Source organism: Lissotriton vulgaris, chromosome 4_1 (genome assembly GCF_964263255.1).
Source record: "Lissotriton vulgaris chromosome 4_1, aLisVul1.2, whole genome shotgun sequence".
In the NCBI taxonomy this organism is placed as follows: Eukaryota; Metazoa; Chordata; class Amphibia; order Caudata; family Salamandridae; genus Lissotriton; species Lissotriton vulgaris.
Genome location: NC_141691.1, coordinates 949,713,445 through 949,785,533, shown reverse-complemented (window position 1 = coordinate 949,785,533; position 72,089 = coordinate 949,713,445).

Below are 72,089 nucleotides of genomic sequence, written 5' to 3'. Positions count from 1 at the left end.
CCTGCTCAATTTCCAAAGTCAACATTTCTTGATATTTGGGAAAAGCAGGACATTCTATGGTCTCCTTAGCGGCAGTGAAAGAGTCTTCGTAACAGAGGAAATCTCCAAGCAGTTCCTCTTCTGCACGCCAAGGCTTGAAAAGTTGCAAAAGTGCTAAATAGAGAAACTCCTTTTTTTCTGGAGATTCGCCACTCAATTTTCGATGGTTTACTAATTGGCATTTTCTTTGCTTGACCAGACATCCCTCACTTGCAATTACAGCATACACTCCTTTCTCAATATCTTCTTTGATGTTCCTCTTGAATATGTAATTTTGTAGAACCTCATATAGACAAACATTCTCAAGGTGACTGCTTTGATTTGGATAATATGTATCCAACATGTTGGTCTTCAAAATGTCGGTACTGTTTGGCTCCTTTTCCGCCAAATACTCAATTTCCCGCACAGGTTTCAGAACTCGATTACGCGTTGCAGCAAGACCAAGACTCGCCCAAACGATACTCCTGGATTTGGCATAGAGACTTGCTGAAGACAACCGGTCAGAACATTCGTAAGCTCCGATTTCTCGATGCGACAACATCTTCAGACTGAAACTGTACAACTTCTTACTGAGGCTCTTTTCATGGGAAATATCCTCCCACATATCCTTCAGTTCTGTCTTTTCTTTTTTGGTGATGTAAGATGTCACATACCGAGCCACAGCCATACAGTTGTCAGCCACAAACTGTATATCCATGTTAGCATTCCACATGGACAAAATCACTGGGTTGTAGTCGTTGATGTACTTGGACTCTTCGTTCCTTTTCAAATTGTATGTATTTTTGGGTGATTTCCTCGTCACATTATGTCGCAGAGAAGACATCAAACTGTTCACTCTTCCTTTAGAAATCACCGGTCGTGGAAAGTTGAAACGACATTTGGTGTAGAACTTGTCCTTGTTTCTGAATTTACGACAACAGTACTTTCCACAACAATGGCTTTGGAAACGTAGAACTTGTTCTCTTAGGCTTTTCTTCTCCGTTGCGTTTGGAACAGCACACGTAGAATACTGTTCTATGAAATTCATCACTAAGTCATCCGGATCTGTTCCAAATTTAGGTGCATCCTTGATCCACAGCAACATATGTATATGAGGAGCACCTCTTGCTTGGTACTCCTTTCTCCAGAAGAAATCCAACACCTCTCCAAAAGGTGGATTCTTCTTATTTGTGATGAAAGACATCATAGCTTCAAATCTATGATTGAAGTACCTGCATACATTCACTGGATCCAAAGAACACAGTTCTCCAGGTGTCTTGAATTCAATGTTTTCAATATTTCCATTTGCCTCTCGTAGAAATTCAAGTAAGTCTTCCCAGCCATACTCGGCACAGCTCAGAGTGAGGAACCATGTTGGAGTTCCTAAGTTCCTCAGCATACATTTTAAATCACCATGACGACGATACCAGTATTCATTAGTACCACGCTGACACGCCATGAGATTAATTAGGTGAGAATCCAAAATACTGTCTTGGACATTGACTTTATGCATAAAGTCACTTGCCGAGATATTTCGCATCTGAATACCACTTTTTAAGATGTGGTTCACTGCATATGACAGTCCAGACAGATCGCTTTCAAACAGGAGATGAAACAAATAGGGAATGCATTGACGAAACCTAGGATCTTCTGCATACAATCGTAAAGTCCGGTATTCAGACGCAGGAATTTGATGAGGTCACTCATCATATCTTCCTCCTTGACCTGTTGGAAAAAACACCGAGCTTCCAAACTTTCCTCCCAAACACTAATGGGACTCCCTTTGGCTTGTTTCATTTGAAACAACTCAATAGCATTCCCCATGACTTCCTTGGAATGCAAAGGATGAACACTATAATGTTCATATATTTCTTCACTTTTGGAGGCCTCTACTTTCTCAATTTGGCCAGCACACAAATCGCTATCCTCTTCATCACTTACTTCCTCTTCTGCAACATATACATTCTTATAGTACTTATTATTTTTCTTCAAATACAATGTTGCCTTTTTGACTTTCCTAACATCCACTAAATCTTGCCATATTTTCTTATTCTTTGTCGGAACCCCATTAACCAAGATAACCAGAGGTTCCTCTTCCACTTTTTCTACTCCAATTGTGTTAATGTTTTTGTTCAAATCTAGAGGCAAATAAACAACTCTTCCCTTTAATCCTCTCTGTAAATCTGATGGAGGCAACTTCCCTGTCTTTGGCTCCATTCTTACAATAGCCTGAAAGGGATGGATACTTTGAATCAAAATAGATTCATAAGTATTTAAATCCTTCAATTCAGAAGGAATCTCAACCAATTCCAGATTATTATGAACCGCCCTAGCAGGCATCTGGTTTTGGTTTAATTTGTTACAACAATAAGTACACACACGTTGATCCGATCCCAAATCAAAATAATTTTCTACCATCAAGTATGTGGCAAATTCCTTCCATTCACTATTATTTTCCCTTTCACTTTTTGCATATAAATCCACTAACTTTATCTGATTCTTGTAATAAGTGCGTCGACAACACACACAAGTGAAATTAGGCCTCTCACTTGATTTCATCTGAAACGTGGCAATTTCCTTCTGAAAATTATCTGTACTGGAAACCTGTACATTATCTTCAACATTACCCTCTACTTCTGGGTCAATTTGAACATTCTCATCTTTACTTCCAAAGTAACAAAACTCAATTTCTTCACAAATATTCTTGACATCTATTTCAGAACCATGCAAAAGAGCAGCACATAATTGTTTAAGCATAATTGCTGGACTCTTAGCATGATACAACATTCTGACTAATTTCCTCACTTTATTATGATGCACTGCTAGCATCCTGAAATGATGAAAAACACTCTGGCATACTCTCCTGGAAAGACAAGCCAGTGAATGACCACGCAAACCTGTCATTTGTCTCACTCTGCAAGGATCTAATTCTTGCAACAACTTCATTTTCTGCTTCAAACTTTTCTTATTAAATGTCCGTACAAAATCACAAAGCAAATTGATGGAATCCTGTCGCACACTGCAAATAGAACTACACTTCCAAGTGTACACAGGACCTTTAGGACGTCTTTCTAAAACCTCATTACCTAACACCTCTTCTATCTCTGTTGTCACAAGTTTTTCTTTTTCAACTGGACAACCATCCTTCACTTCATAAGCTCGACCACTGGTGTCAACTGCAAGCACCAAATCATTATCCTGAAAATAACTCTCCTCATTAAAAAATGCCTCACAACTTGAACTATGCATCCATTCTCCGGAAAAAACTTCACAAAAGTTACTACGATTAACTACTCTCTTCCATCTACTATTTGATTTGAAATCAGAAATTACCTTGTTTAGTGTCCTAATTCTATTGATTACCAAAATAAACAACTTTCTCTTAATTTCGAAAGCATGATCAATAATTTTCTCTACATTTTTCTTTTTCTTATAAAATGCCACTTTCTGTTTGCCTTTCTTAATATTTTTTAATAAATTAACTATTATCCTGTTGCGGAACATTCGTTTTCGAATGTCCCTAAACTGTTGTTTCCTTCTACTATCATGCACAGAGTTATCTCTTGCTCTAGCAGTAACATTTTTGATTGGTTTTTCCTTTCCATTTAAATTGCTTCTCTTTTTCTGGACTGAAACATTTTCTGTAGAAATACGTTTTTTACTACAAATATTTCTTATGAATGATTTCGTGGTCTTACCCGGAGCTTTCTTGGTGATTTCACAAGTTTTTTTGGGAGAGGACTGCTGCAATAATAGATGATCCTGCTGTCTTTGACGTTTTCTAGCCTTTCTAATTCGATTCTTAGTTGGCATTTTTCAAATTTTGAAATGATCTGCAGTTGAATCTGTGGAAAAATATAATAAAAAATGTTATTAACCACTATTACCAAACAGTAAATGAATAATAGTCATCAAAAACTTAACACCCTACTTATTATTTAACATAGCAAATCTTTTGCACCACCACTGAGTCACAAAAGTGACGCACAGTGGTACAAAACAGGCATACACCTATCATAAATCTCTCCGTAACATTTTAAATGATTGATTCAGGATGACGATAAGGTGTGGCCTATCTAGAGGTTTGTTTGAGGTGAGGCCAACACACGGTTGCAGATGAGTTTTTCGCTTGTTGAAGAAAACAAAGGAAATAATACATGTGAAGGCCTACCAATGAAGTAAGTCATGTCCACTTCACTCTTGAACAAAGGGCAGACCTCTTTTGAATCTGTGGTCAGACCTAAACTTCATCTGCACAATGTCATTCATAAACTTAGGAAACACTAGTGATGTAATTGAAAAATGTGGAGTTTCTTTTCCTCATTTCAGAATTACATCACCTGTGTTTCCTCATTGACTTAAAATGTCCTTAAGACACATGAAAGCGTTTTTTTGATTGCCCTTGCACCATTTTTGGGTCATTTTTAACATGGCTATGTAACTCCCATAATCAAAATCTAAATTTGCCAAGCACAGGTGGGAGCATATTTACAAGAAACTTGCCCCATGGAGAAAGCTCTTCAATTTAAATGGGAAAAATAACATCATAGACACTCAAATGCCTTATAAATATGGCCCAAACAACCTATGAAGCTCTAGCAGTACATATCCAGAAATGTAATTGATTTCAAAAAATCGTTTTTGAACACAACATATAAATCAATTGTATACCTACATTCAGTTGGAAATGACTGAAAATGTCCTTAAGACACTTGAAAGCGTTTTTTTGAATGCCCTTGCACCATTTTTGGGACATTTTTAACATGGCTAAGTAGCTCCCATAATCAAAATCTAAATTTGCCAGGCACAGGTGGGAGCGTATTTACAAGAAACTTGCCCCATGAAGAACGCTTTCCATTTAAAAAGGGAAAAATAACATCATAGACACTCAAATGCCTTATAAATATGGCCCAAACAACCTATGAAGCTCTAGCAGTACATATCCAGAAATGTAATTGATTTCAAAAAATCGTTTTTAAACACAGCATATAAATCAATTGTATACCTACATTCAAGAGGAAATGACTAAAAATGTCCTTAAGACACATGAAAGCGTTTTTTTGAATGCCCTTGCACCATTTTTGGGACATTTTTAACATGGCTATGTAACTCCCATAATCAAAATCTAAATTTGCCAAGCACAGGTGGGAGCGTATTTACAAGAAACTAGCCCCATGAAGAAAGCTCTTCAATTAAAATGGGAACAATAACATCAGAGACACTCAAATGCCTTATAAATATGGCCCAAACAACCTATGAAGCTCTAGCAGAACATATCCAGAAATGTAATTGTTTTCAAAAATCGTTTTTAAACACAACATTTCTGTTTCAGCTTACATGAGAAACCATGGAATGAGCTCCATGTACAACAATAACTTGTGTTACTGCATGCCAGATTTCTACACAGAATATGCAATTACAATTTCTCAAAGAAACAAAATCTATTTGTATATCACTTGAGACAAAGCCACATTTTAAAAACACAGCTTTCTTCATCATTTTCTCCTTAAATTATACTATTCTCTATCTAAATTAAATAAATCTTTTCTCACCTTAGCAAATACTTTTTGAGTTTCAAAACAGTCTCAAAAATACACCAAATTGTCTTCAGCAGAACAAAGAGGATGCACTCCAGAGGCTGCAGCTATAGAAAGCACAGAAATGCTGATATTCATTACACATATCTCTCTTATTAGCCAATCAAAACTCTTCCCTCACTTTTTTCAAATCAAAACCCTTCCCCCCTCTGCCCTCTCTGCCTTTTTTGCTTAGCAACCACCTCCTGAAACACCTCTCATGTTTGCAAGTTCACACAACAATGTTTCAATTGAACTCTGAACTCTCAGTGCACCTGCGTATCCAGTGCAATCTTTCATTAAATGTTTTTTCCTTGACCATTCAAATTACATCTTTCAAAGAACACATCCATGCACCCTAACTTTCTGTTTTCAGAAATGGAAATTCACCAATCACTGCTAATGAATCATTAGCACTGGAAATCCACAGTTTTTTTTCTTTACAAACTCCTACTGTTTCAACTGCCCTTTCATTACCACACTTCATCTGACTGCAGCCCAACCTTCTCTCACCATGTTTAATGTCATAGTTACATCTACTGGGCTCAAAGGTATGCTGAGAACAGAAATTTACCTAACCTCAATTTACAAGATGTGGAAATTAAGTGGTTGGGCCAAAGAGGATTAAAATGTCACCAATTGATACCATTGGTGGAAACCTTTATGCATTTGCCAAAACCTGACCTGTTAATTGTGCACTGTGGAGGTAATGATTTGGGCACTTTGACTGGGGTAGGTCTGGACATGCTTTTAAAGGACACCTTTGAGCAATTAATGGCACTTTTTCCTCAAACTGCCTTGGTATATTCCAATATATGCCAAAGACAGAAATGGAGGTGTTCCAACCAATTTTGTCCACAAATTGAGAAGTCGAGGAAGCATGTAAACAAATCTGTTTCAGCTTACATGAGAGACCATGGAATGGGCTCCATGTACAACAATAACTTGCGTTACTACATGCAAGATATCTACAGAGGAGATGGAGTTCACTTCTCAGATGAGGGCAACAGAATTTTCATTTTGAATTTAAGACTGTGCATTGGTACCTACTTATAAGTACCAAAATGTACCATAAACCCAAAAGCTCTTCTCAGAGCTACCCTACATCTGATCACTCACAATTATTATTTTTCTCTAACTTTTTTCTCTAATTTTCATCAAACTACGCTCCAAGAGCGCTACCCGGTACGCGAACTGGAAGCTAACCACGCAAAATTTTTAAAAAAAATGTTTTTTTCCCGCACATATGGTCCTCCTCAGCCACCCTCAGAAAACCTAGGGGGTCAAGATACATCTACCGTGCCCCCTTCTACCCATTCTGAACATTATTTGCCCTCCATCTTGTATCTTGATTCGACCGAAACACAAAATGGTGGACTCCCGTAACGCTGCTGGTTCGCGGACCGGGACGCATACCGGGAAGCGGTCCAATAAAAAAGGTGGGAAAGTAATTCACAGAAAAACGACTGGAGACACTCTCACCAAATATACATTAGCTCATACTACATAACAATCCCTTTCATTTTCACAAATTTGATTGAAATTCCATTTAGCCATTAAGCCTGTAGACCTCTCTAAATACCGTGAGGTAAATTACTTCACAAAACACATCTAAAGTGTTGGAATTGACAACCAATGAAAATGTTACTTTCATTTTCTACTTTTATTACCTGACATTTGATTGGTTATATACCTGAATATATATAAAGGAAGAGAAGGAAACACAGCCATTTTGACTGCTACTTCTTGTTGTACATTACATTTGAATTATCACTAAACACTTCAACTTGTTTGTGAAGGTAAGTTGTTATTTTTAAAACTGAAGTATATTGTGCACTATAAGTTAATATGGTAAACTTTTTCTGATAGTTATATACTATCCCTCTGTAGTAGTTATAGATTTAGATAGACTTCTCTGTTGTAGTTATGGATGGAGTTAGGCTTCTCTTGGTTAAATCACATACACTTTTTTATAGTCCTACTTCCACTCTGATACTATACACTGCCAAAAGATAAATTCACTGATAAAAACTGCCTATCTAAAATTAATCCCAACAGTGCCCTATCTCTACTAATATATATTTTTTTATCCAAATTTCAGGCAAAATGGAAGGCGAACAGGAAGTTGTATTTAAAATTGTACTGCAAGAGACCAGCCAAGAAAACATTTTTCAAAATGAAAATGAAAATGAATTTATGGATGAAAGTAGGGACCAGGAACTACTGCAATGTGTGGAAGCAGTGGATAACCTCCTTAAAAATGAGGACATTTTACACCCTGAAAGACTACAAAGTATATTCAATGAGAATTATGAAATTTCTGACAGTGAAATGTTAGAAAGTTTAATAAATTATGAAACACAAAAACAATAAAAAAAATGTTTAAAAAATAAAGAAAATAAAAAATAATCAACAAAAACAACAAACAATTAACATACAGTATTTTAAAAGTCTATCATTCTTTTTTCCTTATAGTACGCTGCCCAGAACGCTTTCCGGTTCGCGAACTAGGCGCTTCCCACGCAAAAAAAAAAAAAATTTTTTTTTTTTGCCCTTCTAGGCCCTTTTAAAACCTCCACATAAAACCTAGGGGGTCAACGAGGATCTACTATGCCCCCTTATGGTAATTTCCCCCTTTGTTTTGGCCTCCTCTTGTCTCTCGATCCTACCGAGAGACAAGATGGCGGCCGCTCCGGACTGTTTAGAATGTTGACAGACACCAGAGAGCCAATCAGCTTTGCATCGCAAAGTTCCGTTACGCGAAAAGTACGTGAACCGGAACGCTGCCCGGAGCGCTGTTACAGATATATATCTTTTTTTGAATGTTAATTTCTCAAAATCCACTGAAGCACATATATTGAGACCTAGCAAAGGCACATCGGGCTAACAGTCCCTACAATTTTGCCAAGTTTCGTGCAAATCCATTCAGCCATTCGAGCTAAAAGTGAGGCCAACCGCCCTATGGAAAAATGAATGGGAAAAACGCGTTTTGGGACCCCCCTTTTTTCTCGGCCCCCCCTTGACGACCCCCCCCCCAAATTTTAAGGGGCTGCTCAGAAACAAAATGTGCCATTTTCCTGAAAATTTCAGCCAATTCCGTCCACAAACGCCAAAGTTATTAGACATAGAATTTTCAAAAATCCCATAGGGAAAAAATCCTAACTATATATACCTACTGGCGACCGCCAGTAGGTAATATATATATATATATATATATATATATATATATATATATATATATATATATATATATATATATATATATATATATATATATATATATATATATATTCACTGAAAAAACCATAGGTTTCACACCGGTTATAGTTAGGAATTAGCATTTAAAAAACCTATTAAATTCACTGAAAAAACCATAGGTTTCACACCAGTTATAGTTAGCTGGAAATTTTACTGATATAAAACCATTGAAATTCCCACGTTATAGTTAGTCGGACTCACTATAACTTGCGCGTGCAATGCACTGCTGATGACATCACATATTACATCACTCATGACATGGTGAGTGACATCACTCATGACATCACTGATGACACCATCCAGTGAATATGTGTCTTTCTGAAAAATAAATATTAGTGAGTTATGTTTAAATATTTAAATACATATATTAGTGTTTCACTTTGTGTATAAGTGGCTACATGTGTTGATAAGTAGCTACATGCGTATGTATATGGGTTATTTGATATTTTTATTAGTATCAGTTTGAGTGTCTATATGGTTTGGTGGGGGTATTACTTAGCACATAGATGCATGAGTGACTGACTCTTTGTTTGTATGTGTTTTGAAGACAGCATATGTACAGGACTGTATGGGTGGATGAGTGTCTATATGTGTTTGTTAGTGAGTGAATGACTGTCTCACTAGTGTCTTTATCAGTAACTACATATGTTTTAATCTAGTATATATGAATATTGATGTATATAAGTGAGTATATGTGAGAGTAAGAGATTGTAAGAGTTCCTGTTTAAATAAGTAGTTCTTTGACCTTCTGCCCCTCTCGGCCAGGAAAACAGTTGCAGTGGCCTTAATTAACTCTAGGCTGGACTATTGCAATGGACTCTATGCTGGAGCAAATAAGATCGTTCTCCACAAGTTGCAGATGGTCTAAAATGCGGCAGCCCGCCTTGTACTGCGTCTGCCCCGTAGATCGTCAGCCTCAACAGCCCTGAATATTTTGCATTGGCTGCCAATTGGGAAGAGAATTCTATTCAAACTTCTCCTAACCACTTTCAGGGCTTTCCACCAACGTGGACCAACCTACCTACAAAAGGGGTTCAAAAGATACCACCCAGCGCGTTGCTTGAGATCCACAAACCAGAACCTACTCTCTACACCCCATTTCAAACTGACCACTAAAGGTGGCAAATCCATCTTCGTTTTGGGAACTAAGGCCTGGAATAAACTCCCCCTCTCCCTGCGGTCTTTCTCTCAAGAAGCCCCCTTCAGGAAGGCATTGAAAACCTGGATCTTCTCTCTGCCTGATGCCATGTGCCGGACCCTGGTGTAATGTGTGTGAAGAGATTAGGACATCTTTTTCCTTTCCAACTCTCCATCTGAGTTGTGTAATGCGCCAAGATACTCCTTGGAGTGGAAGTAGCGCGGTAGAAATGACCAAAAAGAAAGAAAGTATGTGTTTCTATAAGTGATTGTTTAAGAGAATAAATATGTGTAATTTTCAATAGAAGTAAGGTGGAAGTGTGTGTATAACTCTATATTCAAATAAATGGTTGTTCAATAGTTTATTTGCACGTGTGAATATGTGTGTGAGTAACTTTTGGATGAATGTCGGTGTGTAACAGGATGTATAGGTGTATCTCTTCATATGATGAGTGAGTATATGTATGAGTGACTATATAGAACTGTTGGTGAATGAGTGGATGTGTATATAGATAGTGGAAGTACAGAATTGCTTGTTGTAACTGATATAGGTATGTCCATTTTTTAAAAATTTCAGTTTCTATTTTTGAATATGTGTCTCAAGGGTTACTTTACACTGAGAGGAGGTCTGTCACTGTGTCACAAGGATGGTGTCATCAGTGATGTCATGAGTGATGTCACTCACCATGTCATGAGTGATGTAATATGTGATGTCATCAGCAGTGCATTGCACGCGCAAGTTATAGTGAGTCCGACTAACTATAACGTGGGAATTTCAATGGTTTTATATCAGTAAAATTTCCAGCTAACTATAACCGGTGTGAAACCTATGGTTTTTTCAGTGAATTTAATAGGTTTTTTAAATGCTAATTCCTAACTATAACCGGTGTGAAACCTATGGTTTTTTCAGTGAATTTCATAGGTTTTTTAAATGCTAATTCCTAACTATAACTGGTGTGAAACCTATGGTTTTTTCAGTGAATTTCATAGGTTTTGTTAATGCTAATTCCTAACTATAAGTTTCACTTTATAAATAAGACTGTTAGCACTCTAGTTGTTCTTTTTAACACTCTGGTACATTCTGTCATTGGGCTACAGTTGGGCTACATCTAGTTGAAATTTGGGCTACATTTACAATTTTTGGTCTCTGGTGGCCATCTTTGGGCTACATTGGGCTACTTTGGGCTACATTTGGGCTACATTTTGGCTCTAACATATATTAAGCCCAATGTAGCACAATACATATTTTTATAAAGTTAATTTTTTTACAAACCACTTCAGAATAGGGCTACCTGTCCCTACAATTATCCCATTTTTTTTTTTTTAATTTTTGGGGGGAGCGCTCCCGGAGCGCGCCCCGGAGTGCGCCCCGAAAAGCGTATTTCTGAAAAGCGCCCCCTTGCGCGCTCCGGGGAGCGTCCCGTGAGCGCCAATATCGCAAACGAAAACATGATCGTGACGTATCGCGTAGCCGCGACCGCGTGATACGCACGGCGTAAGCGCACCCGGAAGTACTCGAGCGAATACGATCGCACAACGTAAACTTCCGACGCGCTTACGCTGCGCGCCCCCGGGCGCGCCCCGGGCGCGTAGCGTAACCGCGTCGGGTCATGTGAGCAGAAAATAACACTTTTCATTGGTTCATAACAGTTTTAGTTTCATAATGATGAAGCCCCTGGTCTTGTGACCTGAAAATAACACTTCTCATTGGTTCAGGACAGTTTTTTTTTCTAAATGATGAAAGACCCCACCTTTTTTCCTTATTCTGACTTTGTCCTTTGACTGAGGAAGACCTGTTTGTTGCTCTCTCTACTTTTTTGCTCCAAATAATGGCTTCAGTAGTAGCATCAGCTGGTGCATCTGCCCCACCACCACCACCACAACCACCAAGAGGACCAGCTCCAAATTATATTGGTGGTCAAGAACAGGAGGAGGAGGAAGAGGAAGAGGAGGAGGGGAGAAGAAGATGGCTGCCAGAAGAAAATACACCTTACAAACCCAAACCAAACATTGTATGGCAGTTTTTTTCAATCCCAGAGGGGAAAAAAAAGGGGAATGCGCCCAAGGTGACTTGCCTCATCTGCAATGATGAACTTTCACGGGGCAACCCAAACAAAAAATATTCTTTTGGTAACTATACCATGATTCGGCACATGACCAGAAAGCACCCAAACAACTACTCTCGTGCAGAGTTCAGGGAACTGGCCAGTAACCTCCCCCAGTCATCAAGGACCCCCTCCCAAAGAAACCAACCCACCTCATCAGAACCAGAAACATCCGAGGTGATGCCTTGCATTCAGCCGAGATTTGCTGATTTTAAAATCACTTGTTCTGCATGTGGCAAGCTTATCGTCTATGGCGAAAAAAGCGTTAAGCTCATCGTCCTTGCAGGTGATAATCACAAGTGCCCCAAAAAGAAGTAATTTTTTGGGTTTTTTGTTTTTTTGCTCCAGTTGAGCCAGTTTCAATTCCCTTTTTTTGTTTCTCCCCCTAAAAAAATACAAAAAAAATATAAAACTGTTTTGAAAAGCCAAAAAAAGTTCAAAAAGTTCAAAAAACACAAAAAAAATATAAAACAACAAAAAGAAGAAAAAAAAAAGTTCTTTTTAGAACTACCTCCAATTTCTAAATCAAAACTTCATTTTTTAAAAACTCTGTCATCTTTTTCCCTCATTTTACGCTCCCCGGTGCGCTACCTGGTGCGCGTACCGGGCGCTTCCCCCGCGCAAAACGAAAAAAAAAAAAATATTTTAAATGCCCCGCGGGGCCCTTTTATAGCCCCCACATCAAACCTAGGGGGTCAAAGGGGTCTATCCCTGACGCCTTATGGTCAGTTCCCCCTTTGTTTTAGCCACCTCTTATGTCTCGATTTTACCGAGACACAAGATGGCGGCCGCTCTGGACTGTTTCGAATGTTTACAGACACCCGAGAGCCAATCAGCTTTCCATGCGCACCTCGCGTCACGCGCCCGGAGCGCTCCCTGGTGCGCGCACCGGTGCGCTGCTATAGATATATATATTTTTTGTAACCTAAATTACTCAAAATCCACTGGAGCACATATCTTGAGACATAGCAAAGGCACATCGGGCTACCAGTCCCTACAATTTTGCCAAGTTTGGTGGAAATCCATTCAGCCGTTCGGGCTAAAAGTGAAATCGACCGCCCTATGGAAATTAACATGGGGAAAACGCGTTTTGGGACCCCCCTTTTATCTCGGCCCCCGCTTGACGTATCCCCCCCAAACTTTCAAGGAAGGACCGGAGCTCGACGAGGCCATTTTCAGGAAATTTTCAGGCAGATTCGTCAACCGGTGCCAAAGTTATTCCAAATAGAATTTTGAGATTTAACATTGAAAAAAATCCTAACTATAACTACCTACTGGCGACCGCCAGTAGGTAATATATATATATATTTATCTATATCTATCTATCTATATATATATGGAGAAGGGGTGGTAATAGGGAAGCAGCATTGAGAAGATTAGAAACCCGCTATATTCTCATGCTAGACAGCAAATTCCCCAATGGGTTGAATGCATCGGAAGATTTCTATACCTGTCTGTAGTTTTGCTTTCTGAACAGCATATCTCCATGTGTTTGTTCCTCAGGGCACCATATTATGTTTTTTCTTTAGAGATTCCACAAAATGGTTTTGTTAAGTATTTCCAGCTCGGCCAGTGGTTTGTCTAATGTTATGGTTCACCCATATGTCATGATTATTATACCCGGTGATCCTATTGCTTTTTCCGGCAGATTCGATTATAATTAATTCAACATCATGATCATGTCTATAATCGATTTTGAATCTGTCCATTGTTTTTAATCATATTCACTTGCACTTTTTGTCCACAATTTAGGTAATCCAACCAGTGTGGGGTTTCAGTTTGCCAATTGTTTTTAATCAGATCTAAGTGTATCTCATGATCAGGTTCCCTGGTTTAATGGTGGATGAACTTCACTATTGGCTCAGACCGACATGTGTATCTATTCAGTGACATTGTCTTTATGAGATGGTAACATGGATTTATCCATACATAGATAGCAGTTCAGATATTCATGCTGCCTACTCGCATTTAAGCACAGCGATACACATTATTGATTTGTCTGTTTTTATCTGGGTGAGCTTGATCGTACTAACGGATTTATCCGGTTACTATGTAAATAATGTTTATACTTATACATTTCATAGCACATAGATACACACTCAATATGTGATTTGTTTAGGGGATTTATCCTAACACTGGCGAACTTTCATCATTTGTAAAATTGTTGAGTGCGTGATTCATGTCAACATTGGAATTACGTAGTATTTTTACTGTGTTTATTGCACTATACACTTTACCCCATTCTGGTTGGTTACCGTTGCATTGCACTTGCACTTTAAATTCTGCCATTCGAATGTGTAACACCATGTGATCAAGGCCTGTCCGAGGCCGAAACGTTATGCTGCCGTCTGTTGCTGAATAAAATTACAACTCACGGAATACCTGGTCCTGCTGTTTTCTTTAAGGTAGCGTGGCTGAACGTTGCTCCGAGTGCCTTGCTGAGGACCCGTTTGGATATATATATATATATATATATATATATATATATATATATATATATATATATATATATATATATATATATATATATATTATATATATATATCGTGCAAAACCATAGAAATTCCTCTGTTAGAGTTAGTTCTGCTAACTATAATTTGTGCACCCGCAATGCCCTGCTGATGATGTCACATATTGCATCATTCATGACATGGTCGGTGACATCACTGATGACATCACTGATGACATCTCAAATGACATCACTGATGACATCATCCAGTGAATGTGGTTTAGTTTGAAATTTAAATATGTATTATATATATACCAATCAATATTGAAGATTGAGTAAATATATAACTGTCTGGATGGAGGATTTAGTAGCTGTCTGACTGTCTGTTTAAGTGAGTAATTAAACGCGTCTCACTTAATACATGGATTAGTAACTAAACTATGTGAATATGTGCATCACAGTCTCTGTTGTTGTATAACATGCTGCATCAGTTAGTCACTAACTACATGGGCGTGTATATTAGTTATTGATTCGTGGTGTGAGTATTTGTATGGGACACTGAGTTTGTGTGTGGTTGAATGGGGTGTGTGCAACTCTATGCATTGATGTGTGAATGGTTGATTGACTATGTGTATAGGTTTAAGAGTGTACGTGGAAACAGTTGTCTGGGTGACTGAGTGTATTTATTTGTGTGTTGTTGAGCAATTATAAAAGGCATTGTAAGTGAGAGTTGGTGTATATAAATAAGTATATGTAAGAGTCAGTGATTGTGAGAGTAACTATATGAATGAGTGTATAATTGTAATGGTGATTTTTAACATATGAACTATGAGTTACTATTTGTTTGAATAAATGAGGTGTTGTTGGATAATTTTGTAAGTGAGTAAATGTAAGTGTGATAATTTTTTTTCATGAGTGAGTAGGATGGCTGCATAACTGACTAAGATGACCGCTGATGTGTCAATGTCTATGTATGTGTACAAGTGCATTTTGATAGTGTTCTATTAATTAGTGACTGCATGTATAAATGATTCGGTTGTTGAATGGGTAGTTGTGTGTGTAGACTTAGGAATCAGTGAGTGGGTATGTAGTAACTGGTATTGGTGTGTCAATGGTTTCAAATATGGTACTCTGTATTTTACAGTGAGTGATTAAATGTTATACTAGTGTATGATGAGGTGTATTAGATTGTCAAGTGGATGATGTCATCAGTGATGTCATCAGTGATGTCATTTGAGATGTCATCAGTGATGTTATCAGTGATGTCACTGACCATGTCATGAATGATGCAATATGTGACATCATCAGCAGTGCATTGCAGAAGTTATAGTTAGCAGGACTAACTATAACAAAGGAATTTCTATGGTTTTGTACGAGTGAAATGGCCAGCTAACTATAACACCCCTGAAACCTATGTTTTTTTCTGTGAATTTGTAAGGGTTTTTAAAGGCTAATTTCTAACTATAACGTCTCTGAAACCTATGTTTTTTCCAGTGAGTTTCAAAGCTTTTTTAAATGGTAATTTCTAACTGTAACGTCTCTGAAACCTATGTTTTTTTTCAGTGAATTTCGAAGGTTTTTTAAATGCTAATTTGTAAGTGTGATAGTAGTTATACTTTTTTTGTACTGATTTTCTACAGTTTTTTAACTGTTTATATATAAATATTTTATTGATTAAATAACATTATATATTTTACTGAAACTTGCAAAAAAACTTTAAAAAATTCAAACTGAAATATTGATAAATTTTTTTGTTTTCATTTTTATTTTAATATATTTATATTATTTTCTTTTTTAAAACAATGTTTCCCAAATTTTTTTCGGAGTCACGCACGCAAAGCGTACACATCACGGTGGGTGCGTTGATTCTAGCTGCCATTTTAGAGAAGTCGTGAAGGATAAGCGTACGGCGTGTGACGGCTGCGTGTTTTTCAATTACATCATATACATTTCATATTACGTCATGTGCGCAATTGGTATGCAACCAGTCCACGACCATTGCTCCCGCACATTCACGACACATGCGCATTACAGTAAGTACGAGACGCTTGCACGGTGGCGAGTCCTGCGTGACGTCATATACATGCTGGGTGCGTGAGTCCCGCAAAAAAAAATTATGTTCCAGCATGATATGTATGTGTCTTTAATATACATATTAGGGCAAAAGATTATCTAAGATATTCATAAAAATAATATATTTGTACTTATAATAAACTTATATTATTTTAAAATATTTTTTTGCAAAGTCGGGTGCATGCATCGTGTGCGCAAAGAACCAGGTCAGCAGAGCTGCTGTAGAGCCAGAGAAACCAGGTCAGCAGTGCCATTGTAGAGCCAGTGAACCAGGTCAGCAGAGCTGCTCTAGAGCCTAAGAAGCAGGTCAGCAGAGCTGCTCTAGAACCAGAGACCCAGGTCAGCAGAGCTGCTGTAGACCCGGAGACCCAGGTCATAGAGCTGCTCTAGAGGCCGAGAACCAGGTCAGCAGAGCTGCTGTAGAGCCAGAGAAACCAGGTCAGCAGAGCTGCTTTAGAGGGAGAGAACCAGGTCAGCAAAACTGCTTTAGAGCCAGAGAACCAGGTCAGCAGAGCTGCTTCAGAGCCATAGAACAAGGTCAGCAGAGCTGCTCTAGAGGCAGAGAGCCAGGTCAGCAGAGCTGCTTTAGTAGGAGAGAACCAGGTCAGAAGAGCTGCTTTAGAGTCAGAGAACCAGGTTAGCAAAGCTGCTCTAGAGCCAGAGAAACCAGGTCAGTAGAGCTGCTTTAGAGGGAGAGAACCAGATCAGCAGAGCTGCTTTAGAGCCAGAAAACCAGGTCAGCAGAGCTGCTCTAGAGCCAGAGAGCCAGGTCAGCAGAGCTGCTTTAGAGCCACAGAACCAGGTTAGCAGAGCTGCTTTAGAGGCAGAGAACCAGTTTAGCAGAGCTGATTTAGAGGAAGCGAACCGGGTCACCAGAGCTGCTTTGGAGCCAGAGAATCAGGCCAGCAGAGCTGCTGTAGAGCCAGAGAAACCAGATCAGCAGTGCCATTGTAGAGCCAGAGAACCAGGTCAGCAGAGCTGCTCTAGAGCCTAAGAAGCAGGTCAGCAGAACTGTTCTAGAACCAGAGACCCAGGTCAGCAGAGCTGCTCTAGACCCGGAGACCCAGGTCATAGAGCTGCTCTAGAGGCCGAGAACCAGGTCAGCAGAGCTGCTGTAGAGCCAGAGAAACCAGGTCAGCAGAGCTGCTTTAGAGGGAGAGAACCAGGTCAGCAAAACTGCTTTAGAGCCAGAGGATCAGGTCAGCAGAGCTGCTTCAGAGCCATAGAACAAGGTCAGCAGAGCTGCTCTAGAGGCAGAGAGCCAGGTCAGCAGAGCTGCTTTAGTGGGAGAGAACCAGGTCAGCAGAGCTGCTTTAAAGCCAGAGAACCAGGTCAGCAAAGCTGCTCTAGAGCCAGAGAAACCAGGTCAGCAGAGCTGCTTTAGAGCCAGAGAACCAGGTCAGCAGAGCTGCTTCAGAGCCATAGAACAAGGTCAGCAGAGCTGCTCTAGAGGCAGAGAGCCAGGCCAGCAGAGCTGTTTTAGTGGGAGAGAACCAGGTCAGCAGAGCTGCTTTAAAGCCAGAGAACCAGGTCGGCAAAGCTGCTCTAGAGCCAGAGAAACCAGGTCAGCAGAGCTGCTTTAGTGGGAGAGAACCAGGTCAGCAGAGCTGCTTTAAAGCCAGAGAACCAGGTTGATTCAGAAAAGGGGGTGGTGATGGACAGAGTATCTGAATTAAACAGAACACTCATACCCAGTCACCAGATCAGGGCTTGATCCATCACCGTTTTTTAGCTCACTGCACCATCCCAGCTCAGAACCTTGCTACATGCAAATTAGTCTGTCCCTGGCCCAGTGCATCATGGGAACAGGGCAGACCAAACTACCAAGCCAATTCTTATACTGGGAAGGAAACAAGCTTCCGGGGACCGGTTTCTGGCATTACAGCCATCTTCGGCCCGGCTTGCTTGAATCCTGATGGTGCAATGAGCAATGGACTCACATCTGAGTATACCCTTCCACGCTTATGGTGGACAAAACGATTCAGAAAAGGGGGTGGTGATGGACAGAGTATCTGAATTAAACAGAACACTCATACCCAGTCAACGGATCAGGCCTTGATCCATCACAATTTTTTAGCTCACTGCACCATCCCAGCTCAGAACCTGGCTACATGCAAATTAGTCTGTCCCTGGCCCAGTGCATCATGGGAAGAGGGCAAACCAAACTACCAAGCCAATTCTTATACTGGGAAGGAAACAAGCTTCCGGGGACCGGTTTCTGGCATTACAGCCGTCTTCGGCCCGGCTTGCTTGAATCCTGATGGTGCAATGAGCAATGGACTCACATCTGAGTATACCCTTCCACCCTTATGGTGGACAAAACGATTCAGAAAAGGAGGTGGTGATGGACAGAGTATCTGAATTAAACAGAACACTCTTTTGGGCACTACAGGTGTGGCAGGGTATACTCAGACATGAGTCCATTGCTCACTGCACCACCAGGATTCAAGCAAGCCGGGCCGACGACGGCTGAAATGCCAGAAACCGGTTCCCGGAAGCTTGTCTCCTTACCAGTGAAGAATTGGCTTGGTAGTTTGGTCTGCCCTGTTTCCATGAGGCACGGGGTCAGGCTAATTTGCATATAGCCAGGTTCTGAACTGGGGTGATGCAGTGAGCTAAATAACGGTGATGGATTAAGCCCTGATCTCCTGACTGGGTAAGAGTGGTCTGCTTAATTCAGACACTCTGTTCATCACCACCCCCTTTTCTGTATCTTTTTGGCCACTACAGGTGTGGCAGGGTATACTCAGACATGAGTCCCTTGCTCACTGCACCACCAGGATTCAAGCAAGCCGGGCCGACGACGGCTGAAATGCCCGAAACTGGTCCCCGGAAGCTTGTCTCCTTACCAGTGAAGAATTGGCTTGGTAGTTTGGTCTGCCCTGTTCCCATGAGGCACGGGGTCAGGCTAATTTGCATATAGCCAGGTTCTGAACTGGGGTGATGCAGTGAGCTAAATAACGGTGATGGATTAAGCCCTGATCTCTTGACTGGGTAAGAGTGGTCTGCTTAATTCAGACACTCTGTTCATCACCACCCCCTTTTCTGTATCGTTTTTGGCCACTACAGGTGTGACAGGGTATACTCAGACATGAGTCCCTTGCTCACTGCACCACCAGGATTCAAGCAAGCCGGGCCGACGACGGCTAAAATGCCAGAAACCGGTCCCCGGAAGCTTGTCTCCTTACCATTGAAGAATTGGCTTGGTAGTTTGGTCTGCCCTGTTCCCATGAGGCACGGGGTCAGGCTAATTTGCATATAGCCAGGTTCTGAACTTGGGTGAGGCAGTGAGCTAAATAACGGTGATGGATTAAGCCCTGATCTCTTGACTGGGTAAGAGTGGTCTGCTTAATTCAGACACTCTGTTCATCACCACCCCCTTTTCTGTATCGTTTTTGGCCACTACAGGTGTGGCAGGGTACACTCAGACATGAGTCCCTTGCTCACTGCACCACCAGGATTCAAGCAAGCCGGGCCGACGACGGCTGAAATGCCAGAAACCGGTCCCCGGAAGCTTGTCTCCTTACCAGTGAAGAATTAGCTTGGTAGTTTGGTCTGCCCTGTTCCCATGAGGCACGGGGTCAGGCTAATTTGCATATAGCCAGGTTCTGAACTGGGGTGATGCAGTGAGCTAAATAACGGTGATGGATTAAGCCCTGATCTCTAGACTGGGTAAGAGTGGTCTGCTTAATTCAGACACTCTGTTCATCACCACCCCCTTTTCTGTATCGTTTTTGGCCACTACAGGTGTGGCAGGCTATACTCAGACATGAGTCCCTTGCTCACTGCACCACCAGGATTCAAGCAAGCCGGTCCGACGACGGCTGAAATGCCAGAAACCGGTCCCCGGAAGCTTGTCTCCTTACCAGTGAAGAATTGGCTTGGTAGTTTGGTCTGCCCTGTTGCCATGAGGCACAGGGTCAGGCTAATTTGCATATAGCCAGGTTCTGAACTGGGGTTATGCAGTGAGCTAAATAACGGTGATGGATTAAGCCCTGATCTCTTGACTGGGTAAGAGTGGTCTGCTTAATCCAGACACTCTGTTCATCACCACCCCCTTTTCTGTATCGTTTTTGGCCACTACAGGTGCGGCAGGGTATACTCAGACAAGAGACCCTTGCTCACTGCACCACCAGGATTCAAGCAAGCCGGGCCGACGACGGCTGAAATGCCAGAAACCGGTCCCCGGAAGCTTGTCTCCTGACCAGTGAAGAATTGGCTTGGTAGTTTGGTCTGCCCTTTTCCCATGAGGCACCGGGTCAGGCTAATTTGCATATAGCCAGGTTCTGAACTGGGGTGATGCAGTGAGCTAAATAACGGTGATGGATTAAGCCCTGATCTCTTGACTGGGTAAGAGTGGTCTGCTTAATTCAGACACTCTGTTCATCACCACCCCCTTTTCTGTATCGTTTTTGGCCACTACAGGTGTGGCACGGTATACTCAGACATGAGTCCCTTGCTCACTGCACCACCAGGATTCAAGCAAGCCGGGCCGACATCGGCTGAAATGCCAGAAACCCGTCCCCGGAGGCTTGTCTCCTTACCAGTGAAGAATTGGCTTGGTAGTTTGGTCTGCTCTGTTCCCATGAGGCACGGGGTCAGGCTAATTTGCATATAGCCAGGTTCTGAACTGGGGTGATGCAGTGAGCTAAATAACGGTGATGCATTAAGCCCTGATCTCTTGACTGGGTAAGAGTGGTCTGCTTAATTCAGACACTCTGTTTATCACCACCCCCTTTTCTGTATCGTTTTTGGCAACTACAGGTGTGGCAGGGTATACTCAGACATGAGTCCCTTGCTCACTGCACCACCAGGATTCAAGCAAGCCGGGCCGACGACGGCTGAAATGCCAGAAACCGGTCCCCAGAAGCTTGTCTCCTTACCAGTGAACAATTGGCTTGGTAGTTTGGTCTGCCCTGTTCCCATGAGGCACGGGGTCCGGCTAATTTGCATATAGCCAGGTTCTGAACTGGGGTGATGCAGTGAGCTAAATAACGGTGATGGATTAAGCCCTGATCTCTTGACTGGGTAAGAGTGGTCTGCTTAATTCAGACACTCTGTTCATCACCACCCCCTTTTCTGTATCGTTTTTGGCCACTACATGTGTGGCAGGGTATACTCAGACATGAGTCCCTTGCTCACTGCACCACCAGGATTCAAGCAAGCCGGGCCGACGACGGCTGAAATGCCAGAAACCGGTCCCCGGAAGCTTGTCTCCTTACCAGTGAAGAATTGGCTTGGTAGTTTGGTCTGCCCTGTTCCCATGAGGCACGGGGTCAGGCTAATTTGCATATAGCCAGGTTCTGAACTGGGGTGATGCAGTGAGCTAAATAACGGTGATTGTTTAAGCCCTTATCTCTTGACTGGGTAAGAGTGGTCTGCTTAATTCAGACACTCTGTTCATCACCACCCCCTTTTCTGTATCGTTTTTGGCCACTACAGGTGTGGCAGGGTATACTCAGACATGAGTCCCTTGCTCACTGCACCACCAGGATTCAAGCAAGCCGGGCCGACGACGGCTGAAATGCCAGAAACCGGTCCCCGGAAGCTTGTCTCCTTACCAGTGAAGAATTGGCTTGGTAGTTTGGTCTGCCCTGTTCCCATGAGGCACGGGGTCAGGCTAATTTGCATATAGCCAGGTTCTGAACTGGGGTGATGCAGTGAGCTAAATAACGGTGATGGATTAAGCCCTGATCTCTTGACTGGGTAAGAGTGGTCTGCTTAATTCAGACACTCTGTTCATCACCACCCCCTTTTCTGTATCGTTTTTGGCCACTACAGGTGTGGCAGGGTATACTCAGACATGAGTCCCTTGCTCACTGCACCACCAGGATTCAAGCAAGCCGGGCCGACGACGGCTGAAATGCCAGAAACCGGTCCCCGGAAGCTTGTCTCCTTACCAGTGAAGAATTGGCTTGGTAGTTTGGTCTGCCCTGTTCCCATGAGGCACGGGGTCAGGCTAATTTGCATATAGCCAGGTTCTGAACTGGGGTGATGCAGTGAGCTAAATAACGGTGATGGATTAAGCCCTGATCTCTTGACTGGGTAAGAGTGGTCTGCTTAATTCAGACACTCTGTTTATCACCACCCCCTTTTCTGTATCGTTTTTGGCCACTACAGGTGTGGCAGGGTATACTCAGACATGAGTCCCTTGCTCACTGCACCACCAGGATTCAAGCAAGCCGGGCCGACGATGGCTGAAATGCCAGAAACCGGTCCCCGGAAGCTTGTCTCCTTACCAGTGAAGAATTGGCTTGGTAGTTTGGTCTGCCCTGTTCCCATGAGGCACGGGGTCAGGCTAATTTGCATATAGCCAGGTTCTGAACTGGGGTGATGCAGTGAGCTAAATAACGGTGATGGATTAAGCCCTGATCTCTTGACTGAGTAAGAGTGGTCTGCTTTATTCAGACACTCTGTTCATCACCACCCCCTTTTCTGTAACAGAGAACCAGGTCAGCAAAGCTGCTCTAGAGCCAGAGAAACCAGATCAGCAGAGCTGCTTGAGAGCCAGAAAACAAGGTCAGCAGAACTGCTCTAGAGCCAGAGAACCAGGTCAGCAGAGTTGCTTTAGAGCCATAGAACAAGGTTAGCAGAGCTGCTCTAGAGGCAGAGAACCAGTTTAGCAGAGCTGATTGAGAGAAAGAGAACCAGGTCAGCAGAGCTGCTTTGGAGCCAGAGAACCAGGTCATCAGAGCTGCTCTAGAGTCAGAGAACCAGGCCAGCAGAGCTGCTTTAGAGCCATAGAACCAGGTCAGCAGAGCTGCTTTAGAGCCGGAGAACCAGGTCAGCAGAGCTGCTCTAGAGCTAAAGCACCAGGTCAGCAGACCTGCTGTAGAGCCAGAGAAACCAGGTCAGCAGAGCTGCTTTAGAGGGAGAGAACCAGGTCAGCAATGCTGCTTTAGAGCCAGAGAACCTGGTCAGCAGAGCTGCTTTAGAGCCAGAGTACCAGGTCTGCGGAGCTGCTCTAGCTGACACTGACTGACTGACACTGACTGACTGACACTGACTGATTGACACTGACTGACACTGATTGACTGACAGTGACACTGACTGACACTGGCACTGACTGACACTGACTGACTGACACTGATTGACTGACACTGACTGACTGATACTGACTGACACTGACTGACACTGGTTGACTGTAACTGATGACTGACACTGACTGACACTGATTGACTGACACTGACTGACTGACACTGATTGACTGACACTGACTGACTGACTGACTGACACTGACTGACTGACACTGACACTGACTGACTGACAATGACTGACACTGACTGACTGACTGACACTGACTGACACTGATTGACACTGACTGACTACTCTACTACTCACTCTCTACTTCTCTCTACTATTCTCTCTCTACGACTCATTCTCTACTACTCACTCTCTACTACTCACTTTCTCCTACTATACTACTCTCTACTACTACTCTCTACTACTCACTCTCTACTACTCACTCTCTACTACTCTCTACTACTCACTCTATACTACTCTCTCTCTAATACTCTCTCTCTACTACTTACTCTCTATCGCTCTCTACTATTCACTCTCTACTACTCACTCGGGCCTACTCTCTAATACTCACTCTCTACGACTCACTCTCTACTACTCTCTACTGCTCTCTACTACCCTCTACAACTACTCTCTATTACTCACTCTCTACTACTCCCTTTACTACTCTCTACTACTCTCTACTACTCGCTCTCTGTTACTCTCTACTACTCACACTCTACTACTCTCTACTACTCACTCTACTTCTCACTCTCGACTACTCACTCTACTACTCTCTACTACTCACTCTCTACTACTCTCTCTCTACTACTCTCTCTCTATTACTCTCTACTACTCACTCTCTACTACTCACTCTACTACTCACTCTCTACTGTTCACTCTCTACTACTCTACTATTCTACTACTCTATTACTCTCTACTACTCTCTACTACTCACTCTTTACTACTTTCTCTCTACTACTCTCTACTACTCACTCTCTACTACTCACTCTACTATTCACTCTCTACGACTCTACTATTCACTCTCTACTACTCTCTCTCTACTACTCTCTACTACTCACTCTACTACTCACTCTCTACTACTGTCTTTCTGCTACTCACTCTTTACTACTCACTCTCTGCTACTCTCTACTACTCACTCTATACTACTCACTCTCTACTACTTACTCACTACTACTATCTACTATTCTACTACTCTCTACTACTCACTCTTTACTACTCACTCTCTACTATTCACTCTCTACTACTCTACTACTCACTCTCTACTTCTCACTATACTACTCCCTACTACTCACTCTCTACTACTCTGTACTACTCAGTCTCTATTCTCTAATACTCAATCTCTACTCTTTACCTCTCTACCTCTCTCTCTACTACTCTCTAACACTCTAACTCTACCTCTCTAGCTCTACCTCTCTACCTCTACACCTCTACCACTACACCTCTACCTCTCTACCTCTCTCTACATCTCTCTACACACACACATATGCACATATGTATATATATATATATATATATATATATATATATATATATATATATATATATATATATATATATATATATTCACTGAAAAAACCATAGGTTATAGACCATATATAGTTAGGAATTCGCATTTACAAAACCTTATTTTACTCACACAAAACCATTGAAATTCCATATATAGTTAGTTGCACTAACTATATATCGCGCACCCGCAATCCACTGCTGATGATGTCACATATTACATCATTCATGACATGGTCAGTGACATCACTGATGACATCTCAAATTACATCACTGATGACATCTCAAATGACATCACTGATGACATCACTGATGACATCTCATTTGACATTACTGATCATATCACTGATGATATCATTCATGTGATAATACGATGAACCTCTTCAGACTCTAATATAACCTTAGATACAATCAGTGTAAACAGACACTCACAGACTGTCACTCATCCATGGAGTTACTCACACACCTAGTCAGTCATGCAAAGAATCAATCACACCTCCATTTCCTCAACTATACAGTTATACAAACTTTACTTATTCAAACATATACTAACACATATTTACTCTCTTATACAATCCCTGATACAAGTTCACAATGATCCATACAGCCACTCACACATTCACTGGCTCTTATGCACAGTTATTTATATATGTCAACTCTCACATGTACTGTGTTTTACATATGTACTTACTTTGACATGTAGCACTGAGATATCCATTCACTCACCAATACACTCATGCACACAGTCAACCGCCCATACAGCTGTTTCCACATGCAATTTTGAAACCATACATCTAGTGAATCAACTGCTCACACATCTATGCACAGAGCCATACACCTCCCAGCCATCCACACACACACTCAGTCTCCCATACAAATACTTGGGCAACCAATCAATAACCCATATAGTTACTCATATAGCTACTTATCAACACATGCAACAGTTTACAGAACAACAGACATAATGATGCACAAATTAAGACAGTTTAGTCACTAACCCATGCACTCAGTGAGACACATTTAATCACTCACTCATACAGTCAGTCATGCACCTACTAAATCCTTCATCCAGACACTTATACATCCACTCATTCTTCAATATGTAAGACATATTTTAACTTTACAGAAACATACAGTCACTGGATGTTGTCATCAGTGATGTCATCAGTGATGTCATATGAGATGTCATCAGTGATGTCATCAGTGATGTCACTGACCATGTCATGAATGATGTAATATGTGACATCATCAGCAGTGGATTGCGGGTGCGCGATATATAGTTAGTGCAACTAACTATATATGGAATTTCAATGGTTTTGTGTGAGTAAAATAAGTTTTGTAAATGCGAATTCCTAACTATATATGGTCTATAACCTATGGTTTTTTCAGTGAATTTTCAAGGTTTTGTAAATGCTAATTCCTAACTATATATGGTCTATAGCCTATGGTTTTTTCAGTGAATATATATATATACATACATATATAAACATATATCATCTGTATATCTATATAAATACAAACATAAATGCATGCATACATATACTTATATGCATACAGATGCATGTTATTTACATGAAAGTTGAAAAAACACTAATAAAAGCAAAGCTAAAAAGCCACCTCATTACAAACAGAATGGCTTTAACTTAAACGAGGGCGAGATCTATTGCATTTTCAATGCTTGTTTACTTTGGTTCCATCAAGAAGGCATTCAGATGTGTCACACATTTGCCATAAATTCTGAATGTTAGCACTCTAGTTGCACATTAGATCACTGTAGTAAAGCTACTGCTCACCAGGGACGTCTGCTGCTGGTATTCAAAGTGCATGTTTCAGTCTGCATGTCAGAATTTTTTTAATGAAATAGAAGAGGATTTGAGAAGTCACTCAAAATGTGCCCTAATTTTTCTTTCTGCAGCACTAATCATAATTCATATGGCAAAATATACCCCCTCATTTTGTTCCTTTTTAAATTAAATGTTTTAAGAGTTACCACTTTATTCCAATCAAGATGGCTTCAGGTGTGCCATACCTTTGTAATAAGTAGGACTGTTAGTGCTCTAGTTGTTCTTTAGAACACTCTGGGACATTCTGTCATTGGGCTATACTTGGGCTACATCTGGGTGATATTTGGGCTACATTTGGGCTCTTTTGTCTCTGGTGGCCATTTTTGGAGACTGCATGGCAGAATTTTTTAATGAAATAGAAGAGGATTTGAAAAGTCACTCAAAATGTGCCCTAATTTTTCTTTCTGCAGCACTAATAATACCTTCTATTGCATAATATACCCCCTCATTTTGTTCCTTTTTAAATTAAATGTTTTAAGAGTTACCACTTTATTCCCATCACGATGGCTCCAGGTGTGCTATACCTTTGTAATAAGTAGGACTGTTAGCGCTCTAGTTGTTCTTTAGAACACTCTGGGACATTCTGTCATTGGGCTATACTTGGGCTACATCTGGGTGATATTTGGGCTACATTTGGGCTCTTTTGTCTCTGGTGGCCATTTTGGGAGACTGCATGTCAGAATGTTTTAATGAAATAGAAAAGGATTTGAGAAGTCACTCAAAATGTGCCCTAATTTTTCATTCTGCAGCACTAATCATACTTTCCATGGCAAAATATACCCCCTCATGTTGTTTCTTTTTAAATTAAATGTTTTAAGAGTTACCACTTTATTCCAATCAAGATGGCTTCAGGTGTGCCATACCTTTGTAATAAGTAGGACTGTTAGCGCTCTAGTTGTTCTTTAGAACACTCTGGGACATTCTGTCATTGGGCTATACTTGGGCTACATCTGGGTGATATTTGGGCTACATTTGGGCTCTTTTGTCTCTGGTGGCCATTTTGGGAGACTGCATGTCAGAATGTTTTAATGAAATAGAAAAGGATTTGAGAAGTCACTCAAAATGTGCCCTAATTTTTCATTCTGCAGCACTAATCATACTTTCTATGGCAAAATATACCCCCTCATGTTGTTTCTTTTTAAATTAAATGTTTTAAGAGTTACCACTTTATTCCAATCAAGATGGCTTCAGGTGTGCCATACCTTTGTAATAAGTAGGACTGTTAGCGCTCTAGTTGTTCTTTAGAACACTCTAGGAGGCTGCAGTAGAACACAAAGGAATCAACTGACAGTCTCTGTCCTTGTTGGATGTACATGTTTTACTGAGAATGTCAGACTTCATTTTCACATGACTGAGAAAGATAATGTGAATTTACAGAAAATATGCTTTCAGTTTAGCTTATAGATCCCCTTCCAAACCACTGTGGGAAAATCATGAGATATTAGTTTTCTTTCAAACAATATTCATGATATCACAGCAGAAGGTTTTTTCACATGGTAAAATCACCTTAGAACCCACCACAATTCCTAAAACGAGTATGGTACCATCAACAAATGATTTATAATGTAACTAAAGTCCTAAAACCCTCTATTAACTACAATGCTTTTTAATGAGGTGCTATCATGTATATTGGCCCCAAGATGGCTGCCAACACTTCTTGGATGAAGTGCTGACAGCCAATCAGATCAGATGTGTGGTTAGGCTCCGCCCAGATATATATCTTTTTTTGAACCTAAATTACTCAAAATTCACTGGAGCACATATATTGAGACCTAGCAAAGGCACATCGGGCTAACAGTCCCTACAATTTTGCCAAGTTTCGTGCAAATCCATTCAGCCGTTCGAGCTAAAAGTGAGGCCAACCGCCCTATGGAAATTAACATGGGAAAAACGCGTTTTGGGACCCCCCTTTTTTCTCGGCCCCCCCTTGATGAAACCCCCCCAAATTGTCAGGGGCTGCTCAGAAACAAAATGTTCCATTTTCCTGAAAATTTCAGCCAATTCCGTCCACAAACGCCAAAGTTATTAGACATAGAATTTTCAAAAATCCCATAGAGAAAAAATCCTAACTATATATACCTACTGGCGACCGCCAGTAGGTAATATATATATATATATATATATATATATATATATATATATATATATATATATATATATATATATATATATATATATATATTACCTACTGGCGGTCGCCAGTAGGTATATATAGTTAGGATTTTTTCTCTATGGGACTTTTGAAAATTCTATGTCCAATAACTTTGGCGTTTGTGGACGGAATCGGCTGAAATTTTCAGGAAAATGGCACATTTTGTTTCTGAGCAGCCCCTGAAAATTCGGGGGGGTTTCATCAAGGGGGGGCCAAGAAAAAAGGGGGGTCCCTAAACGCGTTTTTAACATTGAGTTTTCCATAGGGCGTTTGGCCTCACTTTTAGCTCGAACGGCTGAATGGATTTGCACAAAACTTGGTAAAATTGTAGGGACTGTTAGCCCGATGTGCCTTTGCTGGGTCTCAATATATGTGCTCCAGTGGATTTTGAGAAATTAACGTTTTAAAAAACAGATATATCTGTGACAGCGTCCCGGATAGCGCACCAGTTCGCGTACTTTTCCCGTAACGGAGCTTTGCGAAGCGAAGCTGATTGGCTCTCCGGTGTCTGTCAACATTCTAAACAGTCCGGAGCGGCCGCCATCTTGTCTCTCGGTAGGATCGAGAGACAAGAGGAGGAGAAAGACGAAGGGGGAATTTAATGAAAGGGGGCAAGGTAGACCCTTCTTGACCCCCTAGGAATGATGTTGGGGTTATTAAAGGGTCCCGTGGGGCAAATAAAAAAATATTGATTTTTTGCGGTAGAAGCGCTTTCCGGTTCGCGAACCGGGTAGTGAACTGGGACGCGAAACGGGAATTCGCCATTTTGTGTTTCGATTTAATTAAATTACAAGATGGAGGAAAAACAATGTGAGAAATGGGTATAAGGGGGTACGGGAGACGTATCCTGACCCCCTATGTTTTCTGAGGGTGGCTGAGGATGCTCATATATGTTGATACTTGTCTTCCAGCGGCTGCGCGTGAGCGTTTTTTGCTGCGTGACGTCTGTTAACGTTCGATTCGAAGGAAATCAGGAAGTGTTGACCGCCATTTTGACACTGCAAGTAAATATATTGTTAAAATAATTGTTATAAATTAATCCGTATTGATAAACATTGTCTGCGCCATTTTGCTTTTTTTCCAATGGCACACTTTTGTCGTGCACGGCAGCCATTTTAGATGCCTTGGCCAGACCCACTCTCTGCACGCCGCCGATCGTGACGTCAATTAACGTTCGATTCGAAGGAAATCAGGAAGTGTTGACCGCCATTTTGACACTGCGAGTAAATATATTGTTAAAAATAATTGTTATAAATTAATTCGTATTGATAAACATTGTCTGCGCCATCTTGCTTTTTTTCCAATGCCACACTTTTGTCGTGCACGGCAGCCATTTTAGATGCCTTGACCAGACCCACTCTGCACGCCGCCGATCCTCAGCATGGCTCCCCACCCTCGCAAGCATCTCCCCCACGCACTGGTCACCCCCGCTCTCTGTCTTATGCATGGGCCATAAACCTCCCCCCATCTGCGCTGCTCTTCCCTGAGAATCACACCCTGTGCCCGCCCGACACCACCCTTTCACCCTATTCACTACCGCACCCTCTGACATTCCTCTTCCTTTGTGTCTGATTGTCCAGGCCGGTCCCAGGCTATCACCTAGCCCTGCGGATGTAGTTTATGGCCTCAACTGTAAAGAATCACCCCTCTTCAAAGGAGTTACAGTAGATCAAGTCCCCCACCCGATGAGCTCCATCACACCACACGCGTTCCTACTATCTGATAACCATCCTGTATTGTGATTGGGGAGGGGATTCTCACTGTGAGGGTGTGTGGGACCGAGCCTGAAGCGGAAGATTCCAGGGATGCCTTTTTGTACATCAAAGTCTTCACAATTATGTGTCACATTAAAAATATATAGCACTCCAACAAAGTAGTAGGAATATAACACTTTAATAACTTATAAATATATACAGCGCAACAAAAACAGTAAACACGTTAACAAATTTTTTTATAAACAGAAGCAACAATGGTCAGTAGCGGTCTGTTGTGCGAATAGTCCGAAGGCAGCACAACATGCTGAGTTCTGGACGGCACCCAGGTGATGTCACCTGGGTGCCGCACTGGTTTTGGTATCCTACAATGCTGCTCCGAAAAAACGGCGTGGGGCGCCCCGGGGTGGGGGGGGGAGGCGGCGTGAACGGGCCTCCCCAGGTGGAGGCTTGTCTGCTGTAGTGGGGCGCCCCTTTAGCGTTTCACTTGCCATTCAGCGGTTTTCCGCCCGCTTTTGCTGCACTGTGCCTCGTCAGTAGCGGTCTGTTGTGCGAATAGTCCCAAGGCAGCAGAACGCGCTGAGATCTGGACGGCACCCAGGTGATGTCCAGTAAGTTGCCGCACTGGTTTTGGCATCCTACAATGCTGCTCCGAAAAACGGCGTGGGGCGCCCCGGGGGGGGGGGGGAGGCGGAACAAACGGGCCTCCCCAGGTGGAGGCTCGTCTGCTGTAGTGGGGCGCCCCTTTACCGTTTCAGTTGCCATTCCGCCCGCTTTTGCTACAATGTGCCTCATCCGCCATTCAGCTGTTTACCGCCCGCTCTTGCGGCTACAGCGTCTCGCTCACCATGTAGTTGAGTTGTGCCCACTCTTGCGGTGCAGCGATAGGTGGCTGCCACAGGACTCTTAAAATGGCGGCCGGCTCTTCGGATTTGGGCCTGGTCCACTAAAATGTCTCTGGGACACCTTGGAACTCTGACGCTTGTCTGCTAGGGCTTGGGCCCCATTCTATAAAGCGTCCCCTCAGCCTTGAAGATTCTACAAAAGTCTTGCGGGCCCCCGACTCCCGCAGGCTTCCGGTGGGGAGCGGCTGCCATGATTGCTTGCGGAATGGCCACGACGGAGCTACGAGATGGTGGTGCTCTCATGCTGACGCCAGCTTCAGTCTGAAACATCCAGAAACACTGTAGACTATCAATTCGATGAGTTCCGGTGGAGCCCCAACGTGACCCGGTAGGGAAGAACTTGCCCTCCCCTTTTTTGAGTGATGGTTCTTTTTGCCTGTCCCCTCAGTTGTCATCTAACGGAACCTTTTTGGATTGCCGAGTGAGAAAAAAAAAGGTGGGGCTTTCATCGTTTGGGAAAAAAAAATGTTTTAATCCAATGAAAAGTGTTATTTTTAGGTCATATGATCAAGCATTTCATCATTAGGAAACCAAAAGTAAAATGAACCAATGAAAAGTTTTATAAATAAGTCACATGACCTGTTATGCGGCTTTGGGCTATAAAAAGCCTACAAAATCAGTTGGCCTGTGAGGCGGCGTCAGTAGCGGACCGATGTGCGAATAGGCCGAAGGCAGCACAACGCGCCGAGATCCGGATGGCACCGAGGTGGTGTCCAGCAAGTTGCCGCACTGGTGTGGCCATCCTACAATGCTGCGCCGAAAGACGGCGTGGGGTGCCCGGGGGGGGGAGGCGGTGCGAACTGGCCTCTCCCACCTCCCCAGGTGGAGGCACCTCATCTTCAGTGGGGCGCCTCTTAGCGTTTCACTCGCCGTCCAGCTGAGTTGCGGTCACTCTTGCGGCTACAGTAGGCCGAAGGCAGCACAACGCGCCGAGATCCGGATGGCACCGAGGTGGTGTCCAGCAAGTTGCCGCACTGGTGTGGCCATCCTACAATGCTGCGCCGAAAGACGGCATGTCCAGCTGAGTTGCGGTCACTCTTGCTGCTACAGTACGCCGAAGGCAGCACAACGCGCCGAGATCCGGATGGCACCGAGGTGGTGTCCAGCAAGTTGCTGCACTGGTGTGGCCATCCTACAATGCTGCGCCGAAAGACGGCGTGTCCAGCTGAGTTGCGGTCACTCTTGCTGCTACAGTACGCTGAAGGCAGCACAACGCGCCGAGATCCGGATGGCACCGAGGTGGTGTCCAGCAAGTTGCCACACTGGTGTGGCCATCCTACAATGCTGCGCGGCAAGACGGCGTGTCCAGCTGAGTTTCTCCCGCTCTTGCGGTACAGTGACTCGAACGCGCCGAGATCCGGATGGCACCGAGGTGGTGTCCAGCAAGTTTCACTGGTGTGGCCATCCTACAATGCTGCGCCGAAAGACGGCGTGGGGTGCCCGGGGGGGGGGAGGCAGCGCAAACGGGCCTCTCCCTCCTCCCCAGGTGGAGGCACCTCATCTGCAGTGGGGTGCCTCTTAGCGTTTTACTCGCCTTTCAGCTGAGTTTCGCCCGCTTTTGCGGTACAGTGACTCACCCGCCATCTAGCTGAATTGCGGCTATTCTTGTGGTGCAGCGATAGCCGGCTGCAACAAGACTCTCAAAATGGCGGCCAGCTCTTTGGATTTGGGCCTGGTCCACTAAAATGGCTCTGGGACACCTTGGAACTCGGACGCTTGCCTGCTAGGGCATGGGCCCCATTCACGAATGCGTCCCCTCTTTTGACTGATTGTTCTTGTTGCCTATTTCTTCTGTTGTCATTTAACGGAACATTTTTTGACTGCCGAAAATGGTTCTGGTCCGACCGCTGGTTGGTGGAGACATTTTGACTATATACTGGACCTGCCCGGCCTTGCCCAAAATGGCGCCGGTATAAATGGGACTCGTAACTCCTTGTTGTGTACTGGTTGCCCAACCTTGATATCACGAGATACGTATGCAGTTTTGAAGCACATGGCGGGCGGGGACGAGAATTGATTGAACATTTTGACATCCCTATTGATATTAAGTTCTGATGTGTTATTGATTACTGTACTATTGAAAGTTCGAATTAACGTCACCCATGGTACTTGCCCGCAAATGTATATCTAGATAATTTTATTGTAACTGGCCCTGTCGTACTTTAATTATAAAATGTACGTCCACCGATTCCGCAAATGTTAGACACCTTAGTTCTTGCAATCTAATGGGTCGCCTGTTACGTTCTTCTACAGTGTAAATGTTCCCTCATCATATACGATTCCAGTTTGCTCCGTGGCCGGCCCACGTGGTTATAGGCCCGTATTTGTATACTGACATTTTCACAATAAAGGTTTTTTAAAAAAAACATGGTAGTAGTACCTACATTGGTAAAGTTTTGAATAATAGCCACTGTTTTCGAATCAGTAAAAGGCAAGTGAAATAAAGGAGTCCAATTACATGACTGTTAAAAGGTATAATACGCAGGAACGCAGTAAAGATAAATGGTCAAGGGCTGTTGTGTTTTCTACTCCTGCAACATAAAGTGATCGATAAGAATCTGAGATTCATGCCTATCAACGACTAAGACAGCAGGCCGAGCCTCTTTTGCTCAACGGCTCCCTCATGGGACGAAGAAACGCCCTTTTTCTCGAAAAAGGAATATTTTACTTGCAGGACAGTTGTAAATTTCCCGGGAAAATACATTAGCCTGGAACATTGTTAGTGATGAACTGTAAATGCATCTGGGTCCTTTGCTTTACAAGTCAGAGTGAGAAAAAAAAGGTGGGGCTTTCATCATTTGGGAAAAAAAAAATGTTCGAAAGCAATGAAAAACGTTATTTTTAGGTCATATGACCAAGCCTTTCATCATTAGAATAACTAAAGTAAAATGAACCAATGAAAAGTTTTATTAACAAGTCACATGACCTGTTATGCTTACGTTACGCGCTGCGCGCCGCGCTCTGGATCGTTTCCGGGAAGCTGCGCCATGCGCACCGGAGCACTTCTGGGTGCGCTAACGCGGAGCGTCATATGACGCATTACGCGACAACGCAGGTCCAGAATATAGTCAAAATGTCTCCACCAACCAGCGGTCGGAATACAACCCCTTTCAGCAGTCCAAAAAGTTCTGTTAAATGACAAGAGAAGGGACAGGCAACAAGAACAATCAGTCAAAGAGGGGAGGGCAAGTTCTTCTCTACCGGGTCACGTTGGGGCTCCACCGGAACTGATCGAATTGGTAGTCTACAGTGTTTCTGGATGTTTCAGATTGAAGCTGGCGTCAGCATGAGAGCACCCAATTCTAAAACAGTAAATGCTTGGATAACAATCAATCAAATGGAGAGGGAAGCAGGCACGACGGGTTACAACGGGGGCAAAGGCTTACGTTACCTACCCTTCACTATCTGCAAAGAGAGAATACTCCTAAAAGAAAAGAGATGGGGGGGAAGGGGGGGGGGGCAGCGTTCAAAGCACATCAGCGTGCATAAATACGAAAATGTTTTTACCTACCACGTACTTGACATTTTACAGCTTTTGATATTTGCTATTAAAAAACCATTGAAATTCACTGAAAAAACCATAGGTTATAGACCATATATAGTTAGGAATTAGCATTTTCAAAACCTTGAAAATTCACTGAAAAAACCATAGGTTATAGACCATATATAGTTAGGGATTAGCATTTACAAAACCTTAATTTACTCGCACAAAACCATTGAAATTCGCATATATAGTTAGTTGCAATAACTATATATCGCTCACCCGCAATCCACTGCTGATGATGTCACATATTACATAATTCATGACATGGTCAGTGACATCACTGATGACATCACTGATGACATCATCCAGTGACTGTGTGTTTCTGTAAAGTTAAAATATGTCTTACATATTGAAGAATGAGTGGATGTATAAGTGTCTGGATGAAGGATTTAGTAGGTGCATGACTGACTGTATGAGAGAGTGATTAAATGTGTCTTACTGAGTGCATGGGTTAGTGACTAAACTGTCTTAATTTGTGCATCATTATGTCTGTTGTTCTGTAAACTGCTGCATGTGTTATTCAGTAGCTATATGAGTAACTATATGGGTTATTGATTGGTTGCCCAAGTATTTGTATGGGAGACTGAGTATGTGTGTGGGTGGCTGGGAGGTGTATGACTCTGTGCATAGATGTGTGAGCAGTTGATTCACTAGATGTATGGGTTCAAACGTGCATGTGGAAACAGCTGTATGGGCAGTTGACTGTGTGCATGAGTGTATTGGTGAGTGAATGGATATCTCAGTGCTACATGTCAAAGTAAGTACATATGTAAAACACAGTACATGTGAGAGTTGACATATATAAATAACTGTGCATAAGAGCCAGTGTATGTGAGAGTGGCTGTATGAATCATTGTGAACTTGTATCAGGGATTGTATAAGAGAGTAAATATGTGTTAGAATATGTTTGAATTAGTAAGGTGTGTATAACTGTATAGTTGAGGAAATGGAGGAGTGATTGATTCTTTTCATGACTGACTAGATGTATGAGTAACTCCATGGATGAGTGACAATCTGTGAGTGTCTGTTTACACTGATTGTATCTAAGGTTATATTAGAGTCTGAAGAGGTTCATCGTATTATCACATGAATGATATTATCAGTGATGTGATCAGTAATGTCAAATGAGATGTCATCAGTGATGTCATCAGTGATGTCATTTGAGATGTCATCAGTGATGTCATCAGTGATGTCACTTGAGATGTCATCAGTGATGTCATTTGAGATGTCATCAGTGATGTCATCAGTGATGTCACTGACCATGTCATGAATGATGTAATATGTGACATCATCAGCAGTGGATTGCGGGTGCGCGATATATAGTTATTGCAACTAACTATATATGCGAATTTCAATGGTTTTGTGCGAGTAAATTAAGGTTTTGTAAATGCTAATCCCTAACTATATATGGTCTATAACCTATGGTTTTTTCAGTGAATTTTCAAGGTTTTGAAAATGCTAATTCCTAACTATATATGGTCTATAACCTATGTTTTTTTCAGTGAATATATATATATTACCTACTGGCGGTCGCCAGTAGGTATATATAGTTAGGATTTTTTCCCTATGGGATTTCTGAAAATTCTATGTCTAATAACTTTGGCGTTTGTGGACGGAATCGGCTGAAATTTTCAGGAAAATGGCACATTTTGTTTCTGAGCAGCTCCTGGAAATTTGGGGGGGTTTCGTCAAGGGGGGGCTGAGAAAAAAGGGGGGTCCCAAAACACGTTTTTAACATTGAGTTTTCCATAGGGCGGTTGGACTCACTTTTAGCTCGAACGGCTGAATGGATTTCCACGAAACTTTGCAAAATTGTAGGGACTGTTAGCCCGATGTGCCTTTGCTAGGTCTCAATATATGTGCTTCAGTGGATTTTGAGAAATTAACGTTTAAATCAAGATATATATCTGTGACAGCGCTCCGGGCAGCGATCCGGTTCGCGTACTTTTCGCTTATCGGAACTATGCGAAGCGAAGCTGATTGGCTCTCCGGTGTCTGTCAACATTCTAAACAGTCCGGTGCGGCCGCCATCTTGTCTTTCGGTAGGATCGAGAGATAAGAGGAGGTCAAAACAAAGGGGGAAATTTCGATAAGGGGGCATAGTAGATCCTCCCTGACCCCCTAGGTTTTATGTGGAGGTTGTAAAAGGTTTCTGCAGGGCAAAAAAAAAAAAAAAAAAATAATAATATTTATGCGTGGTGAGCTCCTAGTACGCGAACCGGGTAGCGCTCTGGGCAGCGTACTATAAGGATAAAAGAATGATAGACTTTTCTAATACTGTATGTTAATTATTTGTTGTTTTTGTTCGTTTTTTTATTTATTTATTTATTTTGATTTTTAAAAAAATTATTTATTATTTTCATAGTTCATTAAAACTTCCAGCATTATATCATCTGGTATCTCGTCGAACATGGATGTTTCTGTCTCTTGTAAGGTTTGAATAAATTGTTCGTCAAAAGATTGATCCATAAAATCTTCATCCACATTTTCTTCAGTTACAATGTCTTCGGATGTAATCTCGAAGGAAACATTAGTTTCTTCTTGCTCCCCTTCCATTTTTTTGCTGTAAATTGCATTAAAAAAAAATTATATTAGAAGACTTAGGGCACTGTTGGGTTTAAGTTCAGACATGTCGTTCTGTTTTTTTAACAGTGAAGTTAAAGTAAGTAAATTCATAATTATAGCAGAGAAGTGTAAGTCAATCAATAAATGTAACAGAGGAGGTTATCTGTATCTATAACTATAGCAGGGGGTCAGTAAATAATTATCAATAAACATTTTTACAAATTAATTTAAAGTGCCACTTACAAATTATCAAATAACTTTACAGGGAGGTGAAAAGGCTCTTGAAATGTAGTTCAGGAAGTAGCAGTGAAAATGGCTGTGTTTCCTTCTCTTCCTTTATATATATTCAGGTATATAACCAATCAAATGTCAGGTAATAAAAATTGTAAATGAAAGTAAAGTTTTCATTGGTTGTCAATTCCAACACTTCAGATGTGTTTTGTGAAGTAATTTACCTCAAGGTATTTAGAGAGGTCTACAGGCTTAATGGCTAAATGGAATTTCAATCAAATTTGTGAAAATGAAAGGGATTGTTATGTAGTATGAGTTAATCTATATTTGGTGAGAGTGTCTCCAGTCCTTTTTCTTTGAATTACTTTCCCACCTTTTCTTTGGGCCGCTTCCCGGGAAGCAGTTTAGTCCGCGAACTAGAAGCGTAACGGGAGTCCACCATTTTGTGTTTCGGTCGAATTAACATATAAAATGGAGGTTAAATAATGTTCAGAAAGGGTAGAAGGGGACACGGTACAAGTATTTTGACCCCCCAGGTTTTCTGAGGGTGGCTGAGGAGGACCATATGTGCGGAGAAAAAACATTTTTAAAATAATTTTGGGCGGTTAGCTTCCAGTTCGCGTACCGGGTAGCGCTCTTTGAGCGTAGTTTGTTGAAAATTACAGAAATAAGTTAGAGAAAAGTATTAATTGTGCGTGATCAGATGAAGGGTAGCTCTGAGAAGAGCTTTTGGGTTTATGTTCCATTTAGGTACTTATAAGTAGGTACCAATGCACAGTCTTAAATTCAGAATGAAAATTCTGTTGCCCTCATCTGAGAAGTGAACTTCATCTCCTCTGTAGATATCTTGCATATAGTAACGCAAGTTATTATTGTACAGGGAGCCCATTCCATGGTCTCTCATGAAAGCTGAAACAGATTTGTTTACATGCTTCCTCGCTTTCTCAATTTGTGGACCAAATTGGTTGGACCACCTCCATTTCTGTCTTTGGCATATATTGGAATATACCAAGGCAGTTTGAGGAAAAAGTGCCATTAATTGCTCAAAGGTGTCCTTTAAAAGCATTTCCAGACCTACTCCTGTTAAAGTGCCCAAATCATTACCTCCACAATGCACTATTAACAGGTCAGGTTTTGGCAAATGCATAAAGGTTTTCACCAATGGTATCAATTGGTGACATTTTAATCCTCTTTGGCCCAACCATTTAATTTCCACATCTTGTAAATTGAGGTTGTGTAAATTTCTGTTGTCAGCATACCTTTGAGCCCAGTGGATGTAACTATGTCCAACAATCCAGACGTTAAACATGGTGGGAGAAGGTTGTGCTGCAGTCAGATGAAGTGTGGTAATGAAAGGGCAGTTGAAACAGTAGGAGTTTGTAAAGAAAAAAAACTGTGGATTTCCAATGCTAATGATTCATTAGCAGTGATTGGCGCATTTCCATTTCTGAAAACAGAAAGTTAGGTTGCATGGATGTGTTCTTGAAACATGTAATTTCAATGGTCAAGGAAGAAACTTTTAATGAAAGATTGCACTGGATACGCAGGTGTACTGAGAGTTCAGAGTTCAATTGAAACATTGTTGTGTGAATTTGCAAACATGAGAGGTCTTCCAGGAGGTCGTTGCTATGGAAAAAAGGCAGAGAGGGCAGAGGGGGGGAAGGGTTTTGATTTGAAAAAAGTGAGGGAAGAGTTATGATTGGCTAATATGAGAGATATGTGAAATGAATATCTGTATTTCTGTGCTTTCAATAGCTGCAGCCTCTGGAGTGCATCCTTTTTCTTCTGCTGAAGACAATTTGGTGTATTTCTGAGACTGTTTTTAAAATCCAAAAAGTATTTGCTAAGGTGAGAAAAGATTTATTTATTTTAGATATAGAATAGAATGATTTAAGGAGAAAATGATGAAGAAAGCTGTGTTTTAAAACTGTGGCTTTGTCTATAGCGATATAGAAATAGATTTTGTTACTTTGAGAAATTGTATTTGCATATTCGGTGTAGGATTCTGGCATGTAGTAACTCAAGGTATTGTTGTATATGAAGCGCATTCCATGGTCTTTTATGTAAGCTGAAACAGATATGTTGTTTTTAAAAACCATTTTGAAATCAATTAAATTTTGGATATGTACTGTTAGAGCTTCATAGGTTGTTTTGGGTCATATTTATAAGGCATTTGAGTGTCTTTGATGTTATTTTTTCATTTTTAAATGGAAAGCATTCCTCATGGGGCAAGTGTCTTGTAAATACGCTCTCACCTGCGCTTGGCAAATTTAGATTTTGATTATGGGAGTTACATAGCCATGTTAATAATGTCGGAAAAATGGTGCTAGGGCATTCCAGAAAACGCTTTCGTGTGTCTCAAGGACATTTTCAGTCATTTCCTCTTGAATGCATGTATACAATTGATTTATATGCTGTGTTTAAAAACGATTCTTTTCTATGATGATATTTTTTCTCTTTTAAATGGAAAGCGTTCCTCATGGGGCTCTGAGCAGTTCTTAGTCATGTTATCCAATGGGTGGTGGATAACATGGCTAAGAGCATTTGCTGAATAATGCATGAATATCGTTGACTTTTCAGCGTTATTCATGCATTGCGGCCGTTTTTTTTCGCATTTGCGAGCAGTTCTTAGCCATGTTATCCAATGGGAGGTGGATAACATGGCTAAGAGCATTTGCAGGATAATGCATGAATATCGCTGACTTTTCAGCGTGATATTCATGCATTGCTACCGCTTTTTATCGCTAAGGAGAAAATGATGAAGAAAGCTGTGTTTTTAAATTGTGGCTTTGTCTGTAGTGATATAGAAATAGATTTTGTTACTTTGCGAAATTGTAATTGCATATTCGGTGTAGCATTCTGGCATGCAGTAACACAAGTGTGCTTGGCAAATTTAAATTTTGATTATGGGAGTTACATAGCCATGTTAATAATGTCCAAACAATGGTGCTGAGTAGTTTTTAGCCATGTTATCCAACATGGGCTTCGATTGGATTTCCACAGAGCATATTATGAAGCCCATTATCGCCGCTTTATCAGCCGTTTTCGGCCGATAATGCGACGATAATTTTAGTGTACAGGTTTGATAATATTTCCCTACAGGGCTAGGTGATAGGCTGAGACCAGCCTGGCATGTAAAATGGCTGCCGTGCACGACAAAATTGTGGCATTGTAAAAAAGGCAAGTTGGCGCAGACATTGTGTCTCAATAAGGATTCATTTATAACAATGTGGTATTTTATCAAGCCTGTGCGCTTCAATTATCGCCGCTTTATCGGCCGAAAACGACCGATAAAGCGGCGATAATGGGCTTGATATTATGCTCTATGGATTTCCAATCGAAGCACATGCTAGATGTGAAGACATCTAAAATGGGCTTCGATTGGAATTCCACAGAGCATATTATCAAGCCCATTGTCGCCGCTTTATCGGCGATAATTTTAGCGCACAGGCTTGATAATATGCCTCAAAATATTTTATCGCACTGAGAAATTGGTGGTCAACACTTCCTGATTTCCTTCGAATCGAACGTTAACAGACGTCACGCAGCAAAAATTTAAAAAAAGCTCATGCACAGCCGCTGGAACACATGTATCAACATATATGAGACTCCTCAGCCACTCTCAGAAAATATAAGGGATTAGGATACGTCTCCCGCACCTCCTTATTCCTAGTAATTTAATTAAAACGAAGCACAAAATGGCGTATTCTCGTGCAGTTTGCGGCCCAGTTCGGTGTTTGGGAAGCGGTTCTATCGTGAAAAATATATATTTTTTTATTTTCCCCAGGGGACCCTTTAAAAAATTCCAACAACATTCCTAGGGGGTCAACTGGGGTATACTTTGCCCCATTTCATTAAATTTCCCCTTCGTTTTTCACCTCTTCTTCTCTCTCGATCTTACCGAGAGATAAGATGGCGGCCGCTCCGGACTGTTTAGAATGTTGACAGACACTGGGGACCCAAGCAGCTTTGCATTGCAAAGTTCCTTTTCGCAGGTGGGAGCGTATTTACAAGAAACTTGCACCATGAAGAACGCTTTCCATTTAAAAAAGAAAAATAACATCATACACAGTCATATGCCTTGATTTGCTATGTTAAATAATAAGAAGGGCATTAAGTTTTTGATGACTGTTATTCATTTACTGTTTGGTAATAGTGGTTATTAACATTTTTTATTATATTTTTCAACAGATTCAACTGCAGATTCTTTCATAGTTTGGAAAATGCCTACAAAAAATAGAATTAGAAAGGCTCGAAAACGTCAAAGACAGCACGGTGATGTTTTATTGCAGCAGTCCTCTTCCCTAAATACTTATCAAAACACCAAGAAAGCTCCGGGTAAGAGCACAAAGTCTTTCTTAAAAAATATTTGTAGTAAAAAAAATATTTCTCGCCAAAATGTTTCAGTTCAGAAAAAGAAGAGTAATTTAAATGGAAAGGAAAGACCCATGAAAAATGTTACTGGTAGAGGAAGAGATAACTCTGTGCATGATAGTAGAAGGAAAGAACAGTTTAGGGACATTCGACAACGAATGTTCCGTAATCGGATAATAGTTAATTTAATAAAAAATATTAAGAAATGCAAACAGAAAGCGGCATTTTATAAGAAGAAGAAAAATGTCGAGAAAATTATTGATCATGCTTTTGAAATTAAGCGAAAGTTGTTTATTTTGGTAATCAATAGAATTAGGAAACTAAGCAAGGTAATTTCTGATTTTAAAACAAACAGTAGATGGAAGAGAGTAGTAAATCGTAGCAACTTTTGTGAAGTTTTTTCCGGAGAATGGATGCATAGTTCAAGTTCTGAGGCATTTTTTAATGAGGAGAGTTATTTTCAGGATAATGATTTGGTGCATGCAGTTGACATCAGTGGTCGAGCTTATGAAGTGAAGGATGGTTGTCCAGTTGAAAAAGAAAAACTTGTGACAACAGAGACAGAAGAGGCGCTAAGTGATGAGGTTTTAGGAAGACGTCCTAAGGCTCCTGTGTACATTTGGAAGTGTAGTTCTATTTGCAGTGTGCGACAGGTTTCCATCAATTTGCTTTGTGATTTTATACGGACATTTAATAAGAAAAGTTTGAAGCAGAAAATGAAGTTGTTGCAAGATTTAGATCCTTGCAGAGTGAGACAAATAACAGGTTTGCGTGGACATTCACTGTCTTGTCTTTCCAGGAGAGTATGCCAGAGTGTTTTTCATCATTTCAGGATGCTAGCAGTGCATCATAATAAAGTGAGAAAATTAGTGAGAATGTTGTATTATGCAAAGAGTCCAGCAATTATGCTTAAACAATTATGTGCTGCTCTTTTGCATGGTTCTGAAATAGATGTGAAGAATATTTGTAAAGAAATTGAGTTTTGTTACTTTAGTAGTAAAGATGAGAATGTTCAAATTGACCCTGAAGTAGAGAGTAATGTGGAAGATAATGTACAGGTTTACAGTACAGATAATTTTCAGAAGGAAATTGCCACGTTTCAGATGAAATCAAGTGAGAGGCCTAATTTCACTTGTGTTTGTTGTCGACGCACTTATTATAAGAATCAGACTAAGGTAGTGGATTTATATGCAAAAAGTGAAAGGGAAAATAATAGTGAATGGAAGGATTTTGCCACATACTTGATGGTAGAAAATTATTTTGATTTGGGATCGGATCAACGTGTGTGTACTTATTGTTGTAATAAATTAAACCAAAACCAGATGCCTGCTAGGGCAGTTCATAATAATCTTGAATTGGTTGAGATTCCTTCTGAATTGAAGGATTTAAATACTTATGAATCTATTTTGATTCAAAGTATCCATCCCTTTCAGGCTATTGTAAGAATGGAGCCAAAGACAGGGAAGTTGCCTTCAGCAGATTTACAGAGAGGATTAAAGGGAAGAGTTGTTTATTTGCCTTTAGATTTGAATAAAAACATTAACACAATTGGAGTAGAAGAAGTGGAAGAGGAACCTCTGGTTATCTTGGTTAATGGGGTTCCGACAAAGAATAAGAAAATATGGCAAGATTTAGTGGATGTTAGGAAAGTCAAAAAGGCAACAGTGTATTTGAAGAAAAATAATAAGTATTATAAGAATGTGTATGTTGCAGAAGAGGAAGTAAGTGATGAAGAGGATAGCGATTTGTGTGCTGGGCAAATTGAGAAAGTAGAGGCCTCTAAAAGTGAAGAAATATATGAACATTATAGTGTTCATCCTTTGCATTCCAAGGAAGTCATGGGGAATGCTATTGAGTTGTTTCAAATGAAACAAGCCAAAGGGAGTCCCATTAGTGTTTGGGAGGAAAGTTTGGAAGCTCGGTGTTTCCCACAGCTATTTCCCACAGGTCGAGGAGGAAGATATGATGAGCGATCTCATCAAATTCCTGCGTCTGAATACCGGACTTTACGATTGTATGGAGAAGATCCTAGGTTTCGTCAATGCATTCCCTATTTGTTTCATCTCCTGTTTGAAAGCGATCTGTCTGGACTGTCTTATGCAGTGAACCACATCTTAAAAAGTGGTATACAGATGCGAAATATCTCGGCAAGAGACTTTATGCATAAAGTTAATGTCCAAGATAGTATTTTGGATTCTCACTTAATTAATCTCATGGCGTGTCAGCGTGGTACTAATGAGTACTGGTTTCGTCGTCATGGTGATTTAAAATGTATGCTGAGGAACTTAGGAACTCCGACATGGTTCCTCACTCTGAGCTGTGCCGAGTATGGCTGGGAAGACTTACTTGAATTTCTACGAGAAGCAAATGGAAATATTGAAAACATTGAATTCAAGACACCTGGAGAACTGTGTTCTTTGGATCCTGTGAATGTATGCAGGTACTTCAATCATAAATTTGAAGCTATGATGTCTTTCATCACAAATAAGAAGAATCCACCTCTTGGAGAGGTGTTGGATTTCTTCTGGAGAAAGGAGTACCAAGCAAGAGGTGCTCCTCATATACATATGTTGTTGTGGATCAAGGATGCACCTAAATTTGGAACAGATCCGGATGACTTAGTGATGAATTTCATAGAACAGTATTCTACGTGTGCTGTTCCAAATGCAACGGAGAAGAAAAGCCTAAGAGAACAAGTTCTACGTTTCCAAAGTCATCGTTGTGGAAAGTACTGTCGTTGTAAATTCAGAAACAAGGACAAGTTCTACACCAAATGTCGTTTCAACTTTCCACGGCCGGTGATTTCTAAAGGAAAAGTGAACAGTTTGATGTCTTCACTACGACATAATGTGACGAGGAAATCACCCAAAATACATACAATTTGAAAAGGAACGAAGAGTCCAAGTACATCAACGACTACAACCCAGTGATTTTGTCCATGTGGAATGCTAACATGGATATACAGTTTGTGGGTGACAACTGCATGGCTGTGGCTCGGTATGTGACATCTTACATCACCAAAAAAGAAAAGACAGAACTGAAGGATATGTGGGAGGACATATCCCATGAAAAGAGCCTCAGCAAGAAGTTGTACAGTTTCAGTCTGAAGATGTTGTCGCATCGAGAAATCGGAGCTTACGAATGTTCAGATCGATTGTCTTCAGCAAGTCTCTATGCCAAATCTAGGAGTATCGTTTGGGCGAGTCTTGGTCTTGCTGCAACGCGAAATCGAGTTCTAAAACCTGTCCGGGAAATTGAGTATTTGGCGGAAAAGGAGCCAAACAGTACCGACATTTTGAAGACCAACATGTTGGATACATATTATCCAAATCGAAGCAGTCACCTTGAGAATGTTTGTCTATATGAGGTTCTCCAAAATTATATATTCAAGAGGAACATCAAAGAAGATATTGAGAAAGGAGTGTATGCTGTAATTGGAAGTGAGGGATGCCTGGTCAAGCAAAGAAAATGCCAATTAGTAAACCATCGAAAATTGAGTGGTGAATCTCCAGAAAAAAAGGAGTTTTTCTATTTAGCACTTTTGCAACTTTTCAAGCCTTGGCGTGCAGAAGAGGAACTGCTTGGAGATTTCCTCTGTTACGAAGACTCTTTTAATGCAGCCAAGGAGTCCATAGAATGTCCTGCTTTTCCTAAATATCAAGAAATGCTAACTTTGGAAATTGAGCAGGAAGCAACGATTGTAGCCGAGATTGCCAGAGACAGTTCTCAGGACAGTCAGAGTTCTGTTTCATTGAGTCAAGATCCACTTGGAGGACCTATTATCGAAAATGAAGCTGCCACTGCTATGAATGAAGTGGAAAGAGCCATGGCACATGCTCAGGAGGATTCAGTTAACTTAGAAGACTTGGAAAAACAACTCAACGTTGAGCAGAGGAAAATATATGATGAAGTTACCAAGGAAATTGAGCACGGATTAAGTCATGAGAAGAAAGAGTGCTCATGTACGTCGTTGAAGCCTGTCCGACTGTACGTGAGTGGAGAAGCGGGAACTGGAAAGAGTTTCCTCATTAAAGCAATTTCTTGTTATTTGCAGGAAAGGACTGAGTCATCGCTGTCTTGTGTTGTCACCGCTCCTACTGGACTGGCAGCACATAACATTAAAGGTATTACTTTGCATCGTCTACTGATGCTGCCGGTGGAGCATGACAACAAATTACAATACAACAAGTTATCTGGAGATGCTTGCTGTGAAGTTTCAAGAGTCTTGAGGAAAATGAAACTACTTATCATTGACGAAGTAAGCATGGTTTCCAATGTCATGCTTGCCTTTGTGCATTTGAGAATGCAAGAAGTACTTAAAACTGAATATGATGTGTTATTTGGTGGCAAACACATCATTGTTTTCGGAGATCTTCTGCAGCTGACACCAGTAAAAGGTCAACCTGTGTTCAAAATACTCACACATGAAGATACCAGGAAGTGCCTAGGGAGCATTGGCAACGTCAATATATGGTTAAACTTCAATTATGCAGAACTGCATGAAAATATGCGTCAGGCAAAGGATGAAGATTACAAGAATATTCTACAAGATATTAGAATTGGAAAAGTGACCGAGCATGGGAGAGAAGCTTTAAATGCACGATTACTGTCAAATTTATATCCCAAACAAGAGATTGTGCCTGAGAATATTTTTCAGAAAATTACTGAAAAGAAATCCGGGATATGTCTCATGCCAACTCTTGCAGAATGTGCCATCTTCAACAACAAAATGTTGAATTTAGAAAAGCAAGAGATTGTGAAACTTGAAGCTATCGACAAATTAGAGCATATGGGATCAACAATTATTTTGTCAGACAATTTGAAATCAAAATTGGATTCATTAGAGAAGACTATATCTAAAACTGCGGGTTTTGAAAAGACTTTGAAAGTGTGTTTAAATTGCCGAATCATTTTGAGAAGGAATTTACATGTAGAAAGAGGTCTGGTAAATGGATCAATGGGTAATGTTGTTGATTTTGAGAAATACAAAAATAGAGATGGAATAGAATTTTTAAGAATTAAATTTGATGGCATTGAGGAAGTACAGCAAATTGGTCGTTGTTCTGCTAGGTTTTTGCTTGTTAAAGACTTATATGTTCGCCGTAAACAGTTTCCTGTTTGCTTGGCATATGCGGTGACAATCCATAAATCGCAAGGTTTAAGTGTAGACTGTGCATTGGTGAATATTGGCAGTTCTGTGTTCAAGGAGGGTATGGCATATGTGGCATTGTCACAAGTTAGAACTTTATCGGGATTGTACTTGATTGACTGTGATGTCACAAACATTTGTGAGGATCTAGATTGTGTTAAGGAATACAATAGGTTAAGAAGAGAGTATGCGCCACATTTGCCTCAATATCCTTTGTTTGAGAAACGTGTGGTAGGCCAGAAACGTAGAAATATCAGTAATAGTAGGGAGGTTGTTGCAAAAAGACTAAAAGTCAATGAACCGAAAATTGTAAGCAGAAAGAAAGTGGATTCTGTTGAAGATGTTGTCGGTTTTCAATTTGAAAACAGTTCTGGTGTCAACTGCTATGCAAATGTAGTGGTTAATGTTCTCTTTTCACTAGAGAGTTTAAAAGAACAGATTGTGTTCAATTCGGAACAAAGTTTATGCTGCTTGTTGAATTCTGTGTTAGAGAAATGTAGCACTGATCGAACAAAAGTAGAAAGTGTGTCTGAAGTTCGTTATCTGTTAGATGAATGTTCAGGTCAAACAGACTTCTCTGAAAATAATCAGCAAGATTGTCAGGAGTTTTTAATGTATATGCTTGATGTATTGGAAGATGAGGGTGTAGATGTAGATCACCTGTTTGGGCTTTCTTATCAATGGCAGCATGACTGCGAGAACTGTATGGTATCAAGTACTACTAGTGTAGACTCAGAAAGATTTATATATTTAACTTTGCCAGACAGTAAATCAGTGTCCTTTAATAAGCTAGTAAATGCAGCGGATCACAACATGGAGTGTAGCCAATGTAAATGTGATATGATGTCAACATTATTTATACGTAGATATAGCCAGTATGTCATTTTAATGATCCAACGATGTAGGCCTGATGGATCAAAATTGTCAACTTTAATAAAAAATGTTGTGGCTTCTCAGCTGTCAATATCAGGGAGGACTTTTGTAACTGTAGCAATTATCTATCACGATGGTCCATCAACAACATCAGGACATTATACAGCTTACTTAAAGTCTGGAAACGGCTGGTCATTCTGTAATGATTCCGTTGTAACTTTCAAAAAAAAATTGCCGTTTGACCTTAAAAATTCTTACCTGGTGTTTTTAAAACCAAAATTTTAAGTAGAGGGAATGTAAGTCTGCAATGCTGTCTAGATTAAAAATCCAACTATATAAACCTGATGCAAGTAAGTCTGCTTCATAGTAAGCAGTATCAGTGTCATAGGAAAAGGAGAACATGAGTGACAAAGAAGAGTAAGATATTAGTAGTCCAGGATTGTGAAAATAATCTCAAATATTTTTTTTTTGAAAGTTGCGAAAATAGAAAATTTCGGGATTTGATTGGAAGAATTACAAGACTTGCGAATCGCGGCAACATGATTTGGCCTAGTGGAAACATGTGATAGAATGAGAGAAGTTTTTTTTTCTATGTAACATATTTTACGTATCGATGGAGGTTTTCTTTCAGAAAGTGGCGGGCTGAAAATATTTATAGTACACCAGAGTGGATGCTGTTTATAGGAGATCCTTCGACGTCATTGAAAGTAAGTTAATTTTAAGGAGTTTTGAAATCAGATTTCTTAGGTTGTATGGGTTTTTTAAACACAGTCATTTTGATTGTGTTTTTTTTTCCCCGCTGTTACATGATGAATACCTTCAAGTCACTGATTTAAGTGAAATTTGATACATTCTGAGAACAGCAAAAATAAACCATTTAACATGTATAATTAATGTTATGCTTTTTGTACTTATTATATACATTTAGAAATGTGAGGTACATATGGGTAAGCTGAGTCTTCTGTAATTATCAATTTTAATGCTTACAGTGCTGTACTTCTGGGTACTGTTTTTAAAAAAAAAAAAGAAAAGAGGCCTCACCTCAAAGAAAGCTCTTGAAAGCACACATCTTATTTGCATCCTAAAACAATCATTTTAAATGTTAGATACAATTTTATGATGGTTTTACATCTCTTTTGCGCTGTTATGGCATCACTATTGTGAGACATAAGCAATGCAAAAGAAGCATCATATTTCAAAATAGGCCTCATTTCATCAGCATGAAGATACTGTTTGTTGAAAATAAATATATTTTGGATTGTGTAGGGGTCGTAGAGAAGTAGAGGTTTCTATAAGTGTCAAAGTTGTTTAAAAAGTGTTTCTTCTTGAACCTTTTCCCTTCTTTTTTCTAATTTTTAAATACATGTTTTAATATTTTTGGAAATGTTTGTTCTCTCTTTTACAGATTGAATGTATGAAAAATTTTCTTTAAAAATTAACAAGAATTATAAGGTAAATGTTTTCTACTTTTTTAACCTGCATTCCACTGCTGATGATGTCACTGACTATGTTATGAATGATGTAATAAGTGGGCATATCTGTTATCTCGTTAAAAAAAGGAACAGTAAGTTTAAGGATAGGAAACAGACAATTATGTTACAAAAAAGACAGCTATAGGACGTAAACAAAAAAAACTGTTACTCGCAATCCATTGCTGATGATGTCACTGACTATGTCAAAAATAATGTAATATATGTCATGATCAGAAGTGAATTGCGGGTCACAGTATCTTTTCTTTACTCCCTATAGCTGTCTTTTTTGTAACATAGCTGTCTGTTTTCTTTCCTTATACTTACTGTTCCTTTTTTAAAAAAAAATTTTTTTGGTGCGCTCAAAGTTCGCGTACCGGAGTGCGAACTGGGAGCGAACTAATAGAAATAGAGCTTGGCAGAGTTCAAAGAATTCTATCAATTTTTTTTAATAATGGGGAGGTAGTTCTGAAAAGAACTTTTTTTTTCTTTTTGTTGTTTTAAATTTTTTTTATTAGTTTTCTGAACATTTTTTATATTTTTTTGTTTTTTTCTGAACATTTTGTATTTTTTTTTTTGGGGGGGGGAGGGGGGAAACAAAAATGATTCATCGAAGAGGGCTCAACAGGAGCAACAAAAAAAAGAAGAATTTATTTTTGGGGGCGTTTTGGACATACATGATTTTGGATGGCTCTAATTATAAGAGTTATGCTACTTTCGCGGTAGCATAATATTTGATTGCACCTCACACAAACTTGTTTCACTTCCCCCATGTCCATTTGAATATTTGGGATCAGCTCCCTTGCTTCAGGTCCCGTAACTTCTGGCACAACCGATCTTCTGGCTATTGCTGGTGAATTCTGTTGTTCGTCTCGAAGCTGAGCTGCACTATAGTTATTTGGGTGCCACCTGCTCATGTGTCTGTGCATAGTGAAATTCCCATAACTATATTTTTTGTCCGTGCCTCTAGAAAGACGTTCATCACAGATTCGGCAAAAGACATACCTGGCGTTCACTTTCTTTTGCCCTTGTGGAAATTTAAAAAATTGCCAAATGAAATTTTCCTTCCTGTTGTACCTCCTGGGCTCCTCAGGCAAATATTCAGGCTCTTCCTCCTCTTCCTGCTCTTCCTCTTCTTGAAAGATTGGTTGAGTTGGTGGTCCTTTCTTTCCATGAGGAGGTGGAGGTGGTGGTGGGGGAACACTACCAGAAGCAACAACAGAAGCCATTTCTCTGGATTGTACAAAGGTCTTTCTCTCACCAAGATGAAAGTCAGAGTGAGGAAAGAAGGAGGGGTTTTCATCATTTGGGAGAAGGAAAAATTCTAAACCAATGAAAAGTGTTAATTTTAGATCACATGACCTAGTATTACATCATTAGGAAACCAAAAGTGAAATGAACTAATGAAAAGTGTTATTATCGAGTCACATGACCTGCTGTCTTTACGTTTCGCGCTTTGCGCCGCTATCCAATCCGCTTCCGAGTCCGCTAACTTGGCGCGTCGGATAACGTATTACGCGACAACGCAAAACGTCATGATAACGTAACAGTTACGCTTAAGGAACGATTACCGGCTCGCGCACCAAGTCGCGGCTTTGAATTCAGCTAACGGGAAGCTGACCGGTTCGCGGACTAGGAGCGCAACAAAATTTTTTTTTTAAAAAAATGTATAAAAAACATGTACAATATATTTTATGATTTAAAGAAGAATACATTTTACAGATAGAAATATTAGCTTTCAAAAAACCATTGAAATTCAATGAAAAAACCATAGGTTATAGTCCATATATAGTTAGGAATTAGCATTTACAAAACCTTATTTTACTCGCATAAAACCATTGAAATTCCATATATAGTTAGATGCGCTAACTATATATCGCGCACCCGCAATCCACTGCTGATGATGTCACATATTACATCATTCATGACATGGTTAGTGACATCACTGATGACATCACTGATGACATCTCAAATGACATCACTGATGACATCACTGATAACATCTCATTTGACATGACTGATCACATCACTGATGATATCATTCATGTGATAATACCATGAACCTCTTCAGACTCTAATATAACCTTAGATACAATCAGTGTAAACAGACAGTCACTCATCCATGGAGTTACTCACACACCTAGTCAGTTATGCCAAAAATCAATCACACCTCCATTTTCTCAACTATAGAGTTATACACACCTTACTTATTCAAACATATACTAACACATATTTACTTTACTCTCTTATACAATCTCTGATACATGTTCACAATGATCCATACAGCCACTCACACATTCACTAGCTCTTATGCACAGTTATTTATAGATGTCAACTCTCACATGTACTGTGTTTTACATATGTACTTAATTTGACATGTAGCACTGAGATATCCATTCACTCATTAATACACTCATGCACAGTCAACCGCCCATACAGCTGTTTCCACATGCAGTTTTGAATCTATACATATAGTGAATCAACTACTCACACATCTATGTACAGAGTCACACACCTCCCAGCCACCCATACACACACACTCAGTTTCCCATACAAATACTTGGACAACCAATCAATAACCTATACAGTTACTCATATAGCTACTGATCAACATATGCAGCAGTTTGTAGAACAACAGATATAATGATGCACAAATTAAAACAGTTTAGTCACTAACCCATGCACTCAGTGAGACACATTTAATCACTCACTCAATCAGTTAGTCATGCACCTAGTAAATCCTTCATCCAGACACTTATATATCCACTCATTCTTCAATATGTAAAACATATTTTAACTTTACAGAAACATACAGTCACTGGATGTTGTCATCAGTGATGTCATCAGTGATGTCACTAACCATGTCATGAATGATGTAATATGTGACATCATCAGCAGTGGATTGCGGGTGCGCGATATATAGTTAGCGCATCTAACTATATATGGAATTTCAATGGTTTTATGCGAGTAAAATAAGGTTTTGTAAATGCTAATTCCTAACTATATATGGACTATAACCTATGGTTTTTTCATTGAATATATATATGCATATGCATATGCATATGCATATATATATGTATGTGTATATATATCTTCACTGAAAAAACATAGGTTATAGACAAGTGAAAACGGACCATAATACAAATAAGGGCGCCATCTTGGAGTGATGAAATAACGCTCATTACAGTGCAAAAGTAAACTCTTTCCGAGCAATGCATACGATGCTGTACATATTGATTACATCTCAATAAGTCACATTAATTGCGATATCCATTTGCAAACATTAAGCCCTGGATGGGCAATTCATTGGTTCAAAACTAAAACCAAAATCATAAATCAGCATCAATTTCATAGCTCGAGTGATCATATTTCTATGCTGGTAAACAATTCAAAAGTTCTGTTCCCCATCAATCATTGAATTATTGGCAATGCTTAAAGCCTAAATGGCATGGTTAATAAAAGATCACAATTAAATTAGGAAGGCACAAGAAATAAATAACATCTTGCCTGGAGAGCGTGGGGTCTGTCTCTTCTTTCGTCGCTGCAGTGATGTCATCAGTGATGTCACTGACCAAGTGACATCATCAGCAGTGGATTGCGGGTGCGCGATATATAGTTAGTGCAACTAACTATATATGGAATTTCATTGGTTTTATATCAATAAAATGTCCAGCTAATTATATATGGTCTCTAACCTATAGTTTTTTCAGTGAATTTTCAAGGTTTTGTAAATGCAAATTCCTAACTATATATGATCTATAACCTATGGTTTTTTCAGTGAATTTCATTGGTTTTTTAAAAGCTAATATCTATAGCTGTAAAATATATTCTTTATTACGTGACGTATCACGTAGCCACGTGAGACGCCTCATGACGCGTCGCATAACCGTGACGGATCGGCTCTGCAGCGCAAACAAAACCCGTAACGTAAGCGCGCCGGAGCACGCTTACAGATATATATATTTTTTTTAACCTTAATTAGACAAAATCCACACGTGCACATATCTTGAGGCCTTGCAAAGGCACATCAAACAAACAGTCCCTACAATTTTGCCAAGTTTGGTGGAAATCTATTCCTTTAAATTTTATTTTACTGTTTCTCTTGGTTTTCCCCTTGTTACGCTTACCGGAACGCTACCCGGTACGCAAACCGGACGCTCCGAAAACACAAATCGCAATTTTTTTTTTCTTTTGCCCCGCGGGGAACTTTAATATCCCCCTCATCAATCCTAGGGGGTCAGGAGGGGTCTACCTTACCCCTTTCCTTCATTTACACTTTTTTTTTCCACCTCTTGTCTCTCGATCCTACCGAGAGACAAGATGGCGGCCGCTCCGGACTGTTTACAATGTTGACAGCCAATCAGCTTCTCCTCAGACTCCCGTTACACTGCCGGTTAGCTGCCCGGTTAGCTGCCCGGTTCGCGTACCGGGACGCGCCTCTACGGCAAAAAATCGCAATTTTTTTTTTTTTTATTTTTTGCCCCGCGGGGCACTTTAATATCCCCCTCATCAATCCTAGGGGGTCAGGAGGGGTCTACCTTGCCCTCTTTCCTTCATTTCCCCCTTCGCTTTTCACCACCTCTTGTCTCTCGATCCTACCGAGAGACAAGATGGCGGCCGCTCCGGACTGTTTAGAATGTTGACAGACACCGGAGAGCCAATCAGCTTCGCTTCGCAAAGTTCCGTTACGCGTAAAGTATGCGAACCGGAGCGCTACCCGGGACGCTGTCACAGATATATCTGTTTTTTAAAACGTTAATTTCTCAAAATCCACTGGAGCACATATATTGAGACCCAGCAAAGGCACATCGGGCTAACAGTCCCTACAATTTTGCCAAGTTTCGTGCAAATCCATTCAGCCGTTCGAGCTAAAAGTGAGGCCAAACGCCCTATGGAAAAATGAATGGGAAAAATGCGTTTTGGGACCCCCCTTTTTTCTCGGCCCCCCCTTGACGAAACCCCCCCAAATTTTCAGGGGCTGCTCAGAAACAAAATGTGCCATTTTCCTGAAAATTTCAGCCGATTCCGTCCACAAACGCCAAAGTTATTAGACATAGAATTTTCAAAAGTCCCATAGAGAAAAAATCCAAACTATATATACCTACTGGCGACCGCCAGTAGGTAATATATATATATATATATATATATATATATATATATATATATATATATATATATATATATATATATATATATATATATATATATATATATATATATATAATTTCTATGGCAAATGAAACCCCTCATTTTGTTCCTTTTCAAATTAAATGTATTAAGTGTTACCACTTTATTTCAATCAAGATGACTTCAGGTGTGCCATACGTTTGTCATAAGTAAGACTGTTAGCGTTCAAGTTGTTCTTTAGAACACTCTGGGACATTCTGTCATTGGGCTATAGTTGGGCTACATTTGGACTCTTTTGTTTCTGGTGGCCATCTTGGGAGACTGCATATCAGGATTTTTTTAATGAAATATAAGAGGATTTGAGAAGTCACTCAAAATGTGCCCTAATTTTTCTTTTTTCAGCAATAATCATAATTTCTATGGCAAAATGAACCCCCTCATTTTGTTCCTTTGCAAATTAAATGTTTTAAGTGTTAACACTTTATTCCAATCAAGATGACTTCAGGTGTGCCATACTTTTGTCATAAGTAAGACTGTTAGCGCTCTAGTTGTTCTTTAGGACAATCTGGGACATTCTGTCATTGGGCTATAGTTGGGCTACATCTGGCTGGCTACATCTGGCTGATATTTGGGCTCCATTTGTTTTTTTTGTCTCTGGTGGCCATCTTTGGGCTACATTGGGCTACATTTGGGCACTAACATATATATAGCCCAATGTAGCCCAATATATATTTTTCAAAGTTAATTTTCGGAAAAACCACTGGAGCATATATCTTGAGACATAGCAAAGGCACATCGGGGTACCAGTCCCTACAATTTTGCCAAGTTTGGTGGAAATCCATTCAGCCGTTCGGGCTAAAAGTGAGTCCAACCGCCCTATGGAAAACTCAATGTTAAAAACACGTTTTGGGACCACCCCTTTTTCTCGGCCCCCGCTTGACGAAATCCCCCCAAACTTTCAGGGGACGCTCGGAAACAAAATGTGCCATTTTCCTGAAAATTTCAGCCATTTCTGTCCATCAACGCCAAAGTTATTCAACATAGAATTTTCAGAAATCTCTATTCAAAAATATCCTAGCTATATATACCAACTGGCGACTGCCAGTAGGTAATATACATTCATATATAAACATATATATAAAATGCATATCTAGATAAATACAAATGCAAGCATACATATACATATATGCATACATGCAAAAAGACTCGTTACTGGAACCCCGAAGTCCCCTCGTGCCCGGGACTTCACAGGGAAAGAAGCGAAAGCCGACCCTGATATGCAGGTGAGAAATTCTTTATTTGATTTTAAAGCAGCCTGCCGGCATAACGTTTCGGCCTACCCAGAGGCATTGGTTAAACAGCGCCAAATCAGACACAGGCAAAATTTAAAGTGCCAGGTGCAGAAGAAAGCTAACTCGCAATTGGATGTCACTAGAAACAACACAATGGGCAGTGAAGAAATACTCATGGGTTCCTAAATACAGAAAACCAGATAGTAATGAGTAAAATTACACACAAGAGCAAGCCATTAAAAAAAAGAGCATAAAAGCATTTCTTTTAAAGTACATGGCCTAATGGATAAATACATGAATGAATTCATTATTTAAAAAACATATCCTCTCTGTGCAAAATTGATGCAACTGTGCAAAATGGAGCAATGTGCAACCAATACAACCCAAGTGGGTTAATTTCCAACTGAACCCCTAATGTATAATAATAGGGACAGCTATGCCCGTCTTTTGTTCCAGTGCAAACCCAAATGGACAATAATGCAAACATGTGCAAAATAGATAAAAGCTGTGTAAATAGAAACTCATTTTTTTGGAAAGACAATTCCAACGTTTAAAACATGTTGATGTATGAGAGGGGAGAACATACCATTGAACAACCCAAAGTCAGATGATTGTCAAAACAATGCGGAATTACATATTGTGTACAGCTCACAATGGTAGGTTTAAACGTTCAGACTAGAGACACGTTTAGAAATCTTCACTAGCATTAAGGCCTAGCAGGGTCTTACAGTCGAATTCTACAATGTACCTCAATTCCAGTGCTCGTAAGATGGCCTCCCTATTGCCACCCCTTCTAAGGGGGGATACAGCATCTATCACAAAGTACTGTAACAGCTGACTACTGGTGTTGATGGCCCTGATGTGCTGGAGTATCAGTTTGTGCACCTGCAACTTAGTACTACCAACATATTGCAGGCCATACGGACACTCCAGCACATACACCGTGAACTCTATCTTGCATGTTAGCTGTTTACTGATGGTACGAGGGATATCAGAAAAAGGAATGGCGAACTCAGTCTTAATGACACCATGCTTGCAGGCTTTGTAGGTGGAACATTTTCTAAAACCTTTGCTGGCCTGCAAACATGAAGTGTTGGCTACAACCTCTAGAATTGAATTGACCAATGCATCGCTCATAAAGCGGGCTTTCCTGAAGACTATTTCAGGCCTGGCTGTCATCTGCTCCACAAAGATAGGATCATTGCGGACCAAACTCCAATTTTTATTGATGATCCTGCGTAGAGCTTGGTGCTGCCTATTATATGTCAGGATGAGTCTGGTGGGCTGAATGGTCGTATTAGGGTCTAGTGTCTGAGTTCTCTTGTCAATAAGAGCCTCATTCCTTGGAATCAGATTGGCCTTTCTGATGGCATTGTCTACTGCAGTAGCAGTATACCCTCTAGCCAAGAATCATACTTTGCTGGCCTCCTGTGCTAGTTTGCATTGTAGGTCCGTGCTACAAATGCGTATCAGATGCACTGGATGGTGACTTTTGGCATTGAGCATCGTATTGCCTGCTTTGGGTTTTCCATACAATACTGTCTCCAGTTTGTTGTTTTTGGTGACAATTTCAACATCTAAACAGTAAACACTTTCCTGACTGATATTGAAGGTGAAAGCAAGATTAAATGCATTGTTGTTAATCATCTTAATAAAATCCACAGCCTGCTGTTCGGTACCTTGCCATATTAAAAATATGCAGTCGATATACCTATACCAGTGCACAATATGTTAAACACAGATGTTATGAAGCGTACAATGGAGTACCTGCTCCTCCCAGTAGCCCATATGTAAACAGGCATAACTGGGAGAGAAGCAGGCCCCCATAGCAACACTGTTGGAAATACTGGTTGTTGAACATAAAAAAAGTATTATGCAAACAGTAGGTGATCATGCCTAACAACATCTTATTGTGTTCAGACATTTGGATAGGTCTATTACCCAAGTAATATTTAACCGCCCTCAGACCGTCAAGGTGGTGAATGCTGGTATATAAGGATGAAACATCCAAAGTTATTAGCCAACAGTCTGATTCCCATGTTGCGCAATTGAGTTTCCTCAGAAAGTCACCAGAGTTCTGTACATAAGATGGCAAGCCACTGACGAACTCCTGAAGAAACAAATCTATGTACATGGTGGTGTTTTCCAAGAGCCCACTCCAAGCAGAAATAATAGGTTTGCCGGGAGGTTTCTTGGGGTTCTTGTGGACCTTTGTGATAAGGTAGAAGACGGGAATTACTGGATGTGCATTTTCATATATGCTACATATGCATGCTATGTACATGAAAGTTTGAAAAACACTAATGCAAGCAGAGCTAAAAAGCCACCTAATTACAAACAGAATTGCTTTAACTTTAACGAGGGTGAGACCTATTGCATTTTCAATGCTTGTTTACTTTGGTTCCATCAAGAAGGCATTCAGATGTGTCACACATCTCTCTAGTTGCTCATTAGATCACTGTAGTAACTGTAGTTACCAGGGAAATCTTCTGCTGGTATTCAAAGTGCATGTTTCAGTCTGCACGTCAGAATTTTTTTAATGAAATAGAAGATTTGAGGAGTCAAAATGTGCTCTAATTTGTCTTTCTGCAGCACTAATCATAATTTCTATGGCAAAATGAACCCCCTCCTTTTGTTCCTTTACAAATTAAATGTGTTAAATGTTATCACTTTATTCCAATCAAGATAGCTTCAGGAGTGCCATACTTTTGTCATAAGTAAGACTGTTAGTACTCTAGTTGTTCTTTAGAACCTTCTGGGACATTCTTTCATTGGGCTATACTTGGGCTACATCTGGGTGATATTTGTGCTAAATTTGGGCTCTTTTGTCTCTGGTGGCCATCTTGGGTGAATTATTTGTTCTGAAGTTTCCTAACTTCCTCATTTACTACAGTCTCCTCAGTAGAAAATACTTTCAGTTTTTTACGTTGATCCATCAAGAAGGCATTCACATGTGTGACACAATTGCCAAAAATGCAGAATGTTAGCAATCTAGTTGCTTATTAGATCACTGTAGTAAAGCTACTGCTCACCAGGGAAGTCTGCTGCTAGTATTGAAAGTGCATGTTTCAGTCTACATGTCAGAATTTTTATTTTTATTTTTGTATTAGCACTTTTATATTTGTATGCAAGCAAGCACATGAAACAGAGCAGTACACTGTAATACATTATGAAATGAAAAAAACACAGAAAAAAAACCATTAAAGCATTTGGACATTAGTAGATAAAAATGACCTATACATTTTATGCAATGAAATTATCCGGCCTCTAGGCTACATAATTACATATTTTTATCCTTTGCACCAATCCATCAGGGGCGACCACATTTTCAGACCCATACTCTTTTTCCTCTGCCCTTTAGTTCTATATATCGCCAGCTCGAGATTAAATTTGGCGAGTAACCCCGCTCGCCAAGTCTCAAAGGGAGGAGGGGAGGTACTTATCTATTCTCGCATGATACAAGACCGAGTAACTGCCATGCATATAAATAAAAATTGATTTCTTTCTACAGGGCTTACTTCGGAGGTTACTCCAAACAAAACTAATTCCCTCGTAATGGCTACTTCTGAGTGAAGAACTATAGTCAAGAATTTTTTAATGGAAGAAAACCATCCCTTCAGTTTTAAGCATGAAAAAAACATATGTGTTGCATCTGCAGCAGCCTCCCCACATCTGCTACACACTGTTCCCGCGGAGGCCTGCCATTTCGATATCTTACGGGGAGTGTAGTAAAGATCGAAAATTGCCATGTAGTGTTGTGCTTTGGAGCGCCCTGTAATTAAGACTTCTTTAGCTAATTTAATTGATTCCTCTAATTGGATTAGTTCCAATTCCAGTCTTACTGCCCATTTTCCTTTAATTGCTTCCAAATCATCAGTGCGGTTTTCTAACAACAATTTATAATGCACGCCAATTGAAGTTTTCTTGTGTAAACTGTCCATGATAGGAATTCTAACCAAAGGTGCTTTTACTTTAGTAATGTCGCTGTGAATTTGTACATATTTAAAGTAGTCAGAACCAGATAAGTTAAATTTATCCTGCAGGGCCGAGAACGATAAAAGAGATCCATTAGAAATTATGTCACCAAGCCAGCCGATGCCCTTCAAACGCCATCTAGACATCATATTTCTTGCCAAATCGATGGCAATATGTGCGAAGCGTCAAGTGGAGTATATAGTGTTACATTCGATATTCCGCTTTGGAGCTTGATTAAACTCCAAACCTTGTACGCGGTTCTCAAAACCTTAAATCTGGTCTTTTTAAAATAGCTAGGTTCTATTATTTTTGTTAAAGCAGCTCTGTACTCCTGGCCCAAGGCAAATTCATAGATAGATGGGGAATGACACGGGGTTAATCTAGCTTTATCACCTATCACCAATGGACTTAAGTACTGTAAAACAGCAGCCAAAATTGAATACAAAAAGTGAGGGATACCCCACCCTCCTCTTTCTTTATATAGAATCATTATGTTTAATGTTCGCCTATGTCGTCTATAACTCCATAGAAATCTAGTTGACATTCTCTCTAGCTCTTTAAAACAGCCAGAAGGAAATTCTAAGGGGATCGCGCGAAACATGTATAAAAACTTTTGGAGGACCACCATTTTTAAGATATTCGCCCGGCCAGTTAGTGAAAAATGAAGGTGATCTATCCTTTCCAACATTGAATTAGTTTTTTTTTAAACTACCTCAAAGTTTGTACCGGGATATCAGACTATGGGGTGCCAATTTTAATGCCTAAGTAGGTAGCTTCTGAGACCGTTTTAAAATGCATAAGAGGCAAAGGCTCTTCTGCTAAATATAGTATTTGGGTTTTAGAGGTGTTCAATTTATAGCCAGAAAAGGAGCCGAATTGACGTGCCAAATTTTCTATAACTGGAATTGTTTTTTGGATTTTTGTTGTTATTACTACGATGTCATCAGCATAAGCTAATGCTTTGTAACACATCCTAGAGATTTTAACAGGCCCTATATCTTTTGCTGAATTCAATTTATTTAAAAAACATCAATATATAGGGAAAATGAAAGCGGGGAACATGGGCACCCTTGCCTGATTCCTCTAGATATCGGTTGAGGAGCAGATTAATTTCCTGCTATTTTGATAGAGGTAGTTGGCAAAACATATAGGGCTTTCAAGGCCTGCAACATTCTTGGTCCAAAACCTTTCTGGCTCACCACATCCCACAGATACAACCATGTTACCCTGCTGAATGCCTTTTTGGCATCCAACAGTGCAATTCATATGGGTGTCTCGGTTGCTTGGGCCCAGTCCATAACAGCAATAAGACGCCGAATATGATCTGTGGTGTCCCTATTAGGAATAAAGCCATGTTGGATGTTTGAAACTATAGGGGGATATTCAGCCTGATTCATCAAGCCGAAATCGGCTCGCAAAGGGCCAGATTCTGAGAATCTGGCCCTTTGCGAGCTCTATTTTTGCATTTGGGATTCATCATCCCAAATGCAAAAATCGGTAATATTGATGTCGCAATTTTGCGAGGAATTACATTTAAGGAATCTCTATTTGAGATTCCTTAAATGCAATTCATCATCCAATTTTGTTTTGCGAATTCGCAATTTCTGGCCGCAATTTACCGCGAGGTCAGACCTCGTGGTAAATTGCGAAAACTCAGAAAAATGCTTTTAAATGCATTTTTCTGAGTTGCATGTTACACACACACATGTCCTTTGGACATGTGTGTGTGCAACACATGTGTAAAATTTCATTTGAGGGGTGCTACAGGGTGTCCTTTGGACACTCCTGGCACCCTTCAAATCGCTATCTTATTTGCGATTAGCTAATTGCTAATCGCAAATAAGGATTATGTAGGAATCGCAGTTCTTTATGCAATTTCTACATGAATCCCATTTTGCGAGTCCTTAATAGCGATTCGCTATGAATCGCTATTAGGGGCTCGCAAAACGGGAGAATGATGAATCAGGCTGATAATCTTGGAGATTCTGCTGGCTAAAATCTTCGAATAGATCTTACTATCGGCGTTTATTAAAGAAATTGGACTATAGGAAGACGGTAAGATGGATGGTTTGTCTTTTTCCAGAAAGGATTCAGAAAAGGGGGTGGTGATGAACAGAGTGTCTGAATTAAGCAGACCACTCTTACCCAGTCCAAAGATCAGGGCTTGATCCATCACCGTTATTTATCTCACTGCCCCATCCCAGCTCAGAACCTGGCTATATGCAAATCAGTCTGTCCCTGGCCCAGTGCATCATGGGAACAGGGCAGACTAAACTACCAAGCCAATTCTTCACCAGAAAGGAGACAAGCTACCGGGGACCGGTTTCTGGCATTTCAGCCGTCTTCGGCCTGGCTTGCTTGAATCCTGATGGAGCAGTGAGAAAGGGACTCATGTCTGAGTATACCCTGCCACACCTATAGTGGCCAAAAACGATTCAGAAAAGGGGGGGGGAGCTTTCTGCTTAATTCAGAGACTCTGTCCCTCACCACCCCTTGTTGTAAATATTTTTGTCCACCCTAAGCGTGGAAGGGTATTCTCAGATGTGAGACCCTTGCTCATTGCACCATCAGGATTCAAGCAAACCGGGCCGAAGACGGCTGTAATGCCAGAAACCGGTCCCCGGGAGCTTGTTTCCTTCCCAGTGTAAGAATTGGCTTTTGTAGTTTGGTTTGCCCTGTTCCCATCATGCACTGGGACAGGAACAGACTAATTTGCATACAGCCAGGTTCTGAAACTGGGATGGTGCAGTGAGCTAAAAAACGGTGTTGGATCTAGCCCTGATCTCTTGACTGGGTGAGAGCTTTCTGCTTAATTCAGAGACTCTGTCCCTCACCACCCCTTGTTGTAAATATTTTTTTCCAGAAAGGCCAAGATAATTGAATGTCTCCATGACTCTGGTGGTCTGCCATTCTGTACCTCTTTAAAAGTCAACATTATGTCTTTCTTTAATATATTTCGGAACATCCTATAGAATTCCAGAGGTATCCCTTGCCTGATGCCAAAGAGAGAATAGCCGCTTCTGTTTCCTCCCACGTGATATCTCTTTCTAGGATTGAAGACTGCTCTGATGTTAATCTGATCATAGATTCTGCTTTATTGTAGTCCACAAAGTTTTCTACTGTGTACATGAGATTTTCCTCCGTGTAAAAGTCAGAATAGTAATGTCTAAGTACTTCAAGAATCTCTTCTGTTTTATCCACATTTTGGCCAGATTGATCCTGAATACTTTTTATTAAATTGTTAGCATCCTTTTGGCGAATTTTCTTAGCTAAGATTCGTCCCGTATTTTCTCCTACTTCATAAATTTTAGCCTGATTAACAGCTTTTTGTTCAGCTAATTTCTTAGCAAAATTCTCATACAGTTTTGATTTTAGAATTGCTAATTCAGATTTTATATCCTCAATTTCAAATGATGCCCTTTTTGCTGTTATAAGCTTAGATTTGCAATTTTGTAACTTTTTAAGTTGCGAAGCCATATTAACTCGAGATTGTTTTTGTTTATTTATGGAATATGAAAGTGTTTCACCCTGTATCCCCGATTTCAATGCGTCCCAGACCATTTGTGGGGAGGTAGAGCCGTGATTAAATCCCATATAATCATTTATCCAATCCCCCATATGCTCTATATAGGAAGTGTCTGACAGTAATTTCCGTTCAAAAGTCCACTGAGTGTGTGAAGACCTTGCTATGCCGGCTATGTGGATTTCTATCAATATGGGGTTATGGTCAGAAATTATTTTAGGGAAGATAACATAGACGAGATCATTAATGAATCTAAATGTTACAAAAAAATAGTCTAGACGTACAAACTTCTGGTGTGGGGATGAAAAAAAAGTGTAACCCGTGCACCCATATTTTTTGCAAATCCTACATCACCCAGACCAAAATTCAGTCATTAAGCCTCTTAAGGCCTTATAGACCTTAACTTTTCTACCAGGATATCCTTCATCATAAATAAGATCAAATTGTGCCTCCACATGAATGTTAAAATCCCCGCACATTATAAGCGGAGCAGGCCATTCAGCAAGTTCTAAGCTGAGAAAATTTAACAATTCGGGGTCATCGACATTTGAACCATACATGGCACATATTGTCCAGGATTGATCCCCTAACCAAAAATCCGTAATCACCCACCTCCCCCAAGCATCAGTTTTAATGCGTTTACAAATACCCATTCCCCTTTTTTTTAGAATTGCCACTCCTCTAGTTGTTGTGCCTTGTCTGGAGACTCCATTTTTGGAAAAGGTGATGGACAGAGTTTCTGAATGATGCAGAATACTCCTACCCAGTCAAGAGATCAGTGCTTGATCTATCACAGTTTTTTAGCTCACTGCACCATCCCAGCTCAGAACCTGGCTATATGCAAATTAGTCTGTTCCTGTCCCAGTGCATGATGGGAACAGGGCAAACCAAACTACCAAGCCAAAAGTAAGTGTATTTTATTCCATGCCAGGTTTCTTGTAAACAAAGCAAGTCACATCTTAAAGTCTCAATAATTTGTACTGCGATTCCTCTCTTTTTCCTGTCATTAAGCCCGCACACATTCTATGAGCATATCCTAAGCCTAGCCATGATCATAATCAAAAATGAAATATTTTGTCTGAATAGGTCTACGATAAAATACATTTCTACTAACTAACTATCACACTGAGTATTTCTACCATGTCTCCATTTTTAATCTTCAATAGCTTGATACATATCTTGTAGTATCGCACTACCAAAAGAAATTCTGCTCTGTCCCCCCCACCCACATCCATCCCCCACATCCACCCACGCCTCCCCAGAAACCTTCCCACGAAAGGCAAAGGGACAGCTGGGTCCCCATAGGTGTGCATGTCAGAAGTTTTTAATGAAATAGAAGAGGATTTGAGAAGTCACTCAAAATGTGTCCTAATTTTTCTTTTTTCAGCACTAATCATAATTTCTATGGCAAAATGAACCCACTCATTCTGTTCTTTTTAAATTAAACTACTCACTCTCTACTACTCACTCGCTACTCTTCACTACTACTCACTCTCTACTACTCACTCTCTACTACTCACTCTCTACTACTCTCTACTACTACTCTCTACTACTCACTCTCTACTGCTTTATCTCTACTACTCTCTATGACTCACTCTACTATTCTCTACTACTCATTACCATTCACTTTCTACTACTCTACTACTCACTCACTATTACTCTCTAGTACTCACTCTCTACTACTCTCTCTCTACTACTCACTCTCTACAATTCACTCTCCATTACTCACTCTCTACTACTCACTATCCATTACTCACTCTCTACTATTCGCTCTCTACTACTCTCTACTACTCACTCTCCACTACTCACTCCTACTACACTACTACTCTCTACTACTCTCTCTACTAATCACTCTCTACTACTCACTCTCTACTACTCACTCTACTACTCTCTACTACTCTCTCTACCACTCACTCTCTATTACGCTACTACTCACTCTCTACTAATCTCTACTACTCTCTCTCTACTACTCACTCTCTACTACTCACTCTTTACTACTCACTCTCTACTACTCACTCTCTACTACTCACTCTCTACTGCTTTCTACTACTCACTCTCTACTACTCACTCTCTACTACTCACTCTCAACTACTCACTCTACTACTCTCTACTACTCACTCTCTGCTACTCTCTCTACTACTCTCTACTACTCACTCTCTACTCTCTAGTACTCATCCTCTACTCTCTACCTCTCTACCTCTCCCTCTACTACTCTCCACCTCTCTACCTCTACCTCTCTACCACTACCTCTCTACCTCTACCTCTCTACCTCTACCTCTCTACCTCTCTCTACACTCACACATATGCACATATATATATATATACATATATATATACGCATATACATTTATATATGTGATCAAGGCACTTCGGTGCTGAAACGGGTTATGGCCAACTGAGAGCAACCTAATAAAGGATTCTTTGCACTAAAGTTGGTCCGTGCTCCTATTTTGTTGGAAAATTACAAAGGCCGGCTGGCAGAGGAGTTTTCAAGTTATATATATGTATGTGTATATTATCTACTGCCGGTCGCCAGTACACAGTTATAGTTAGGACCAATTTTCCATAGGAAAATCGCCACATTCTATTCGGAATAACTTTGACTCTGGTTGACAAATCTTTGCGACAATTTCAAAACTTATAGTCAACTACGGTGCGCTCTTGTCCTGAAAGTTTCACAGTGATTGATCAAGCGGGGGCCTAGAAAAAAGGGCGATCTCAAAACGAGTTTTCCAATTCAATTTCCCATAGGACCTTTATCCGCAGCTACAGCCTGAACTGCTGAATGGAATTACACCAAATTTGGCAAAGAGGTAGTCCTTTTGCTTAAATGGTGTAAATACGTTCAGTAGTTTCTGAGGAAATGACATTTAAAAGTACATATATATCTATGGCCTCAGAGGGTCTGCGTACCCTAAGCGCAGCCTAAGCACAGCTTGCCGTGCAAGAGCTGTATTGTAATTGGCTGTCAACACTCCAAATCAGGAATGCTTAGCAGCCATTTTGTGCCTCGGTAGAACAAAGGCACAAGAAACCTATAAAACAAACGGGCAAATAAATTGGCAAAATTCGTGCACGATCCTGCCAATCAAAAAAAAACGAAGCACAGGCTTCTGCGCTTCAATGCTAATTAGCCCCCGGGGGGCCAAATCCCAAGGGCATTGTCAAAAATCAGTGTGGGGGGCCCAATCCCCCTCACACTTCCCCGGGGACTGCCATCCCCAAGGGCAAAGTTTAAGTAATTGCGGGGGCACACGGCCCCCCCACAGACCCAGGGACCGCCACCCCGGACTTAGTACTTTACTGTTGGGGTGGCCTCTAAGGCCCCCACGAGCCCCAGGGACCACCACCCCAGGGTTCGACTTACATTTTGAGTGCAGGGGGGCACACTGCCCCCCTGCAGCCCCGGGGACCGCCACCCCGGGGATTTATTTTTGAATGATTTATACCCTGTGTGGGGAGGCTCAAGCCCCACACACACCCTGGGGACTGCCACCTACCCGGGACACTAAATATTTGAATTGGGGGTCCGTGACGGCCCCCCAGCCCCGGGGACCACCACCCCCTGGGGCTTTGCAGATGGTGGGAGGGGGCTGCGCAGCCCCCTCCTGGAGCTATTGATGACCCTGGGGACTGCCATCCCCCAGGGCCAGTTCCAGCAGTGTCCCGGGGTGCCTACCCCCGGGACACTGTAGTTTGCTATGGCAGGGTGGGAGCATTGCGGCTCCAGCCCTGCAATTGGAAACTGCTTTGCTATGTGGAAGAGATAGCAGGAAACCTTCTCTCTCTTCCAAATATCAAAGCAGATTGCTTTTCCACAGGGGGAGCAGCATGTTAGCTTCTCCCCGTGTGGAAAAGCAATGCAGGCTCCCGCAGGATGCGTGGAGCTGGCTGGGACCGTGGGGTGATTGGGGACCCCCCAGGGTCCCCAACGAAGAGGGCCAGCCCCGAGGAATGGGTTCCATGGGGCTACAAGTGGCCTGGGAAGGGGCCACGCACCCCCTCCCAAGAATGTATTAAAAATAAAAATATTTTGTTTTTAAAAAGGCCGGCCCCTGGGAATGGGGTCCCCATGGCCAAAAATGGCCTAAAGAGGGGGTAAGGCAGCCCCCTCCTAGATGATTTATTTTTTTAAAAAGGGCCATGCCCTGGGGGATGGGGTCCCCGGGGCCGAGTATGGCCTCTGGAGTCGGAGTCTGGAGTGATGCTGGTAGGGTGTGTGGCTTTCGGCACAATGCCGGTCTCTTTCTTCTTTTTTAGTTTAAGTAGGGGGCTGTGTGGCCCCCCTTCTTTTCTTCTATTTTGGCCCTTGTGACCCCCATCCCCTGACCATGTCATGAATGATGTAATATGTGACATCATCGGCAGTGGATTGCTGGTGCGCGATATATAGTTAGTGCAACTAACTATATATGCGAATTTCAATGGTTTTGTGCGAGTAAAATAAGGTTTTGTAAATGCTAATCCCTAACCATATATGGTCTATAACCTATGTTTTTTTCAGTGAATTTTTAAAGTTTTGTAAATGCTAATTCCTAACTATATATGGTCTATAACCTATGGTTTTTTCAGTGAATTTCAATGGTTTTTTAATAGCAAATATCAAAAGCTGTAAAATGTATTCTTATTCTAATGCAAAAATATATTTTATATTTTTGTAATATAATTTTTTTATTTATATATTTTTTTAAATTCTTTTTTTTTTGTTTCCCTGCCGGTCCGCGAACCGGGCAGCTTCCCGTTAGCTTCATTTTGTTCCGTGACCCGGTCCGCGAACCGGTAAACGTTCCGTTAGCGCAACTACCGCGTTAGAATGCGTCACCGTGACGCGTCGCGTAAGCGCGACGTATCACGTTACCGCATAATGCGTCTTATGACGCGCCACGTTAGCGCACCCGGAAGCGCTCCGGATCGCGAACCGAGGCGCGAAGCGCAGTGCCCCGGAAGCGCTCCGGGTGCGTAGCGGGACGCGTAACGTAAGCATAACAGGTCATGTGACTTGTTCATAAAACCTTTCATTGGTTCATTTTACTTTTGGTTTCCTAATGATGTAAGGCTTGATCATATGACCTAAAAATAACACTTTTCATTGGTTTAGAACATTTTTTTTCCCAAATGATGAAAGCCCCACCTTTTTTCCTCACTCTGACTTTCATTTTTATGAGAGAAAGACCTACTTTGAATACCTTAGAAATGGCTTAATTAATAGCTGCAGCTGGTGCACCCCCACCACCACCACCACCTCCTAGGAAGAGTTCTCCTCCTCAGGTTATCCTACAACAAGAGGAGGAAGAAGAGGAAGAAGAGGAAGAGGAGCAAGGGACAAGGAGGTTTTTACCTGAACAGCCAAGGAGGTCCCATGTCAAAGAAAATTATATATGGCAATTTTTTACATTTCCCCAGGGACAAAAAAAGGTAAATGCCCGGTACGTAACCTGTCTGATCTGTAAAAATGAACTGTGCAGAGGGACAGAAAAGAAATACAGTTATGGCAACTATACCATGCATCGGCACATGGAAAGGTGGCACCCTATAAATTACAGTGCTGCACAAGTACGTGATCTGCTGGATAACCCCCGACCTGTGGCCAGTACATCCAATGAAGAGGCAGTGACGGGACCAGAGGCGAGGGAGATGGTCCCAAATATCCAAATGAAATTTGGCAATGTGAAGCACGTATGCATTTTTTGTGGCCAACTGATTTGCTTCAGGGAAAGTAACATACATTTAATCAATAAAGCAATTGACAATCACAAATGTCCAAAACGCCCCAAAAAAAAAATTATCTTTTTTTTTGTTGCTCCTGTTGAGCCCTTCATAATGAATCATTTTCGTTTCTCCCCCCCATCAAAAAAACAAAAAAAATATAAAACCGTTCAAAAAATACAAAAAAAAAAAAAGTTCAGAAAAATAATAAAAAAAATATAAAACAACAAAAATAATTTTAAAAAAAGTTCTTTTCAGAACTACCTCCCCTTTATAAGAAATTGCTAGAATGTTTAGCACTCTGACAACCTCTATTTCTTTTGGTTCGCTTCCCGGTTCGCGCGCCGGTACGCGAACCGGAAGCGAACTCCCAAAATTTTTTTTTTTTAAAAAAAGAAGAGTAAGTAAACTGAGAGTAATGTTAAAAGAAAGACAGTTAGAGGGAGTAACACAGAGATACTGTTTAAAGAGGGACTGAGAACAGGAGTGGAAAGAGTAGAGTAAAAAAGTAATAGAAAAAGGAATGAGGGAAGTAGCAAAGGCAGGAAACTGAGGGTTAAAGAAATGAAGCAGTGGAACTAATTAAAGTTAAATGTAAAAGAGATGTAACAGAATGAGTACTAAACACTTACCTTATAATTATCGTTAACTTAGTCACGTGTTATTTTTATACTTTCAATCTGTGAATGAGAGAACAAAAATTTTAAAATTGATAGAAAGTAGTAAAAGATGAGTGAGCATGAGACAAGATGAGTACATATTAAAAATCACAATTCAAAGTACAGAATTAATTATACATATTAAATGGTTTATTTTTGCTGTTCTCAGAATATATCAAATTTCACTGAAAACAATGAGTTGAAGGTATTCATCATATAACAGCGGGGAAAAAAAACACAATCAAAATGATTGTGTTTAAAAAACCCATATAATATAATCAATCAGAAATCAGACCTTCTCAAAAGTAACTTACTTTCCATGACGTCAAAGGATGTCCTATGAACAGCTTATACTCTGATGTGCTGCTATTATTTTCTGCCCGCCACTTTCTAAAAAATAAGCTCTATCGTTTTAAGAAAAATGAGACATACAAAGCAATTTAAAACAGCACACTAAATTACAGCAACACCTAGAATCATTATAATCCAGTTACCTACCCTAAATTCTCACTTCTGAAAACAAGTCAAAAGGCAACATTGCTTCATAGTCAAATTCTAATCATTGCCGAAAGACCAGCCTTTTGTACATTTCGAATAAGCTGTGTAATATCTTGAAGTTGTTAAAGGACCATCATGTCATATAATAGCTGCAGTTACAAATGTTCTTCCTGAAATCGACGACTGTGCAGCCAAAACATTTTTAATTAGACTTGACAACTTATTTACATCCGGTTTATATAGTTGGAATTGTAAAATGACATTTCACCGATAAGTTTCTATAAATAATGTAGACAGCATTACAGACTTACATCACCTCTACTCCTTCTTTTGATCTGCTGCTTGAATTAGCGTATTAAAAAAACAATTTTCGCTCTGTGCTACACTTATCCACAAGGCTATATAGTGTAGGAGCTATTAGAACCTCTTGAAATTCCTCAGAACAAGTCCCGACATTCCTTTCCTAAAATTTTGGTTGTAAGAACACCAGGTAAGAATTTTGAAGGTGAAAAGGCAATCTTTTTTTGAAAGTTAAAACAGAATCATTGCAGAATGACCAACCATTTCCAGACTTCAAATAAGTTGTGTAATGTCCTGATGTTGTTGAAGGACCCTCATGATATATAATTGCTGCAGTTAGAAAAGTCCTTCCTGATATTGACAACTGAGAAGCCACAAAATTTTTAATTAAAGTTGTCAATTTTGTTCCATCAGGCCTACATCGTTGGAACATTAAAATTACATACTGGCCATATCTTCGTATAAATAATGTGGACAGCATTGCAGACTTACATTGGCTACACTCCATGTTTTGATCGGCTGCTTTTACTAGCTTATTAAAGGATACTGATTTAGTGTCTGGCAAAGTTAAATATATAAATCTTTCTGAGTCTACACTAGTAATACTTGATAACGTACAATTCTCGCAGTCATGCTGCCATTGATATGAAAGGCCAAACAGATGATCTACATCTACACCTTCATCTTGCAATACATTAAGCATATACATTAAAAACTCCTGACAATCTTGCTGAATATTTTGAGAGAATTTTGTTTGACCTGAACATTTGTCTAACAGATTTCGAATTTCAGACACACTTTCTACTCTTGTTCTATCAGCACTACACTTCTCTAACACAGAATTCAACAAACAGCAAAAACTTTGATCCGAATTGATCACAATCTGTTCTTTTAAAGTTTCTAGAGAAAAGACAACATTAATCACTACATTAGCATAGCAGTTCACACCAGAACTATTTTCAAATTGAAAACAAACAACATCTTCAACAGAATTCAGTTTCTTTCTGCTTACAATTTTGGGTTCATCGACTTTTGGTCTTTTTGCTACA